Source organism: Quercus robur, chromosome 11, assembly GCF_932294415.1.
Source record: "Quercus robur chromosome 11, dhQueRobu3.1, whole genome shotgun sequence".
NCBI lineage: Eukaryota > Viridiplantae > Streptophyta > Magnoliopsida > Fagales > Fagaceae > Quercus > Quercus robur.
In genome coordinates, this window is record NC_065544.1 from 34,952,123 (window position 1) to 35,024,211 (window position 72,089).

General features: G+C 36.9%; 6 protein-coding genes across 8 annotated transcripts in view; 5 read left to right on the forward strand and 1 right to left on the reverse strand.

The window, feature by feature from the left end:
- Positions 1–643: 643 nt before the first annotated feature.
- LOC126704967 (uncharacterized) lies at positions 644–1,452 on the reverse strand. Its single transcript, XM_050403943.1, has 2 exons — positions 1,123–1,452; positions 644–814 (listed from the first exon to the last, which is right to left on the reverse strand). Exons 1-2 carry the CDS (start codon positions 1,450–1,452, stop codon positions 644–646), a joined length of 501 nt encoding a protein of 166 aa, XP_050259900.1.
- A 5,880-nt stretch (positions 1,453–7,332) lies between these two features.
- On the forward strand, positions 7,333–8,411 carry LOC126705843 (uncharacterized). Of its 2 annotated transcripts, none has more exons than XR_007648440.1 (2): positions 7,333–7,650; positions 7,952–8,411. XR_007648440.1 is itself a non-coding variant. In XM_050405060.1 (2 exons), the coding sequence occupies exons 1-2, from the start codon at positions 7,622–7,624 to the stop codon at positions 8,232–8,234; spliced, it is 321 nt and encodes a 106-aa protein (XP_050261017.1). In that variant the 5' UTR covers positions 7,511–7,621; the 3' UTR covers positions 8,235–8,411. The 2 variants fall into 2 exon arrangements, 1 of the variants encoding a protein (XP_050261017.1); XM_050405060.1 differs by having other exon boundaries at positions 7,511–7,650; positions 7,943–8,411.
- An 11,241-nt stretch (positions 8,412–19,652) lies between these two features.
- LOC126707630 (probable E3 ubiquitin-protein ligase RHY1A) lies at positions 19,653–29,047 on the forward strand. 2 transcript variants are annotated; one of them, XM_050407378.1, is made up of 3 exons: positions 19,653–20,019; positions 26,261–26,451; positions 28,411–29,047. In XM_050407378.1, exons 1-3 carry the CDS (start codon positions 19,843–19,845, stop codon positions 28,850–28,852), a joined length of 810 nt encoding a protein of 269 aa, XP_050263335.1. In that variant the 5' UTR covers positions 19,653–19,842; the 3' UTR covers positions 28,853–29,047. The 2 variants fall into 2 exon arrangements, with proteins under 2 accessions (XP_050263335.1, XP_050263334.1); XM_050407377.1 differs by lacking the exon at positions 19,653–20,019 and adding an exon at positions 23,347–23,747.
- An 18,538-nt stretch (positions 29,048–47,585) lies between these two features.
- Positions 47,586–48,941, forward strand: LOC126704969 (uncharacterized). Its single transcript, XM_050403944.1, has 2 exons — positions 47,586–47,809; positions 47,945–48,941. The coding sequence occupies exons 1-2, from the start codon at positions 47,586–47,588 to the stop codon at positions 48,939–48,941; spliced, it is 1,221 nt and encodes a 406-aa protein (XP_050259901.1).
- Positions 48,942–53,521: 4,580 nt separating this feature from the next.
- On the forward strand, positions 53,522–55,369 carry LOC126704970 (uncharacterized). Its single transcript, XM_050403945.1, has one exon. It carries the CDS (start codon positions 53,522–53,524, stop codon positions 55,367–55,369), a length of 1,848 nt encoding a protein of 615 aa, XP_050259902.1.
- Positions 55,370–71,647: 16,278 nt separating this feature from the next.
- Positions 71,648–72,089, forward strand: part of LOC126705529 (probable protein phosphatase 2C 63) — a 4,315-nt gene continuing 3,873 nt past the window's right edge. Inside the window, exon 1 of the mRNA XM_050404584.1 lies at positions 71,648–72,089. This exon is cut by the window's right edge and continues 88 nt beyond it. Coding sequence (XP_050260541.1) covers positions 71,898–72,089 — 192 coding nt within the window. The 5' untranslated portion in view covers positions 71,648–71,897.

Below are 72,089 nucleotides of genomic sequence, written 5' to 3' on the forward strand. Positions count from 1 at the left end.
AACCTTAGTTATGTGGGGCTCCTCGGACCACATACTTTAGGTAAATTAATACGTCCTATTATTTTCCTAAGTATTAAACAGAACCTTAGTTATGTGGGGCTCCTCGGACCACGTGCTACTTTCTATTATTCGTTTAAGTATCAAATAGAATCAACTGTGCTGAATGGCAGAGACCTTCATGATAGTTACTTGAGTAAATAAACATTCATGGGTATCACTTAAAGTATTTGAAAGTATATCAAGTATATCTATTAACTATTTGAGAATTAATTGTCCCCCTAGTTCCTTAGATCTACTAATAAGTGGGGGATTAAGTGGAGTCAGACATGTATGGATACTCTATAATTGTATATGTTTTTGGAGTAAATGATATATTTTGTATATATTTCAAACACATTATCATTTACACAGATAGCTAAGTGAAATTGTGTCTTATTTTCCATATTGGTTAAGTGCTAAATAAGATAGAAGTCATATCAAGACTTATATGAATATCACAAGAATAAAGGAAATGTTCATAATTTTCATTAATTAAAGCCTTAGAGAAAGGTAGATTAGTTACATAAAGGTAACTTAATTACAAACTTTGAAAATAAAAACAACAGTTAAAAAAGAAAATGGAAAAAAAAAAAGCTACTTTAAACTACTTCTTCTTTATTACAATCTTATCCTTTGGTGGGGTCTTGGTAGATTGGGAGAGTGCTGCCTCCGAGGATCCTTGGTCTTTATTGTTGAGGCCACCTATAGCAGGCACTGGAAGAGTTGCAAGAACAATCTCCATCCTGGGAGGTACCTCGTTCTCTTTAAGGGGATCCTGAGGAACAGTTGGGGGCTTGGTGGTATCAAGGGCCACTCTCTTGGTCCTGTCTGCCTCTTTTTTAGCAACCCCAAGCTACTCGGCCTCTTTTGAAGGGCTACTAGAAGAAAGTGGGACCTTATCCGGGCTGTCCTTCTCAAGCTTTGCCACATCAGAAGGGGTGTCTGCCTTGGAGCTGGTAGAGGCTAGTGCACGGATGGCAGGAGGGTAGTATACACTCTCTGCCCTCCTAAGTGTAGAAGAGGCCTTAACCCTAGCATGGTTAAGGGCCTCATTCCACACCTGGAGGTAGTAGTTTTACATACCTCCGAAACCTCAGCCCTAAGGGTCTCTTTGGTCTCTGCCACCCCTACGTCATAGCCGTCCTGCTTGGCCTGGTCCTTAGCTTTTTCGGCCTCTTCCAATTTCTTTTTTAAGACCGCAATTTGCTCCTTGGCAGTGGCCAGCTGGTCTTCGGTCTGGTGAAGTTGCCTCCGTGGACCCTCAACCTGCCTTTCAGCCCCTTCCAAGGTGGCTTCAACACTCTTCTTTTCCCTTTTTGCCTCTGTCAGTTTGTTTTTCAGCTTGTTTATCCTTTTGTCGGCTACATTAAAGGCCTCCAAGGCCGCAATGCACCTCCCTTCTTCTTCTTTCATTTGTCGGTGGGAGTAGTTTACCATATCCTCGGCTTTGAATGTTGCTTGAATAGCCAGCGGAGGGAAGAAACATAGTAAAAGAAAAAAGAAAAAGAAAAAGAAAAAGAAGAGAAAGTAATAATAATAATAATAAAAAAGAGTTGGTTGAAGGACTTACCATTGCAAGATCCCTTTTTAGACTGAGGAACACTTCATGTTTCCTCATTGACCTGAGGTTGGCCATGTCGCCAGGAAGCAGCAGCGCCTGTTCCACTGCATCGACAACATAGCCAGCCCACCCCTGCTGGAACTCCCTGATAGATGCGTCGGCAGGCAAGAGGGCTCCATCTATTATGAGAGCAGGCTTCCAAGCTAAAGGTCCAACTTGAGAGTCATGTATCTTGTCAGCCGCCGTCTGCCCCACTTTGACTTGTTTGGCCCCTTTTTGGGGCTTATCCTCTTGGGAGGGGTGACCTTTTCCTGTTTCCACCACCTACTTGCCCTTCTACTCCCTCTTTCTCTTGTGGTCGGTGGGCTTAAGTCGGAAGGGTTGGGGGGGGTGGAGGAGTGGGAAGCTTGGTCTGGGCTACCCTCCCCAGCGCGTTTCCTCCAGCTTGGGACTTCATAGTTCTTGGAGACTTAATCTTGATTTACATTGGATCCCCATAGTGTCTGAAATGTCAGTGGCTTCATGGTCGTGGAAAACTTAGGCTGGGAGGAGATGGTCGAGATCACTGGTTTGGATTTTTAGGTACTGAGGCTAATTGAAGACCTCGTAGTTGTCCTCTGAGTCTGAAACGTCTACTATTTCTTCTCCTTCCTCTTCTTTAATTATTGGTTAAGAGGGAGTTGCTTCTGCCTCGGTGGCAAACCGAGAGGGTAACTCTACTTGCAGTACACCATCTGGAATAGGACTGGGGATGAGGAAGCTGGGGACTGCTACGTTGATTTGATGCAGACGTGGGTCCCTCGCCTTGATCACACACTTAGGTGATTGGAAGCTAGAGGAGATTAGGTCGTAGCCGAGGATGAGGTGGGCTACCTTTAACTGGCCGACACTGTGGACAAAGACCTCGGCCTTGAGTACTTTGTCTAAATCTACCTTGTTAACAAGATTTATGTTTGGGATGGTAGTGCATGGATCTGCAAAACCAACAAAGACAAAGAAACGCTATTAAGAAAACAAAGAGAGAAAGGCAACACGAATCAAAGAAAATTAGAGTTGTAAGTACAAATAGGGAAAAACAGCAATGACAAGTGCGAGATATGCCAATTAAAAGGGGGTTGTATTACTAAGAACAGTAAACTTAAACCCATAATACCCCATCTAGTGTCCCTTCTCTGGTTAGATAGTGAAACCCAGTGTGCCACTCTCCCGAAATGGTTAAGAAATCTTTATTCATGCCCTTATTAGACTCGGGTAGACATGATATGAGCCTAACTGCAGGTTCTTTAGTTTTTAGATAATATCCCTGCCCCGTTAGTTTGTGGCGGTTGTAGACCCAATTAACGTCGTGATGGGTGAGGTTCACACCCATCTTTTCGTTAAGGGCGTTAACACTACCTAGGATTCTAAACATATTGGGGGCAAACTATGTGGGGGCTAATCTATGAGTTATCAAATAATCCTAGTGACTCTACCCATGGGAATTCTCATTCTCCCATCTATGAAGGCAATCATTGGGATTACCAGTTCTCCCTCTTGCCTTTTGGCAAACCAGTCCCCTTGTTTACAATATCTAATGTATCTAATGGAAACCCCCTGTGGGATTCCATATCGAGCTTTAAAGCTCTCTATATTCTCTGGGGAGTCTACCAGATGAGCAAATCTACCCATTTTGTCAGAGATAGATGAAGGAGAGAAAGACGTGAAAGGAAATTAAGAGGGCCGAGGAGAAGAGGACTCTTTATAAAGAAAAGTAGAAGAAAAAGTAAACAGAAAAGGTTAAAAAGACTTACGCAAAGAAATAATTTCTCCTCGGACTAGCTCTTGATATTTATGAATGCAAATGTTTAGTGTAAGAATGCAAAGGTTCAGCGAATGAAATGCAAAAGTGAAGTGAAGGAACTGTATAGGCACTATTTATATCAGAAAGGTGGGCAAGCGGGAAAATTCCCGCCCAGGTTCCAATAAAAATCCCAACCGTAGGATCCGCATCTCACTGTAGAACGTGGGGGATATGGAGCCGCAGAAATTTAATGAAGGTGCGTCTCAAATGCCGAAGCGTCAGGAGCACACGTCGGGCAGTTAAAAAAGTACCTGTGCAAAATGAAATGATGTGTAATAAGGTCGGGATAATTGTAGTGACATTAAAATCCTCATTTCTTTCCAAGGAGCCAAATAGGAGAATTTCGAGAGGCTATTGTAGGGTTGATAAGCCCAGTGGTATGTATCTATGTATATATTGGGCCGGGAGCCCAATCCGAGGACATTAAGTAGTCCGAGGATGGGTAAACACTGTCATAAGAATCCTTGTTAGTGAGTTAGGAGGTGAGGTTTGATCATGATTGTCCAAGAGGGCGGTCCGAGGAGGAATGCTTCCTCAGCTGAGCAAAGCTAAGGTCAAAAGGTGCGGTCTGCCATCAAGAGCAACGTTTCGAACAATTCCACTGGTGATGATAAGTATCAGGAGAGAATAGGATAGAGGGAGGCTATGAAATATCTAAGGGAAAGCTGCTACCACCGCATTGAATGCTCTGCAGCTAACTCTCTGGCCGCATTAATGAGGAAGTGATACATGAGCAGTAGTTTTTAGCCTTACAACTACTCCCCAAAGATTTCAGGAAGATGCTGATGTAACAAGGATCAACACCAACAACCTAATCTACACGTGAAGGGCAGAGATGAAAGGAGGAAGAGGGTATAAAATAGGAGGGAGGCCTTGAGAGAAGGGGATCGAAGAATTGAGAAAGAAATATTGTAGCAATAAGAACTGTACTTGTGATCAATTTCAAGAATCATATACAAGAACTGATCTCCTCGGACTGTGTTGAGGACGATTTTCTTTAGATAAGATCAGTTTATTTTTACTTTATTGTCATTTGAATCCACTATAATCATTACCCAACTCATTAAAGCCTAGTTTTTCAACCCACTCTCTATAAATTCATTGTATTGGGCTCTTTGGGCTTATATCCTTTTAACTGTTGGGTTTAGGACTTAAATTGCATCCTTACATTATCTAAAATAAAATCATTTTCAACATAAATTAATAACTTGTATGTTCACATGTAAAAAGCATAAATCTTCAACCTCTAATAAAATTATCAAATAATAATAGATTGAGAGGGGGTAATATAGTAAATTGGAAAAATATAATCTAAATTGTAAATAAATAAAATATTAAAGCCAGGAACGACACAACAAAGGAGCATAGCCTATTGGTTATTGCACCAGTATTTGACCTATTGATTGCTGGTTTTATTAAAAAAGTTAGTCATTTTTTTTTTCTTTTTTTTCATTAAAAGTTTCTGAAAATGGTTTACTAATTAATATAGCCATACATCAGTAAAACCTTTATATTTATTTAAAAACTATTACAAACTCATGGGTAAAACCTATGAGTTACGACACCCAAATGTTAGAAAATTGGCTTATAAACACATGGTTCCATGATGGTTGACTCTAATGATACTAACCCGCATACATACTCATGGGTAGAACCCATGAGTTATCAGTTTTTTATTTTTTATTTTGGTTGTGTGTGTGTTTTACTGTGTTGGATGGAATTATGGAAGATGGGTGGGACCGTGGGAGTTAATGTGAACTTTTGAGTAACAGTAAAAAAAAAACTTAATGAAAAGAGGTAAAAAACTTAAATTTTTTTAGGTCAACTTATCTAATTGCCAAAAAAAAAAAAAAAAAAAGAAGAAGAAGAAGATAATTGTGTAAATTTATCTCTTAAAAAAATTTTAAATTGTTGACAGAATACATCTGAAGTTGAGTTTGAAAACCAACAGAAATTAGTCCTAATTTGTAGGTAATATTGTAGGTGAGAGTTAGAGATGTGTTTTTACTGGATTATCTTTTATTTTTGTTTCTGCTTAAACTTAGGATGTAGGGGCATTTTTGATCCACCAAAATCAGTCCAATCAGGATAAGCTCGTTAAATAATACTATAGATTAGACTGGCTTGGGTATGTTCAATAATTTAAATAAAATACATCATAAATAGTAGGCACCAAAGAATTGGACTTTTATGTGGGTCTTTAGGCATCAACAACTTTTTAATAAGGAAATATGAGATGCCTATGAATTATATTATTGTATATTAACAAAAAGTAAAAATTGAAGAGAAAATTTATCATTTCACATTTTTTTTATTCATTTTTTCTTTTATTTCCCTTCTACAAAATACTTTTTCCTAAATGATCAATCAAACCCATTTCCTAGACCACCAATAATAGTGTAATTATTTTTCATAATTAAAAGAGAGTTTAAATTGGGCTAAACATGGCCCTCAATCATGGTTTTTTTAAAGTTAATGTTATAGGTACTGCACTACACCTATTGCAACAGTTGAGTTGACAAGTTTTTGTTAATTCTTATTTGAATTTATCATTGATATTACTTTTTTATCTATTAATAACAACTTGCCACATTGGTAATTATAGAATTTTTGGTGATTATGGATTTTTTTTATTTGATAAATAATCATCAACTCTTTCTCTCCTTTACAAACTCACTTGGAGAGAAGGTAAAATTTGTCTTAGGTCTCCAATACAGCACTAACAATTGAATATTCGGAAACTGTTTCCATGAACAGATCAAACCCACTTCATCCCATTAAAAAGGAGTGTAATTGGGCCACACATGAGTTTATCCTTTAAAAGCTCATAGGCCTAAGCTGAACTTAACCGTTACTACACACACTTAGACATGGCAAAACGAGTCAGAATTTTATGATCTGACCCGATTGACCCGTAACCCGAGTGACCCACAAAAAATGACCCATTTTGACCCGTGACCAGTTTTGACCTCGACTTGATTGACCCGACCCGTCCTACCCGTTTTGCCACGTCTATCAACGTTGAATAAATTGAGATTGAGGTGTAATTCTCGTAAAATATTTACTTATTCTTCTTCACTTAATATGTTATGTACTCCATTATAGTTTGTCGTTCTTTATTTGTCACCTTCATTTTTTCTTCCTACTTTAAACAGATCGAAGATTATACCAAGAGTTGCACCAAATTTGGGTATCAAGTGTTTAGTGATAATTGGCAAGTGGTAATAGTATCACCAGTGAGAATCTAATCACAGTTAAAGAACTCAGAAACAATTGACAGATTGCATCTATTTAAAAAAAAAAAAAAAAAAACTTGTTTGAAAAATACGGGTCAAATTGACCCGTCCCACGACCCAACTCGACCTGCAACCCAATTAACTCGTTTAAAAATGACCCGTTTTGACTCGTAAACCCGATTGACCCAACTCGACCTACCCGTTTGCCACGTCTACACACACTAACATGTAAAGTACTCCTTTTGAGAATTTGATAGTTACAACAAAGTGGAATTTGAACAAAGAAGAGTTTGAGCTCTAAAAAATATGAATATGCTAAAAAAATGTTAACTAGTTAAATTCCGAAACTCTTAGTAACTCAACCCTCAAAAGTACTCTTTAACCGTGATTATTGATTGATGCTCCAAACCTCTGAAAATATGGCATCTGCCACGTATATATAGTATTAAAAGCTGGAACATGTCCTGTTTATCTCACACTTCAGAGAAAGAACAATACCATTCTGGAAGGTGGAAGCTAGTGCTGAGACGAGAGCGAGAGATAATATAAACAAATGAAAAGCAGGTATCATAACTCTTATCTTTTAAGCAATTATATAATGAGTACTCTCTCATTGATGTTCAAAGCATTGTTTTAAAGCCACAGATTGGGAGAACCTTGTCTTCGAAATGAAAATGGCCTTCTTAACTTCACTTTTTGCCTTTTGAACAAATTTTTTTTTTCACAAAACCTTCACTAGGTGTACAACAGAATTTATTCTGCAATAAACTTTGACACGACATCTCTATAGAATATAGACCATAATAGTGCCTTTAAGGGGCTCTAAGGCTTTCAATCCATGGCATTAAGATCTTGCATCACTATATATACGTACTCTTCTAATCTTCTCTACCAATTAAACATCGGTCTAGCTAGTTGCGACAAAGAGTCATAATTAGAGGTGGGATGTCAAAAGCAAAGATCCTTCTTCTTAGGTAATCTTAATGAAAAAAACTACTAGCTTTTGATTATCTATATATATTTACTTTAACTAATCCATGAATCAAAGTTTAACTAATCTATATACCATAGCTCCTTTCTTTGTCCCCATCTAGTCATGGTTTTATTTTCATTCGCTGATCGAACAGTTCTGTTCTTTTTCTATTTTTAGCTTCATTATTTGCCAATGGGAATTGTTGCATTTGCATTTGTGTATATCATAGTGATTTCTCGCTAACCATCTTTGACATATATGAAAACCCTAATGCTGATTTGAGGCCATGCTAGTTCATTCAGCGAAGCTAAGGGAGTAGAGCGCCATTTCAGCAAGCTTGCAGGAGCACATAGACAAGAAAAATCAAGACAAGCAGTGAGTAGTGGTGGCAAGATTGATGATTCATCATGCTGGATTCCACATCCACGTACAGGGATATACTTCCCACAAGGCCATGATTGGGTTATGGATGATGTTAGGGAAGGTGCGGCTTCTTTCAATCAGAACTACTGGATGAGGGATGTTGATGGTGTTGAAAAGCCAGATGCTAGTATTCCACCTGATCAATATTACACAAATTCTTAATATAAATATTTGTTTCAATTTAATAACAATATATAAGATGAGAACCAAGGAAGGCTTGCTTGGTGAGTAATAGTGAACCTACTCTAAATGTTTGAAATAGTCTACAATTTATAAGATGAGAACCAAGGAAGGCTTGCTTGGTGAATAATACTGAACTTAATCTAAATGTTTGAAATAGTCTATGATCTATCAATAACCTTGTACCCTATCCACAATATTTAAATTTATCGTACTCGCTCGATAATAATTATTTTATGTCTTTAGCAAAGCAAGTAATGAATTTTTTTTCCTCTTTTTTTTATCTAGACAAAATTCAGACTCAAGTACTTTATTTGATGACTGATGAAAGTTCAAAAAACGTGTATAAATCACCTTTGAACGTTTAGACCCCCAAAATACAACTTAACCAATACAAGCAATATGTCAAACAACTAGTGTGCGGAAACTTAACACATGCTATAATATGAAATTGGTTATAAACTATCTAAGCCATAACAAAATAAAATCCACAGCAGATAAATAAAAGGCAAAGATAGAGAGGAAGGAAGATGCAAACACAAAGACAACACGCGATGTGTTATTGAAGAGGAAACCGAAGTCCTCGGCGAAAAACCTCTCCGCCGCCCTCCAAGCGGTAATCAATCCACTAGAAAATATAGTTGGGATACAAGGACAGCAATAGACCCTCCAAGCCTAATCTACCCAGTGCACCTAAGCCCTCCAAGCTTCTTGCTCCAACGAGGTTGCGCCGAACCTTTTTCTTTTCTAGCTTCCCGGATTCCGCTACTAGACCGTAGCATCAACCAATGAAGATTGGCTCCTTCCTAACTGCTTCCCAGAAATCCAAACGACTGTCTCACAGTGATGATGATGATGAGAACCAGGTTTGGTATAATGCCTCTCAAAGATTTGACAATGGAGAGGAAGAGAGTTGAGGAATTTGAAGAGACTCTAAGGTAGAGATTGTGGGTGAAACAATCTGGTTTTTCTTTAGGGTTTCTCTCTCAAAATTCTCTCTGGAAGCTCTCTTTCAATCGTGGGTTAAAGGGGTATTTATACTGGAGTGGAGAGGAATGTGAAACGTCAGGTTTTGGCAAAACAGGGGTGGCTCGCGGCTTGACCTCGCGGCTTGACCAAGTCGCGAGATCCAGTCGCGAGTTAACCGTATGGCCAGTTGTCCTGTTTTGTCCTGTAGTGCTCTAGCTAGCATGACTGTTCACCTTCCAGCATGCTTGGCACGTGTGCAGCTTCTGGCGGCTTGCAGCCGCGAGTCCACCCGCGAGTCCCAGCCGCGACTCTCTGTTTTCTTGCACACTCTTGAGCAATCTTCACTCTATCTCACTCACTACCCTTACAACAAACCCACCTAAATACAGGGTTACTAAATGCTGAATTACAAGCAAATTTGGCACGGAATAAAGCCAATTAGATGGTTGAATAAATTCAACCTTACAACTGATGATGCCGAAAAATCGTCAGTGAGCTACACAGCACTCACGTGCTCGAAACAATGCCTGCACAACACAAAAAGAGAAGACCTCGCAAAGAGCACCGGTGTGGTGCCGGCCAAATACCCTCCGAAGGTCAAGTTAGAACTTCTCACAACTCTAAAGTGTTAGAGAGGGTAAATTATGCGTACCTTGGTTGGTGAGGGTATTGGGGTTTTTATAGTGGTAGAAGGTTGGCCTCTCCTTATTGGATTAGAAGTCTTTTCCTTATAGGAGTCTCTTTAGACGTATTTTTCGAGATCATTTCCTTGTAGGAGTCTTTTTATTTAACACCAAGCGTGGGGCGCAAGATATTTCTTTATATATGCAAACGTGGAGACCAAGCAAGGCCATGTCAGGGTCGTCAGCTTCGCCTACTCCCTCGTCAGGGTAGTCACTTCGCCTACTCCCTCATCGGGGTCGTCAGCCTCGTTAGGGTCGTCAGCTTCGCCTACTCCCTTGTTAGGGTCGTTAGCTTTGCCTACTCCCTTGTTAGGGTCGTCAGCCTCGTCAGGGTCGTCAGCTTCGCCTACCCCCTCGTCGGGGTCGTCAGCTTCGCCTACTCCCTCGTCGAGGTCATCAGCCTCGTTAGAGTCGTCAGTTTCGCCTACTCCCTTGTCAAGGTAGTCAGCCTCGTTAAGGTCGTTAGCTTCGCCTACTCCCTCATCAGGGTCGTCAACCTCGTTAGGGTCGTCAGCTTCGTCTACTCCCTTGTTAGGGTCATCAGCTTCGCCTACTCCCTTGTTAGGGTCGTCAGCTTCGCCTACCCCCTTGTCGGGGTCGTCAGCTTCGCCTACTCCCTCGTCGAGGTCGTCAGCCTCGTCACGGTCGTCAGCTTCGCCTACCCCCTCGTTGGGGTCGTCAGCTTCGCCAACTCCCTCGTCGAGGTCGTCAGCCTCGTTAGGGTCGTCAGCTTCGCCTACTCCCTTCAGCTTAGTAGTGTTAGCTTTCCATTTATGACAAGTTAACCCCGTCTTCCTAACGCTGTAGACGTCCTAAAGCTGTTCGACTGCCATTTATGACAAGTGAGGCCGACGGGTCTATTTTGAACGTCACTTCATGATACTATATTCATGAATATTCACATTCATAATTTTACCCTTATCAGCTGCCCCCCACTCCATGATCTCGTCAGCTTAAACTGACAGGTTCATGGAGTTTAAGTCCTTTTCATTTGGATAATTCCAACTCGTCTCTTTAGTAGACTTGTTCATCTCGTTATCTTTTATGTTAAAACCATCGTCTTGTAATATTAGTCATATCCTTTAGTGGACGAACTCGTCAACTTTATGGGCTCGTCCGCTTTGGGGACTTGGCGCAATCGTCCATTTCGTGGGTATTACTAAGTGACTCGTCCAATCTGTAGGCTTAATGATAAACTCGTCCACTTGTGGACTTAATAATTTTTCATTCTCTTAGGATTGGGTCGTCCACTTTGGACTTAGCAATGTCGTCCGCTTTGTAGATTTAGTAAGGTCGTCCAGCTTGTGGACTTAATAAGACATGGTTGTCAACTTTGTGTCCATTTTATGGACTTCATAATTTTTTCATCCTCCTAGGATGAAATCGTCCATCTTGTGGACTTAATAAGCTTGTCCATTTTATGGACTTGATAATATTTCATCCTCTTGAGATGAGGTTGTCCACTTAATGGACTGCATATTAGGGTCGTCTATTTTGTAGACTTGGATTCCTCCACTTTGTGGACTTGTTGAGGTGACTAAGTGTTGGTACCTCGTCACCTTGTGAGTTGTCCACTTGGGGTTGTGGACTAATTGAGGTGACTAAATTTTGGAGCCTCGTTACCTTTTTGGTCGTCTACTTGTAGGCGACTTAGTATGGTGATCATCCACCCATAGTCAACTTTGGTCTCGCGTCTACCCGTAGGTGACTTAGCGTAGTGACCGTCCACCCGTAAGCGACTTTGGCCATGCGTCTACCCGTAGGTAACTTAGCGTAGTGACCGTCCACCCGTAGGCGTTGGCCATGCGTCTACCCATAGGTAACTTAGCGTAGTGACCGTCCACCCGTAGGCGACTTTGGCCATGCGTGAATAAACTCCTCTTATTAAAATAAACCATGCATTCATAGAAAAAGTTGTTCTTAAAAAGAAAACGAAGACTTGCCCTTTGGGCTTTAAAAGAGTTATTGTAGCAAAAACTAAAGTAAATAGAAAAACTGAGGAGTATAGCTAAAATTCACTAAGGTAAACTAGAGATAAAGGGGTGCTGCTCTTCATGCCATCCTTTTTACTGGTAGTACTTCCGTAGGTGCTTGGTGTTCCACGGGCGGTGTAGCTTCTGTCCGTTCAGCGTCTCTAGTTCTTGCCATCTTCTGCCCTCTGTCCTGTCGCGTATCCTTTTGCCTTTCTCTCTTCTCTCGAGTCAGAAGCGCGTCCTCAGCATTCATGTACTTGGTTGCCCTGTAAAGCACGTCCGACATAGTCTTCGGGTCGTTCTTATATAGTGAAAATGGGAACTTACCCTTCCGCAGCCCATTTGTGAAAGCGGCTACAAGTATCTTGTCGTTAGCTTCATCAATTGAAAGCGCCTCTTTGTTAAAGCGTGCTATGTAAGACCTTAGCGTCTCATCTTCCCGCTTCTTGATGCTTATCAAGCATGCTGTAGACTTCTTATACCTGTGTCCTCCGATGAAGTGCGAAGCAAACTGGGCGCTTAGCTCCTTGAAAGTACTGATGGAGTTAGGCATCAGCCTGCTAAACCATATCCTTGCGGGACCCTTCAGCGTGGTGGGGAAAGCTCTGCATATGATCTCGTCGGGTACCCCCTGAAGGTGCATCAAGGTCTTGAAGGACTCCAAATGATCTAGAGGGTCTTTGTTTCCGTCGTAGTTTTCCACTTGCGGCATACGGAACTTTGGTGGAAAGGGGAAGGAGTTGACAGACACGGTGAACGGCGAGTCGGTTCGGTGGACCAGATCATCAAGGTCGCTAGACACCCGTCCTTTGAGGGCGTTCATCATGACGTCCATCTGTTCCTTCATCGCCTGCATCTCCGCGACAATGTGGGGTTGAGCCATATCAGTGACGGATGGACAGCTCATATCTTGTCGCTTGGGTCTGCTTGGGGCATTACTACCTTCCGGCCCCTCTTGGTCTCTTCGCTCGACACTGGTACCTTCTTGATTTTCCCCTTGGGTACCTATAGCGGCGTTCTTTTGCCGTAGCTGTTCTTCAAGGTCCTGATTCTGTTTGGTGAGATGTTCCACTGTTGTCATGAGGGTTTGGACCTGCCTTTCCAGGGTAGTGGGTCGCAGCTCGTCTCCCTTAACGTTGTTGGTAGTTGCCATCGAGTGAGTAAGTACCATGCAACTCTTTGTTCGGGAAGTGATAGGCTAAAGTATGCTTCCTCCCCACAGATGGCGCCAACTGATGATGCCGAAAAATCGTCAGTGAGCTACATGGCACTCACGTGCTCGAAACAATGCCTGCACAACACAAAAAGAGAAGACCTCGCAGAGAGCACCGGTGTGGTGCCGGCCAAATACCCTCCGAAAGTCAAGTTAGAACTTCTCACAACTCTAAAGTGTTAGAGAGGGTAAATTATGCGTACCTTGGTTAGTGAGGGTATTGGGGTTTTTATAGTGGTAGAGGGTTGACCTCTCCTTATTGGATTAGAAGTCTTTTCCTTATAGGAGTCTCTTTAGACGTATTTTTCGAGATCATTTCCTTGTAGGAGTCTTTTTATTTAACACCAAGCGTGGGGCGCAAGATATTTCTTTATATATGCAAACATGGAGACCAAGCAAGGCCACGTCAGGGTCGTCAACTTCGCCTACTCCCTCGTCAGGGTCGTCACTTCGCCTACTCCCTCATCGGGGTCATCAGCTTCGCCAACTCCTCGTCGAGGTCGTCAGCCTCGTTAGGGTCGTCAGCTTCGCCTACTCCCTTCAGCTTAGTAGTGTCAGCTTTCCACTTATGACAAGTTAACCCCGTCTTCCTAAAGCTGTAGACGTCCTAAAGCTGTTCGACTGCCATTTATGACAAGTGAGGCCGACGGGTCTATTTTGAACGTCGCTTCATGATACTCTATATTCATGAATATTCACATTCACAATTTTACCCTTATCAATGACAAAAAATCTTATTGATTAAATTAATTGGAGGTTTTGGGTATGCATGACTAATTGACCAAGTTACCTTTCTCAAAGAGTTGGGTTTAAGTTACAATTTGTGTAACTTTAAGTAATATTACATCATTCATTATGTTTTAATTGGATGCGAATTTTGACAAATTTACCATCAGATTACATATTCTATATGTTTTTAACATGCATATTAATTTTTATGCCAATCGAATGTTATTTACAATTTGATTCATAAACTTATCTTTTATGCATTATTTTAAATTACAAAAACTTGAATTTAAACAATTAATTGATAGCATGTCTATTGATTTTTATCACCTTGAAATTTTGTATGGATTGAGAATATATTAAGATAATGTAATTTAATGGTGAATTTGTCAAAATTCGAGTATAATTAAAAAATATTAAATGGTATAACATTATTTAGAGTTATACTAAGTGTAACTTGAACTAAACTCATATAAATATATAAACACCACTGTCAATAGCAAAGATGGGTATTTGACAATGAAACCTTTAGATATATAAACACCATTAAGAAATATTAATTGAATCAATAATTAGTAACTTGTTTAGAAAATAACCAATCAATACAACACATAGTGGAATATTTTTCTTTTCCTTCTTTGTGCATATACATTGAGTATTCCAAATAAACTAATTAAACACAATAATTAATATACTAACCTCCATATGCATCATGTGTGTGCTCAATTTTTTTTATTTCTTTTATAACTTTCAAATAACTGGCATTCACCCACACGATTGGTGGCCTGATGGAAAACGACTCGGGCTTCCATGCACATTGCATGGGTTCAAGCACACCCATTAGCACTTTGTGGGTGCCCTGGTGCAAGTTGGATGTTGTTATGGTAATGCCCAGGCAGTGTAGTCACGTGAGTTCCCCCCCCCCCCCCCCAACTCATCTTTTCGTTTACCAAAAAAACACTCAAAATTTATCCATGCATCCAATTACATGGCAGAAATATAACGGATAATTTAAAAATGTAGCAACAACTTTTTACTTTTTAGTCTTTTATCATTTGATAATTAAGCCGGGAGATTTGAACCCTAAAATGTTTCAATTAGAAATATCAAAAAATATAAGTTGAATAACATGGTTGTTGGCAACAACTTTTGACCTATTTAACTTAATCTAAATGTATGTGTGAGAAACTCTCTCCTAAATACTTGAACCTTGACCCTTGCGCCCTTACTCCACTAGAACTTGTATTTGTGTAATGAACATCACACTAAGGGTGCGCGAAAATAAACCAAACTTGAACATATAATCTTATTTGATGTTGAGTTTAAGACTAGTATTCAAAATAAAATAAAATAAACTATCATAAATTTTCAATTCTAGATTTGTTTACATCCTTACTTCTTACTATTTGTTCCCGCACTACCCTACTACAACCAAAAATAGTGTAAGGGTTTGTTTGGTTGGAATGGTGGAAAAGTAGGAGGATAAAAAATGGGGAAGTGATAAAAAAGTGGAAGGATAAAAAAAATTTAGTTTTCTCTCGTATGTATTTGGTTGAATTGATGGAAAAGTAGAAAAATAGAAAAAAGGAAGTTGGTATAAATTTACAATTATGTTCCTCAATAACACATTTAAAAAAAAATTGTATACCACTTAAAAAAAAAGCACAAGCCTTGATCCAACTAAAAAAATATTGAAAGTTGTTGGGAAGAGCCAAGGACAATTTCATCCAACTAAACTCTCATGTTCTCCCTTGTATTTTCTCTCCAATCTGGACTAATCATTTTTTGGTGGGGCCCGGAGAGAAAATAGGTAGGGCCTACCAATTTTTTCCTCCCTTCCCCCTCTCAATCAAACACCCATCTCACTTATTTTCTCTTCTCTTTTTTCCATCTTCTAGAATCACCCCCACTAAACATACCATAAGTTGAATCCCTACTTTGAATGATACCAACGTGTTACTATTGGGAACACCATTACACTCAAGATATACACACTATCATATGGACTAAATTTATTTATTTATTTTTTAAATGGGAGTGTATATGAAACGTTCAATAACAAATGTGTAATAAAAATTTTCCGTTCTAAATATTATTCAAATACCAATTCGATCCGATTCGAATATTATTTTCAAATACTACCTATCTTCTAAAAACAAAAAATAGTACTATCAGGCATTGTTATTAATACTGTTCCGTTCTGGTCGGAAAATTTCATACCAGTCCTTAAACCAAAATGAATCACCCTCTTGTTCCACCTTGGACCATATTCTAGTTCATTCCGGGTTGATCCGGCCATTCCAGCTTGTTTCGGTACATTTTGGCCGATACATAAATTTCGGGCAATATTGATAAATGCATAAAATTTTGAGATTTTCAAGTTTTAATAACTGTTACCTGTAGGAAGCAACCATCTTAGGTCACCCACACCCACTTCAACTATTACCAGTCCTTTTCTTTTCCTTCTTTTCTTTTGAGTTCCGTCTTAGAGCATTAGCATCCGATATCTGCAAAAAATCTCATTTTATCATCTCAAAAGCTACTTTATCTATTATACCATACCATTTTAGAACACACCCAACATTCAAAATTTCTTTTTCTTGTCACTTTATTTAAATATTCTTTTTTATTCCTTTTTTTTTTTTTACTATTTCTCTTTCTCCTTTCTCCTCTCTTTCTCCCTCTTCCTCTTAAGTAACCAACAATCACCACATCATAGTACCACCGCCAGACTAACATCCACTATATCACAATGCCATCGCCAGACCACCAAGCAAACCCACCAAACCCACAGATAAACCCACACACACAACACCCAAACCCATAAACCCACCATTGTCATTCAACCACCACCTCGCTAGACACACCACCCACCCAACCACTACAGCAACAACCCACCCCACCACCACCACCATGAGCCTACAGATGCATAGAAACCCACAAAAAAATCAAAGCAAAATTCACACAACTAAAACCCACAAAATTTGAATCCAAAAGGCAAAACCCATCCCAAAATCCATCAATAAATCAAAACTCATAGCAAATTCCAACCCAAAACCCATTAGAACCCACCCAAAATCAAAACCCATGAACCATAAATCAACCCATCATGACCCACACCGGACTTGAGAGACCCACGACCCACTTGCCATGACCCACGCTGGACTTGATGCACCCATGACTCACGATGAAGCCAAGACCCATGGAAAAGACAAAGAGAATACAGGCCAAATGGCTTGGTCAGGTGGCTTGCGGTGGCGTATGATGGCGATGGCTTCTAGCGGGGCCTGTGACAGTGGGTCTGGCCATGGTGGCTTGATGATGGTATTCATGTCCACCATGAGTTTTGGGTTTGAAGATGAGAGAGAAAAACAAGAGAGAGAGAGAGAGAGAGAGAGGAAGAAAGAGAAAGTGAAATGAAATAATGAGAAAAGAGGAGAGAGAAGAATCATATAATAAAAAATAATTTTATTTTACAATCTTGCTACAGTATCATCTTAGATATAGGATAGTACTATAGCAATATTGTAAAATTTTTTACAATTGACAGTCCAGATAAGAGCATCCATAGCAGTGGAGCTAAAAATTTAGCTTTTTAGCTCCACCAAAAGTTACTTTATCTATTTTACCTACACATGCTGCAGTAGTAGATCTATTTTAGCTTTCAACACAATAAAATAATATAAACATCACAATAAAATAATATCTCCCCTACAATAAAATAATATATCCCACTACCCAAAAAACATCTACAGCACCAACCACAACCACCTCTATCATCAGCCACAGCCACAACCACAACCACCACCACCACCGGCCATAACCACCACTCTACTTTGGCAACCACAACACAGCATAGAAAAAAAAAACAAAAACAAAACCACAACCATAATCACAACCCCATCACTACTAGTCACCACAAACCACCAACCATGACAACCACAACCACAACCCACTGCCACTGCCACTACCACAACCACAACCATAACCACAACCATGAACCACAAAACTTATAGCCAAAATACACAAAACCCACTACCAAAGCCAAAATCATCCACCACCACCACAACCAAAATCCACAAACCCACTGTCAAAATCATCCACCACCACTACCATAGCCAAAATTAACCACCACCACCACAGCCACCAAACCCATAAACAAATAAAAAAAACTCAATCACAACAAAGAGAATAGAGAGATGGGCGGCAACGGTGGCTTGTGGCTTGGGGAGGATAGTGTTGGCGTGGGTCTAATCGGCGAAAGAGAAGTGGGTCTGAGGCAGATGGGTCTGATTAGCGTTGGGTGAGCGTTGGGATGGAGGACAGGGCGGAGGTGTGGATCGGCGGCTTAGGGCTTGGGTCGGCTTGGGCTGGTGACGTTAAGGCCAGCGGAGGCGTGGGTTGGAGATGTTGAGAGAGAGAGGTGAGAGTGACTGAGAGAGAGAGGCACGAACTAAGAGTGAATGAGAGAGAATGAGATAGACCAGTGTGATAAAAGAATGAATAAAAAAAGAAGTCTGGAATAAAAAATTACTTTTTTTTAGCTTTTTATAGATGTGCACTGTAGCAATTTAGCTAAAAAATTTAGCTATTGCTCCACTATTGCATGGGTTTTTTTTTTTTTTTTTTTTTTTTTTTTTTTTTTTTTGTGTTTTGGCACATCTAAAATAGTTATATAGCTATTTAGCTCCACTGCTGCAAGTGCTCTTATGCATTATTTTTGTGATTTAATGCTAAAATATAGCAACATATAGCATTCCCAATACCGGGTACTACCCTTCTTTTGATTGTTCGCCCATTTGCTTTTGCTCTCCATTTTTTAGTTATGATATTTTGACTTTTATTTTATATATATACATTTTTTTTTTTTTTTGTGAGCCTGTCCACATGACTACCAAGGCAATGGTAAATAGTACATTTTTTTGGAAAAAAATTGGTGACTAGCCGCGTTTGAACTTATTGAGTTAGTTGGACTGTTTTTGGAACTCGAGTTCCAACCCAAAATTGAGTTTCAATCCAAAATCGAGTTTCTCAAACTCGATTTACTCTTGGATTCATCTGACGTGGATTTTTTTTTAAAAAAAAACTACGTGGAACTCGAGTGTAGTAAACTCGAGTTCCATTTTTAAAAAAAATTTACTTGCAAGGAACTTGAGTTTTCTAGACTCGAGTTCCAAGAGGGAAAAATAATATATCAGATTAAACTCAAGTTCCACTTTTTTTTTTTTTTTTTTTGTAATCCACGTCAGATGAATCCAAGAGTAAATTGAGTTTGTGAAACTCGATTTTGGGTTGGAACTTGAGTTTTACAAACTTGAATTCCAAAAACAGTCAAACTTACTAAATACTTTCAGTCGCATGCCATTTATCTAATATTTTTCTAAAATAATGCTCTTCAGCCAATTTTGCCGACTACCAATGTGATTTTAAAGGAGAGTTAAAACTTGCAGGCTTTGTGTCTTCTCCCCTGTACATGTTAATTACTTCTTCTTTTTTGTCCAGTAAATATTATTGCTATTATATTCTAAATAATTGTTATGATTATTATAATAATGATAATGATTATTGGATATGAGTTTGATAAATTATGTGAATTATGAACTTCTAATTTTAAGATTCATGATGTTTTCAAAAAAATTTAAGATTCATAATAATTAAAATAAAAATATTGATTTTACCAAGAATATATATTATTAAATATATATATATATATATATATACAGAAATTAAATCATAAATTACTTATCCAACCATGAAAGTGAAACACTCGGTTACTACGTGATATCCAGTATCTACTAGATCCCTAACCCAAAAGGCCTTTAACTTCTTGAATATTCAACGATCTCATATTAAAATTAAAAAACGGTTCTGAATTTTTTTTCTCTCTTTCTGTAAAATGTTCTTTCTCAAAGTTCTTCTTCGAAGCTCTATCTAACTCTCCCATCTTTCTCTCTCTAAAAAATCTCTATTAAAGCGCTTAAAGAGTTAAAAGGTTACTTTTTGTTGAAGCTATTATATAGTAGTGTATGACGAACTCATCGGAGCTCTTCCGCAGCCGGAGGTCTCGCGTGGTCCGCGGCTGCCCCGATCTATGGTTCGATCGGAGCTCTAAGCGGCGCGATCACTGCAATTACCACGTTTATCATCTTCTTCATCATCGCCAAGATTCCCAACCCTCCGATCCTCTCTGCCGATCCATTCACGTAAGACCTCACATAATAACTTTTTTTTTAAGGATATTAATTTGAGATTGTTGCTATCAACAGCTGAAATTGAATATATTTGTGTGTGTATATATATATGAATTTTTTTTTTTTAAATTTTCTTTTTGGAAATTTCTATACGGTAGAAATTGCTTTTGTTTTATTTTTATAAGGTAGTATCTCAGAGTTTGAGGACAAACAAAATTGCTTTTTTTTTTTTAAAGAAAAAAAAATTGTATTTCAGAATTTGAGGTCAAACGCTGAATTTCATATTATTTTATAGTGTTTCTTAACAACCTTCGAAATTAATTGTGAGCAACCAGATGAAGCTTACTTTACTTTACTATTTATGATGATCTGTTGTAGATTATTTATGAGAATTTGCGGTGAATGAGTATTTCTAGATGTATTTTCTTTTCTAACGTATAGTTGCAAATTTATTTTATTTTATAACTTTCAAATAATTGACATTCAAGATTTATCCATTCTTCCAATTACGTAGTAGTAATGTAGCGGATAATTTATAAATGAAGCAACCAACAACTTTTGACTTTTTAGTTTTATATCATTTAACAATTGGGTGGGGATTTTGAATGTCTCAATTGAAAACTTCAGAAGATATTAACTTATCAAAAACTTCAGAAGATATTAGTTGAACAATAATTGAAAACTTCAGAAGATATTAGTTGAACAATAATGTAGTTGAGAACAACTTTTAACTTTTTTATTGTTATTTTTGATATCTGAGATATAAATCTTAATCTAGGCAAATTTAAATGTACATGTATGAAACTCTCCCATGGAGACTAAAACTTTAGCTAGGGTATGTAGCCAACCCCTCAATTCTGCAAAATCGACTCAATCCAACACAACATGCCTGATTGGGTTGGTTTTTAGGGGTTGGTAGGTTGTGTTGGATTATCAAAACTTTTTTCATGGTGGATCAGGTTGGGTATGGGTAAGCAGATTCACAAATTTGCTTAACCTAATCTAACCCACCTATATTTAATATATAAAAAATATATTATGTAATTTTATTATTTACTCTTTTGTTTATCAATTGAGTTGTGATAAAATTATATGACATCCTACTAACCAGAGAATAATAAAAGTAGTTTACATTTATTTTATTTCTTTACTGAGTTGAGATAGAATTCTTGATATCTTATACCTAAAATTCAATGTCATTTGGTTTGATTATTTATGTTGGTTTGATGCACTTCCAACATATTATTTGTGTTGTTTAGAACCTTGAAGCGCTAAATAAAAAAGCCTGTGTTGGTTTGGTGCTATGCTCAGGTTTATTATGTTATAATTTGCTCTAATTTGTGCTAGTGCTGTTTTAATGCTTGTTTAAAAATAACAAATAAAAAATATCCAACCTATGGGCCCAACTTGATCCAAGTGGGTTAGGTTGGATATTTTTTAACCTGACCATGGTGGGTCGGATTGAAAAAAACTCTCAACCCAATCTAGCTCGACCCATGCACGCCCTTAAACTCAGTTCTTGCCCCTCACCCACAAGAATTTGTAATTGTAGAATGATCATACGCCAAAGGTATGTGGTGGTCAACTTTTTCCCTATAAGCTTCCATCTCTCTTTAACTCCGTTATGTTATAAAAGTCAAAAACATATCTTATTTCCATTCCTTTTTCCTTTGCAAACCATACAAAGAAAAGAGAAAAATATTTCCTTTCTTTTCTCCTTCTTTCCCTATTTTCAAAAATATTTTCTTTTCTCTTTCTTTATCATTTTCTTTCCTTAATTTATTATGGGTTCGGTTAATGTATGCCTTTAGGACATATATTAATCATCAATTTTAGGAATTTTTTAATGAGAAATTGAAAAAACTGTAAAAAAGTAAGTCACTTTTTCATTTTCCCATAAAAAAATTTCCTAAAATGATTTACTAATGTATGCCCTAAATGAACTAAGTTATTCATAAACCACTCAAGCTAGGGCATACATTAGTAAAACCTATTTGTTATTAGGGTTGTAAATGAACTAAGTTATTCATAAACCACTCAAGCTAGGGCATACATTAGTAAAACATATTTGTTATTAGGGTTGTAAATGAACTAAGTTATTCATAAACCACTCAAGCTCAGGTTGCTTGACTTGGAAAAAAGACTTATTGATGTTTGTTTGTTTAACAAACAAGCTAAGCTCAAATCCAAGTTTAAACTTACTATTAAATGAGCAAAGCTCAAACATATAATGTGTTTGTGAATAAGTTCTTAAAAACAGGGCTTGATTTAAGTTTATATATATAATTGTCTAAAAATATACACATCCAGACTTGATACTGGATCGTGTAAGAATGTAAATAAGTTCATACAAAATCAAGTTCTTATTTTTAGTTTGTAGATAAATATGAATAGTCCATTCGTATAATGAAATTATATATAATTTTTAACAACACAAAGTTGGTGAATCTTATTTTTATAAATTCATAAAAAAATGCTCTATCTAATAATTTCAAATAATATAATTTCAACTATAATTTAATTTTTAATTATTAATATATATTTTTGAAAGAGTAAAGAGATTTTGTCATGGTTTTACCATATATGAAAAGAAAATATGTTAACCAAGTAGCTCATGATGATAAGCTCAAACTTGTTTCATAAGGAAATAAACCAAATTTGAACATATAATCTTTTTTGATGTTGAATTTAAGCATCATATTCAAGATAAAATTAAATAAACAATCATAAACTTTCAATTCTATACTTGTTTACAGCCCCTACTTCTTACTCTTTACTTTTCTTTTCCCACTCCCCCCGCCCCACCGCCGCCGGGGGGGGGGGGGGGAATACAACCAAAAACAATGTAAGTTGAATCCCTACATCGAACTATACCAATGAGTTACTATTGTGAACTTACTATTGCAAAAACTATTAATCTAAATCCAAATCCAAATAAAGTAACAATAGTCACGCACTTTTAATTATACTCACTGTACACACTATTACATGAACTGAAATCATGTAATTACGCTTATCACACACGCGGTCACATGGATAGAAATTGTGTTTTGAAGAAATCGTGTTAAAGGAAGTGTATATAGAGCATTCAATAGCAATTAGCAAGTCTATAACAAGATAATTCTATCCAAATTCCAATTGGATCCGCAGCAATTGTGCAGTGCAGCATGAGTATGTGGGTATGGTATGACCCACCTAAAACCATTCGTCACGCAAAACGTCTTTCGTTCCCAACTTTAAAAAGATTCAAAAGAAGACAAACTGCAGTAATAAAATAGTACTACGTAACCAACCAAAAAAAAATCAAAAATCAAAATTGGACCTCATGTTATATATTAAAATAAAAAAAAAAGGGATTTTGAATTCTCTGTCTCCGAAGCTCTCACTTCAACTTCGCTCTCTAAAAAAAAGTTCTTTCTCATGTATTTCGTCGATGCTTTCACTGACTTCTTTATCTCTCTCACGTTTTGAAAAAAAAAAAAACTCTATAAAGCTCTTAAAAAAGAGTTGAAGAAGTTAGTTTTAAGCTAAAATAGATTAGATAGTGTATGAGTATACTGATGACGAGCGCATCGGAGCTCTTCCACAGCCGGAGATCGTATCGGGTGGGCCGCGGCAGCCCCGATCTATATTCCGATCGGACCTCTCATCGACGCCACCACTGCAATTATCACGTTTATCATCTTCATCATCATCACCAAGATTCCCAACCCTCCGATCCTCTTCGGCGATCCCTTTACGTACGACCTCACCTGTTATTTTTATTTATTTTTAAATATTTTAATTTCCTTCAACACCTGAAATTGCCTTCCATTTTATTGATTCTGATATTTAATTCTATATACGATACTGCTTATTTTATTTTGAATTTTGTAGAGGTTGTTGCTTTAAACAGCTGAAATTGAGTATATTTGTGTATATATATTTGATAATAAAAATTATTTTTGGAAATTTAAATTTACCAGGTGAAGTAATTGTATCACGATCGGTACTATAGGGTAGAAATTGCTCTTTTTTGTTTTGTTTAAATTATTATTATTATTATAATTATTTTATAAATTGTATTTTAGAATTTCAAAATTATTTTTGAGCAAACAGATGAGGCTTACTTTTCTATTCATGATCTGTTGTAGCTTATTTATGAGAATTTGCTGTGAATGAGTATTTTCTTTTTCTAAATAGTTGCAAATTTCATAACATAGCCTTATGGTTGTGTTTGTTTGTTAGAATTGATCACAATGGTTAAGCATATATAGTTTTGTGCATTCTTTAGTGACGACATGAATTACAACCGTAATCCCCAAATTCTATGTTAACTTACTTTGCAAGAAATTTTGTCTATAGGAGAAATAGTTACAATGAGTCCATACTTGCAAAACCTTTGGTAAGACTAGATTCGACTCGTAATATTAAAGAGCGACCTGTTTGCCTCCCGCCAGAACTCTTAGACTTTTTCAATGAAATCTCCTCCTTGAGCAAGCTCAACTGCATCAACATGGAACTCCGGTACACTAGTGAAGTCACCAGTAAAGGTTAATAAATCTTTGTGGTTTGAATGGATTGAAGAGAATTTAACTGATAGTTTAGGGTCAAGGACTTTTGGCTCGCACCCACATCTTAGCATGATTGGCTCTCCTGAAAAACATGCGAAGTTGGATCTTTTATAGGTAGGTGAAGGTTTGGGCTTGATAAGAAAATAAACGAGTAAAGAAAAAACTGCCGCAAATTCATTCAAGAGAAGTCTTGGAGACATCACTGTTAAGCCAACTTCTATGGCCATGTCTCACATATTTCAAATCAAAGTTGGGTCAAGAGCCTTGTAGTTTAACTGACACTTCCTAGTGTTTCCTACAAAGACGTCTAGGTTGAAATACCTCTTCTCCCAACTATTGAATTATCAAAAAAATCAAAGATGGGTCAAATTTGTCCATTCGAAGCCCAAGATGTTTACTTTCCATTAAAACAAGTTTGATATAAAAATTTGTTGCGGTGTAAAAAATATGGGCAAAAGATCATCAACTCATCAGCTTTGAGCATATCATAACCTCGTCTTCTTTCAACAACTCTTGAGCCAAACTCAACCTGACACAATTCTATGAAACAACCTAAATTTGAATGGTTTCTGCATTAGGATTTGTCAACAGATCAATAAAACCTAGCATAACTGTGCAACCAGAAGGAACTTATATATTTGTCTGAAAGTTTGGATTCTAGCTGATTTATGAGGATTTTTAATTAAATAGCTATCCCTATTGGTTTTTATTTATAATTTTAAATTTGGTTTCAGATTTTATAACTTCATCTAATCATCATCTTATGATTGTGTTGAATTGTTAGCGTTTTTTACAAAAATTAGATAGATGTTGCTAATATAACCTTTTCAGTTCATTAGTATCCATTGTTTTTAAATATGTAAGCATAATCCAAATCATTAAAGGCCAAGCCTTTTGAATTTGTTGTTTATAATTAATTTGAAATGTCTGGTTTTTGTAGAAATATGATTAATTTTTTTTTTTTCACATCATTTATGTTTTCATGAACTTGTTTTGTTAGGTTTATCAACTTATATATAACTAAATATCAAGCTATATATAAAACTTTTGCAAAATAGTTATATTTTGACCCTTTTGGAATCGTCCCACCCCCCCCCAACCACAACTTTAGAATTAACTGAGTTCAATAAATTTTAACTGTTAGACATATAAAAAGTCACAATGCACACATATATGTGCATGTGTGAATAAGTTGATAAATTGTGTATGATGTAAACTGTGAAGCATATTGTATGGGCTTAAGGACTTTTTGAAATTTAGTGGGGGAAGGCATAAAATTAGATAGCTGGCACGAACTGCTTCTCTTTGTAGTTCACCCCCCCCCCCCCCCCCCCCCTCCTCTCTTTGCATAGTACATATTTTGAGTGAAAAGTACCAGGAATAGCAACTGGTTAGGTGAGTTTCATTTGTGACGTGTCATTGTCTCCTCTGTGATCTCCAATAATTAAGGTCATCAATTGAGTGTTTATAATTTATTTATTTACCCAACATTTAATTGGTATCTTTCTTATTGGGAGGAATTTCAGGGGAGAAAATACTTTACTTAAAATGAACCTGGGTTACTTTATCATAATTGTGGTTTTGTTTATGTGTCTGTGCGGTGAAAGCATGAGATTCAAAATCAATATTTGTACAGTAGCTCAGTGCCTAGAGGTTCATACTTTTTTTCCCTCATTTCTATATCGTGTTGGCTTGAGAAGGAGCGTGCGGCAGTTCGACCTGAGCAAAGTACAAGTCAATTTGTTTCAAGCAACAGTGCCAACACAGAAAATTTAAGCAGCACAAGTAGGCCAAGGTTGATTGAAAATGAGGACAGGCTTCCTGGAGATGTGCTGCTTGCAAGGGCTAGGCTTCTGGAGAGGTTGAGAGGGGTGCCAATTTCTGCAAACAGGTCAGTGCTTAATGTGATATGCAATTGGGTATTTTTCAGGGGTGAGTTTGGACATTACATGAAAATTATTATCTATTATATGTCATCGATAATATTTTTATGCCAAAATTGTTATTATACATCTGCAAAATACCAAGATTTACAGCCACCAATGCTGTTGATGGTGAAGTTATGAAACTATTGCATCGTTCAATCTGATACCATATTTTAAGGTCTGATGATGGATCCAATTTTCTTATCTGGCTCCACTTTTAGATGGACCTTTATGTGTTAAAACTGGGTTATAGTGACCCATTTGATTCTTATGGAATGGCCAGAAACATCTTCAACTTTCTTGCAATTGATTATCCTGTACATGATGTCTGTAATTTAAATTTGTCATGACAAAAGTGTTTATGACTGGTCGAATTGCATAATGTGTGTGTGTGTGTGTGTGTTGGATTTTATTAACAGTCATATACTGTTAAGGGATGTTTAGCATATCACAAAACTAGGCCAACCACGAACAACATAGCTGGTTTTAATCGTTTTTAGTTCAAAAAACTGGTTCAAAATGGGATGAAATATGTTCCTTTAAAACCCCAGTTTTAACTTTGGTTCTTTCAAATATACATTATCTCCAAAATCAAGTTCTGTAAATTTTGATGTTTTTCATATTCATATTCTCACCATAATCTAGTTTTAAATTAGAAATTTTTGCATGCATATTAAGGAAAAATGGTTTTGATATGATTCTAGACAAACTTGAAATAAAATAAACCAGTTCAGTTTTCTCTTTGGTTCTGCTCGTAGAACTGAACTAGTTCAGTTGTTTGCCAAATGTCCCTTATTGTCTGAATTGGGTAGTTGGTTTAATGGGATGATCAAAGGGGTAGCTCCTTCTTCTGATCATTCAAGTTGAATTTGTGACAGACAGTTGAGGTTGTGGCACAACATTTGAAACGGTTTATCACTTTTTTCTTTTAATTAGATATGATGCCTTTTTATGTGAGATTGATGTGACATGGTGACAACTGTCCAAATCCATGGAATTCCCTTCAGAATCTCCAGAGGGGCCACATCCCTGATTCAGTTGATGACATTTAAAAAATGATGAGTCTCACTAGAGCTCTTTTGTCATATGGTTACTTGCTTCAACTGTATGAAATTTTAAATTGCAATTAAGGTGCAATTAGAGAGTCATTTGTGATCCTAAGTTTGGGGGCCCACTATAATTTTGCTCTGAATTCCCCTTTTGGAGGAATTGAACTTGGTTTAGTAATTGCAATGGCTAATTCTACTGGCTCTCATCACTGGGTTCAATTATGAAGCTCAGTGAACATCTTGCCCACTTACCAGAGAGAGTAGTGTATTCCTTTAATCTCATTTTATGACTTAATATTAATAGTGCAGCAATTCAGGCAGTTGGGACAAGACACTGTAATTTATTGTGACAAATATCTTCTAATATTTTTTATTTCTTTTAACAAATGCTGAATTCTATGCTTGTATTACTATTCATCAAACATGCAACAATATCCTTTATGGGAATTTTAAATATTCACAAATTATTGGTGAATATCTCTTGTACCACCAAATTGTGTTTGAAACGGTTGGACTGATTTTAATGGATGGCTTCTTCAATCATTGTGTTTCTCATTCAATTTTGATTTTTGTCAAATTTTTCTTGGGCTTCTGTTCTCTTTATGATATTTCCAGTATCTTGCACCTCTAAATTCTTTGTTAAATTATTTTCATATCATTAATTGTCATTTGCTGTGAATTTCTGCTGCTGATACTACTGACATCATCCTCAGTACTGCTGCTGCTGCTTGTGCTACTATAGATATCGTTTGTTGCAGCCAGCACGTGGTATTATGGTCTAGACTAGTTGACAAATATTCTCAAAGTGAAGATCTTTCTTCCCTTGTCCTTGAATCAAAATAATAGTCTCCTGTTTGGTTTTGCTTTTTTATTTAGGGGAAGTGGGAGACCTTTGTCAGACCGCACTGAATTAATGCTTGAAGATGACCCAGGAGAGCTTGTTGATGATCAGGACGTGGGTACTCAAGCATCAGCAGGTCAGTCAGCTGGAAGCTCAACCATTACTAGCCTGACCTCTCGAATCGAGAGGCTACAATTATTCTTAAAACCGAAGAAGAAGCCACCTGGTCTCAGTCAGGAGGCTCTAGATTGTTTGCACCTGGAGGTTTTCAGCAGCAAGGTTGAAGGGGCAGTATCAAGAGCTTCACAGGATTGTAGTATATGTCTGGAGACATTTGTGGAGGGAGACGTGCTTATACGCTTGCCATGTTCCCATAGGTTCCACTCTGCCTGCTTGGATCCCTGGGTTCGAACTTGTGGTGACTGCCCATATTGTCGCAGAAGTATAGTAACAAATCACAAAGCGTCAAAGAGTTAGAAATGTTTTTCTAAACTGGGTTTCCTACACGTTTGAAAGCTTTGGCTTGACACTGACCAAATTATGCCGTTAATTTGTAATTGTGTGCATATATTATTGTATCTCCTGCTCTGTTGTGTACACACGAGAAAATCTGGTCTCATTGTATTTTTTGACTGTTATTTTGAAATTTGAATACGTGTTTTCTGTGTTTTACATTTGTAGATTACCTTTTGATTTATCTCCTCTATTCAGGAAATTTAGAAAATATTGACAGTCAAGCCCACAAAGCCTATGAATGATGTTGGAAAGACCCAACAAGTAGTGTTGCCCAAAGCTTGCACACCTATATGTATCTGAAAATAAAAAATAACATAAATTAAAAATGCTTTTAAACTTTTTCTTTTTTGATAATGTAAAAAAATGCTTTTAACTTGAACATAACAGAATATACTACTCGAATGAAAGGAAAAGAGAACAATTATTAAACTTATGCTTTGGTCCTTGTTTTATTTTTTATCTATATTATATATTTTAGGCTAAAATGCAAAACTTATTTTCGAAGTTTTATTATTTTTCATTACTGTTTTATAAGTTTGAGTTTTGTTATTTCAATCTTCTAAGTTTCATTTCTTTCTACTTAAGTTCTCTGTTAATGTATTGTTAGTTTTTACAGTTAACTTATATTTTTTATATTTAATTTTTATTTATATATTAGTTCGCCCTCTATTTGAAGACCATGTAAATGTTATTGAGGTTGCTTTGATTAAAGATAAGAGAACAGGACAACAGCAAGGTATGCGTGGATGCTAATTTCTATGATATAATCGTGATATATACCTATCCTATTTCAGGTCATCTGAGAGGCTGTGTAAGCTCATCTTTCGTCTTAGTTTGTTTTGCTACAAGTTTGGGGCTTGTTGGTTTTGGTTGCGACCCTTTTTTGTGTCCGTCCTGTCAAACAAGGAGGAGGCAAGATGTGTAAACCTACTAAAAACCAGTTTTTGTATAGCAGTTGGGATCTTGGAAGAGAAATAGATCCTGCTTTTGCAATAGTGGCTGCATCTGGTTTATACACTTCTCAACAAGTGTAAGCTTCTAAGGTTTGTATAACTGATTTGACAAGAAAAATTACATATTAGCATGCTAGCGTGTCACTTAACAGCCACATATGTGAGTCACTAACGAAGGGTTGAGTTTTGCTAATAGAATAAAATTTCAGGGTGTAAAATCCAATTTCTCAAAGTTTAGGATGTAAAATCCAAGCAACCTCAAACTTGAGGGATGTACTTTGCAATTTACCCTTAAATTGACACAATTTTAAAATTATTTAGGAATCTAACCTTTTTATTAAAATTTAGTTAAGCACAATTTCATCCTTTAAAATTGATTTTTCAAATACCATTTGCCAAAAGAAACTAAATTTCGAAATAATTTTGATGCAAAGTCAATTTAAATAATAATTAACTAGTCGTTAACCCGTACTATGCACGGAAACCTACTTATTTGTAGGGTAGACTAAAATAATTTTATAAAATCTTAAATTGATTAAGAAATTACATTATTGCATGATATGCTTTTGTATGACTTCAATTTGTGTTACAATTTGATGAAGAAGCCATTGCTTGAACATGTAATGACTTACAAAAAATTTGTCAAATAGTTTCAGATATAGCAAAAAAATAACTCAAAAATTCAGATATTAAAACTTCTGAAAGACTAAAAAATATTAAAGAATCAGATGATTCACTGATTGGAAATTATTGAAACAAAACAAAATAGACATGACTAAACAATAGAGAAATATAAGAGAAAGTTGAGTTACATTCAAAAGAATAATTTCAATTATTGCAAGTTTTTTTATCTTATAAAAAACATCTAAAGAGAGTTTGGTGGTTTATGTATGAAAAGTACTTTTTAAAAAATTCATGAAAAATCATAAAATATTTTTTTTAAACAAAGTAAAGGAGAAGAAAATAATATAAGAAGAGCTCATACCTCTACTCAGCTTTTAAAAAAAACATATTGGGGTTTGCATTACTTTTATAGTGTTCATAATTAACCTCGCAAATTTGGAGATAAATTATCAACGTTTGAGTTTGAGTTTAAGTTTGACTTGTTAGAGAGATAAAGTTTCACTCATTATTAAGTTTGGATTAAACAAAAATAATTTTTTTTAAATGATAATGATGAGTTTGAGTTTAAGTTGGATTTGTTAGAGTGATATAGTTTCACTTTTTATTAATTTTGGACTAAACAAAAATAATTTTATTTAAATATTGTGATAACGTGGAAAATTGTGAGAGTTTCAAAAGTTTTGGATTAATTAAAAATAATTTTATTTTTAAAAAATGATAATTGTGCAAGCCTAAAACGAGACTGATGGGCTCAACCTCACTTGGGCTCACAATTTATTTGTAAAGTGGGCTTCAAGATTTCCTACTTTGGGTCGTTCTCGGCACAGAGACTCAAAGTAACGTTCCTCCCCTCTCTAAATGACCATTTTCTCTCTTTTTTCTGAACCCCTTCATCTTCCCCAACTTCTGCTATTTATAGCTTAGGTTAGTGGGGAGGTCATGATTACTGCCATTGCTAGTGCAATTGAAGGTCCAATATTATCTGTTTTAAGTGGGTGTTTAGGTGAGAGTGGGATGTAACAATTATGGCCTTGGAACTTGGTTCTAGCTTAGGCGAATTTGCTCGGTAATGATGTTCCCCGAGCATCCCATGACTTGTCCGAACAGGGTTTATATGATTGTTTGGGAAGTTTCATGCCGAGCACAGCTCAGGATCCGAGGCCCAAAACTCATTCTTTATGAAGGCAGTTCCAAGAAGGGCTTAGGGCGATGGGGCCGTTCCATTGGGCCTGAGCCCAGGGCCCATATGGGTCATGGGATCTCGGTGCCGTACAATAATGATGAGTTTGAGTTTAAGTTGAAATTGTTAAAAAAAGATAGAGTTTCACTTATTGTCAAATTTGGACTAAACAAAAATAATTTTATTTAAATATTGTGCTGCCGTGAAAAATTGTGAGAGTTGCAGAAACTTTGGTCATATATATATATATACTAGTATTATGCCCGTGCGATGCACGGCTTAGTAAAAAATATTTTGATAATATAATTAAATTTAATAATAAATAAAATGAAAAAAGAATTAATTCAAAATTTAAGATTAAAAAATAAATTGTATTTGTACACTTAAAAGAAATTTAATTTTTATTTCTTATTTTGATATTTAAATCATTTGTTTTAGTGTTGATTTCATTCAATCAAATGGTTATAATAACAAAATAAGAAATATGTTTGGACTCAATGAAATATAAATCATGGAAAAATAAATATTCAGAGGCCTATTGCAAAAAAAAAAAAAAAAAAAAAAAAAAAAAAAAAAAAAAAAAAAAAAACTATTAGAGAAGATTTTGATCCTTCCAATTGAAAAGCTTGATATTTGGTAATTTAAGATGTATAATATCATAAATAGGTAGGAAGGGTGATAAATATAACATATTATTTGTTCTTATTAACTTTTCATCTATTGTTTTATCACTTCTTAGGATAAATTTGTGTTGTTCTTTGTGGATTTTTTAAATTTATTTTAAACTTTATACGTTTGATAATTAGGTTTTAATTTAAAAAAAAAAATCATATCCTATTTCCTTACAACCATCAATTACCTTTTTTTCCCCTTCATAGACCTTTTTATTTATTTTTTTATTATTAATTCTATTTTGTTTTTAGTATGGTAATATAAAATGTTGATTAATAATTCTATTTTCAATAAGATTTAAATTTTATAACAAATGGGACTCTAAAAATATATATCCTTTAAAACAAAAAAAATCTATCTTATATCCTTATTGCCTCAACCATCAATCACGTTTTTTTTTTTCTTTGATTCTATTCATATGACGTTTCTTTTTTTAATTCTATTTTTTTTAGTATGGCAATATAACACATTTTTTTAACAATTATATTTTTATTAGGATTTAAATTTTATATCAAGTGGTACTCTAACAATAAGTATGCTTTCATCCACCCAAAAAAAAGAAAAAGGAAAAAAGAAAAAACAAAACAAAACAAAACGTAGGAAAAAAAAAATGCAACCCAAATTACTAAACATTAAAAAATAAAAGTAGATACACTTACATAATAATTGAATTTTTGTCTTTGAAAATGAGGTAGGAGGCACTGAATTTCACCCTATCAAAACAAAATGTGTAAATATAAACTTTAAGAAATTTTTTTTGGGAAAATCTCAATACCAAGAGTATTGTTTGATCGAGTGCTTCGAAACCTCAAGGAAACTCCAAAAAAAAAAAAAAAAAAAAAAGAGAAAAGAATAGGAATAATATAAACAAACAAACAAAATTAAACAAATAACAAATAACCCTAAAAAATGATAGATATTTGGACGTTCAAAATATTAATGAAAAAATCATGAATCTAGCCTTATTATTTATAGTGTCCTCGAACTCTAAAGATGAGAGTCATGGTATAATAAAACAATTATCTATAATCATTCCTATATTTATCCAACAAACAAAATTAAACTTCAACCAAAAAACAAAAGTTGATAAGAAGTTGTTTCTAAAACGATAATTTTAAGTTGTGAAGAAGTTGATATAAGCAAAAAAAAAATAAGAAATTAAAATTAAAATCCAATACCATAAAAATCAAGTTGGATAAATATCAAACAACATGATTTTTACGGTATAACATAAATATATATATATATAAAAAAAACCGTAATTCACGTTATCTACTTTTTTTTTTTTCAAATATTTTTTATTTAATTTTTTAGATAAATATCAAATTTTTTGATAACAAAAAAAAAAAGGCTAATAACGTTAATTAACAACATGATTTGTATGAATTTTTTTTTTTTTTTTGGGTATAAAGTAGAAACAGTGAAGCACTACTTTTCTATTAAGCCGTGCGACTTGAGCTAACAAATTTAATTCTATTGTAATATTAATTTTCCGGGAAGGCACATGTTTGCAAGTTAAGGTTGTATATGGAATAGAACTTTAATGTGTTTCTTCCTAATGCTAATTCTTATCATCAACCAATGGATTGTAATCAAATTAAGATAGAAATTGGATTGTAATCAAATTATGATTTTATCGACTTAGAAATTATATGATTTTAAAGAACTAGTGGTACACTACTCCTTCGCTTCAAAGCTTATAAGGTTTCAGTGGGGGGATTTCTCTTCGATGCGGGACGCCTAGGACGTTGCCAAGCATGCCAAGGTTGGCCAAGGACGTTGCCAAGCATGCCGAAGACGTTGCAAAGCATGCCGAGGTCGGCCAAGGACGTTGCAAGCATGCCTAAGCATGCCTTAGGTACCCACAACAATGAATTAGAGATGAGAATGAATTAGAGTCCTGATTAATCTAATATCCATTTAAAAATTATAGGAGAAGTAAAATTATATTTTTTTTCTTCTTAAAATCTAAAAATTTAATAAAATTTCTGCAATTTAGTGAAGCCACGTGGCACAATCATGGTGTTTAAGCCCAATTTTCATTATATATGATATGATATGATACGATATAATATGATATATATATATATATATTTATATATTTATATATTTGAAATCTAAAAATCTAGAATTGTTTTTTTTTTTTTAGAGATACACTTATTTTATGATGACAATGAATTAGAGATAAGAATGAATTAGAGTCTTGATTAATCTAATATCCATTTAAAAATTATAGGAGAAGTAAAATTATATATATTTTTTCTTAAAATCTAAAAATTTAATAAAATTTCTACAATTTCGTGAAGCCATGTGGCTCGTGCGATGCACAGCTTAATAAAAAATATTTTGATAATATAATTAAATTTAATAACAAATAAAATGAATAAAGAATTAATTCAAAATTTAAGATTAAAAAATAAATTGTACTTGTACACTTAAAAGAAATTTAATTTTATTTCTTATTTTGATACTTAAATCATTTATTTTAGTGTTGATTTCATTCAAATGGCTATAAGTTATATAAACTCTAAACCAGCATATGTATACATATGTAACTTTCTAAATTAATAATAAATAAAAATATAATACTCTAACTTAATGTAACATTCTAACTTACAAATAAATAAATATAACTTCCTAATTTAAAGTAATGTTTGTAATTATATTGTATTTTTAGCCTTTAAGAACACATATATTATTTTTTTTATCATAAAAGAAACACAGATATTAATATTATATATGAAAAAAATAATGAATTCAATAATTGGAACGGTTGAAACAAAATTAAACCAAAACCTCAATTCATTAATGAAAAAATATCCAAAATTTTCAACTTAAAAAAAAAAAAATGGAGTTAAGTAAAGATAGACTTACATAGATATTTGGACGAATGGATTCTCTCGTATCCAATTTCATGTTTGACAGCAAATTTTGTTTTTATTAAAGAATATAGATTACATAGAACAAAGCACCAAACAAAAGCCATAATAAAATATTGATATCAACAACAAATAATCATATAATAAGAAATTAAAAAATACAAATATATTGCTTTCTATATTGACTTCTAAAAAAAACACTAAAATGTGTGATCAAACATAGAATTTCAGCCTATTTAGAAAACTTGTTGATAAAAATCATATTATATATAATAAAAAGGCAACAAATGCACAAAATCTATTCAATTTGATGAAAGAAAAAAAAAATTACCTACAAGGTTGTAGGTAGAGCAAAGAGGAGAAATGAAGAATATAGAAAATAATTGTAAAATATGTAGTAGAAATAATGAAACACCAAAAAACTGTGTATATATAGTGGGAATTTTAGGTTGTGAAGAAGATGATATGAACAAAAAGAAGTAGTTTAGGTGAAATTCAAATACTTTTTTTAAAAAAAATTTTATAATATGATATGATATAGACATATAGATTTTTTTTTTTTTTTTAAACCTTTACTAACCAATTTTTTTTTTATATGCATTCCGCCATCAATACCTTCACTCCACATAATAGGTTAATTGATTTTCTTTTATTTTTTGTTTCGTTTTGTTCATTGTTTTGTCTTTTTCTGATTTCAATTTTTAATTACTTAACAGTCCACAACTTTTCTATTTGCTTTTCCTTCTATTCTCAAGTTATTATATTATTTTTAGTTTAACAAATCCCTAGCTATATCCAATTTTTTTCCTTTTACGTTTTTTAAAGAAACGTTTTTTTGCATTTTTTTTATCACTCTTTTTTATTTAAATTTTATCCTTAGGTAATTATATTCTATTAATTTTAGGGTTTATTGATAACATTTTAGATAGACATAACTGTTATTGATTTGTTATATTTATCCAAAAAATATGTATATATCTGTGGGGCCCGGCCCAAAAATGATGGGCCATTCCAAGCTCAGGCCCGTCCGAGGAGCGTCCTGTCCAACGAAAAGCCTCATATGAAGCGCTATTCAACCCCAATAGCGTCAAGGAAACCTGTCCGAGGAGTAACTCCTCCTTGGACATCGCGAAGCCCAGACGAGAAACTTGCCCTAGCCATTTCAGCTCGTCTTCCCAACATATAAAACGAATTAAATTCAAAATATCTCACGGAAGGCTACCACCACATTAATTGCGCCCCAACCATCCTCTTGGCCGCATTAATGAGGAAAAGACCCCTGAACAGTACCGCCTTGGCCTCTGCAACTCACAAAGGGTCTGATGAGGGCGTCTGATGGGACAGGTGCTCGAGTGGATGCTTGGATGATTAACAGGTGTAAGGCTGGGATGAAAAGAAGAAAAATATATAATGTAGTGGAGTCCCTCAAAGAAGGGGACGAGAGAACTGTATCAGAAACAAAAAAGAAATAAAATCAGACTTGAGAAAGATCCATTCTGGTGTTTTTCTATTTTCCTTTTGCAAACCATACTGCCCATGCATAAGACCGAACAAGTTCACTGAGGCCAAGTTCTTTGACCCATCCTCTACAAATAATTATTGTGGGTTGCGCTTTGGGCCAGGGCCTAATCAACACGAGTTGGGCCAGGAAAATCGTGTAACCACAATTGGCGCCGTCTGTGGGAAGAGCTAGGGCATCAGCTAGTGCAACAGTCGAGCATGGAAGAACTAGATCCACACCAGGACGATCCTCACCAAGCTAACTCCCAACGAACACGACCTGCCGAGTCCCAGAGGCAAAATAACCCAACCAACCCAGGCGGGAGGGGGAATCGTGAGGGGAGTGTGCATACCACCCGGACGAGCCAGAGTCACACTCAGATAGGAAGTCACGTGTCTCAGAGGCGAAATAGTCACCAGGCCATGCAGCGAGAGATAGATGACCTAAAAAGGAAGTTACGACGTGCGCAGCGAAGACGATCTCCCTCTGACTCAGGCGAGTCTTCTAATCCGGAAGACGTGAGTTACAGACAAAGGTCAAGGACCCCCCCAAGCGAAACCTTTTCTTACGAAAAGGAACCACGCCTTGTACGGAAGTATGAGCGCCCGTCCAGCAAAGGTTCGGGGAGCGACGCCATGAAGAAGGCGTTGGATCAGGTTTCAAGATCACCCTTCACGAATAGAATCGAAGGGGCTAAGATGCCAAGACGCTTCAACCAACCGGCGTTCGCCATTTATCACGGCAAAGCAGACCCGGTGGAGCACGTGAGTCAGTTTAATCAAAAGATGGCAATTTACTCGCAAAACGAGGCCCTGATGTGCAAAATCTTCCCCTCTAGCTTGGGATCGATGGCAATGAGATGGTTCAACAGCCTGAAGACAAACTCCGTAGGCTCCTACAAGCAGCTCACTCAAGCTTTTTGCTCCCGTTTCATTACAAACACCAGAGTCCCTCGACCTCTCAGTTCGCTGCTGTCCTTATCCATGCACGAAGGAGAAACCCTGAAAGCGTACTCGGATAGGTATTGGGAGGTGTATAACGATTTAGATGACAACCATGATAACGTTGCTATCAGCACGTTCACAAGCGGCCTCCCCACCGGGCATGGCTTAAGGAAATCCCTCACCGGGAAACCAGCTACTGACGTCCAACAGTTGATGGATAGGATCGACAAGTACAAAAGAGTGGAGGAGGATCAGCTGCAAGGGAAGGGAAAGGAGAAGGTCATCCCCTTTAAAGCAAATGATTTCAGAATGGAACGTCACAATCCTGGTCAGCCGAGGAGAGATTTTCTGCGACAGGCTGGGCAGAGCACCCCGCAAACAGTGAATGTCGTATTCAGAGAGCCGGTACAACAAGTACTGGAGAAAGTAAGGGATGAACCCTATTTCAGATGGCCGGGAAAGATGGCTGGAAACCCTGCCAATCGTAATCAGAACTTGTATTGCCAATATCATCAGGACCACGGGCATACTACTGAGGACTGCAGGAATTTGTGGAATCACCTAGATCAATTGGTCCGAAAAGGAAAGCTACGTCACCTGCTGCACTCGTCGAGCGGCCATCCCGGCCAAGCGACACAAGAGCCTCGAAGGGACGTGTCTTTAAGACCCCCCACCGGGACAATACATGTCATCCTCGCTGCACCAGGAAGAACTGGGCCACCCATCCCCAAGGTATTGGCCGTGGACCACCTTCCCTCCGAGGGCAGACAAAGGGAACCCAAAAGGATAAAAAAGGGAAGCTCTTTGATACTGGGATTCTCGGATGAGGATAAGGGAGGAACAATTCAACCTCACGATGACGCCTTGGTGGTCACCTTGCGGATTGGGGGTTTCGATGTGAAAAGGGTATTAGTAGACTCTGGAAGTGCGGTGGAGATAATGTACCCCGACCTATACAAGGGGCTGAATCTGAAGCCAGAAGACTTGACAGCTTATGACTCCCCCCTCCTCAGCTTCGAGGGGAAGCTTGTAACGCCAAAGGGGCAAATCCGACTGCCCATACAGACTGGGGCGGAAGTGGTGGAGGTGAATTTCATCGTGGTCGACGCTTATTCACCCTACACCGCGATAGTCGCAAGGCCATGGATCCACAGCCTAGAGGCCGTGACCTCCACACTTCACCAGAAAGTGAAATACCCATCCAGAGGACGAGTGGAAGAGATCCGAGGAGATCAGGCCGTGGCCAGGAAGTGTGTGGTGGCCGCCATTTTACATCGGCCCTTGGTCGAGACCTCGGCCCCAAAGAGCTTATAGCAACCAACCTCCTCGGCAAAGCAAGACGAGGGGCTGGCCGAGGAGATAAGGTGTGAAGGTTTAGATAAGGTTGCTGTCAGCAATGACCCGGAGAAGTTCTTTCAGGTCGGCTCTGAATTGCCCTTTCAGGAAAAGGAGGAACTGGTCAGATTTCTCAGAGAAAATGTCGACGTATTCGCTTAGGACGCCTACGATGCCCCTGGAGTTGATCCCAGCCTCATCTGCCACCACCTGAACGTCAACCCCTCTTCCACTCCGAGGAAGCAACCACCCCGACGCCCTTCAAAGGAACACACTGGTGCCGTGAGAGACGAAGTGGCCAAGTTGAAAAGAGCAGGAGCTATCAAAGAGGTCTTTTATCCTGAATGGTTGGCGAACACAGTGGTGGTAAGGAAAAAGACGGGGAAGTGGAGGGTCTGCGTGGACTTCACGGACCTGAACAAGGCGTGCCCCAAGGACCCATTCCCCCTACCCAAAATTGATCGATTGGTGGATGCAACCGTGGGACACCCTCGAATGAGCTTCCTGGACGCCTTCCAGGGCTATCATCAGATACCCCTTGCGCTAGAGGACCAAGAGAAAACGGCTTTCATGACGCCCATCGGAAATTATCATTATAAGGTGATGCCATTCGGGCTAAAGAACGCGGGCTCAACCTACCAAAGGATGATGACTCGGATGTTCGAGCCGCAACTGGGCAAGATCATTGAGGTGTATATAGACGATATGGTTGTGAAGAGTAAAAGGGTGTCCGAGCACGTGCAAGACCTTGGAACAGTCTTCGCTATCTTAAGGGAGCACCGGTTGCGGCTGAATGCCTCCAAATGTTCATTCGGGGTCGGGTCTGGGAAATTCCTAGGGTACATGGTCACCCATAGAGGAATAGAAGTAAGTCCTGACCAAATCAAAGCCATTAACAGTCTACAGACTCCTCGGAACCCGAAGGAAGTGCAGAAGCTCACTGGCATGATTGCGGCATTAAGCCGGTTCATATCACGATCGGCGGATCGATGTCGGCCTTTTTACCTCCTGATAAACAAGTGGAAAGAGTTTAAATGGTCGGAGGATTGCGTTCAGGCTTTCCAGCAGCTTAAGGACTACCTGTCCCGACCACCCATCATGTCCAGTCCGGAGGCAGACGAGGTGCTGTTTGCCTACATCGCCGTAGCTCCTCACGCCGTAAGCCTGGTATTAATACGGGATGATAATGGGGTGTAGCGACCGGTGTACTATGTGAGCAAGTCACTACATGAAGCCGAGGTGCGATACCTACCCTTAGAGAAGGCAATTTTGGCGATAGTGCATGCAACCCGGAAGCTTCCTCATTACTTTCAGGCGCACACGGTCATCGTCCTGACTCAGCTTCCACTTCGAGCCGTGCTTCGAAGTGCTGACTACACAGGAAGGATCACCATGTGGAGTGCTCTTCTGGGGGCTTTTGATATTAAATATGTGCCCAGACCCTCCGTCAAAGGACAGGTCCTCGCGGACTTGGTAGCAGAGTTCGCTGAGCCCTCTATAGAAACGATGACCGAGAAGAAAGACCTGGGCGGAAAACTGGTTGGCGCGATTTCGGCCGGGGAAACCATGCATTGGAAGGTCTACGTGGATGGCGCGGCCAACCAGAGAGGATCAGGAGTTGGGATAGTTTTAATATCGCCAGACGGCGCTGTCATTGAAAAGTCATTAAGACTCGGATTCTCGGCTACGAACAATGAAGCCGAATACGAAGCCTTACTTCAAGGAATGGCAATGGTTCAAAGGTTGGGTGGAAGAGTAATAGAAGCCTTCTCGGACTCCAGATTAGTGGTCGGACAAGTGATGGGAGAGCTGGAAGCTCGAGATACTAGGATGCAAGAGTATCTGGGACAAGTCAAACGGCTACAGGAGAGCTTTGAATCCTTTAGTTTAACGCACATCTCCAGGAGCGTAAACACTCATGCAGACTCACTGGCCACTCTTGCCACATCCTCAGCACGTAATTTGCCACGAGTGATCCTAGTCGAAGATCTAGTTAAGGCCAGTCCCATCAGTGGAAACCCGACCCAAGTCCATCAGATAAGACAGAGCCCCAGTTGGATGGACCCCCTAAGGAATTTCCTCCAAGATGAGATCCTACCGGAAGAAAGACTCGAAGCCGAGAAGATACGTAGAAATGCTCCTCGTTTTTGGCTATCAGAGGACCGCAAACTTTATCGGCGCTCCTACTCTGGACCGTACCTGCTCTGCGTACATCCAGAAGAGTCTGAGTCTCTTCTTGAAGAGTTGCATGAGGGAGTATGTGGAAGTCACACCGGAGGAAGATCGCTGGCGCACAGGGCACTCACCCAAGGATACTGGTGGCCGAACATGCAGAGACAAGCCCAGGAATACGCTAAGAAGTGCGATCAGTGCCAAAGATTCGCCCCAAATATCCACCAACCCGGAGGGGTTCTCAACCCACTCTCCAGTCCATGGCCGTTCGCGCAATGGGGTGTTGATATTGTCGGACCTTTCCCCAAGGCTGCGGGGAATAAGCGATACATAATAGTCGGAACCGATTACTTCACTAAATGGGTGGAGGCTGAGCCTTTGGCCAACATCAGGGACGTGGACGCCCAGAAATTCATCTGGAAGAACATTATCACCCGCTTTGGAACTCCGAAAACACTCATTTCCGACAATGGTCTTCAGTTTGACAGCAAGAATTTTAGGGAGTATTGCCGTGAGTTTGGGATCATTAATCGATATTCCACCCCCGCATACCCCCAAGGAAATGGGCAAGTCGAGGCCGTAAACAAAGTCATAGTGAACGGATTGAAGAAAAGATTGGATGAGTCAAAGGGGAGATGGGTAGAAGAACTACCGCACGTCTTATGGACCTATCGGACAACGCCGCGGCGTTCAACCGGTGAGACCCCCTTCTCAATGACTTATGGGGCCGAGGCTGTGCTTCCGATCGAGAACAATTTCCCCACGTTGAGGTCTAGCTCGTTTACCCCAAGTGATAACGATGAGTTGCTAGGAAGAAGTCTGGACCTAGCCGAGGAAAGAAGGGAAAAGGCCACGATTCACATGGCCTATTATCACCAGAAGTTAAGACAAGGGTATGATGCTAACGTCAAATTGCGGCCTCTGGGTCCAGGTGATCTCGTGATGCGGAAGATTCTCGGCAGCGCAAAGAACCCCTCTTGGGGCAAGTTGGGGCCCAATTGGGAGGGACCATACCGTGTCACATCCGTGGCTGGAATAGGTGCCTACTACCTAGAAGATTTGGATGAAAAAGCTGTACCTCGACCATGGAATGTAAATAACCTCAGGAGGTATTATTATTAATAAGAATGGCTTAGCATACGTTTTCTTTTATGACTATTTGCCGCTTGCCAGTCTACGTTACAATTATTTATAAGTTTTAAACAGAACCCAAGTCCTGCATGGCTCCTCGGACCACAGACTTGGGGGAAATTATTATTTAAGCCAACTATTTATAAGTTTTAAACAAAACCAAAGTCCTGCATGGCTCCTCGGACCACAGACTTTTGGGGAAGTTATTACTCATGACAGCTCATAGTTTTAAACAGAACCTAAGTCCTGCATGACTCCTCGGACCACAGACTTTAGGGAAAATTATTACTCATGACAATTCATAGTTTTAAGCAGAACCTAAGTCCTGCCTGGCTCCTCGGACCACAGACTTTTGGGGAGATTATTACTTGTGATAGATTGGGAGATTATTACTTAAAGGAAATCACTTTTAATACATGCGCACAGTCTAGCACCATCGCGACCCTCAAACGCGTAACCTAAAAACCCATTTTCATTTTGACCGTTTGCCTGTATCTACCTCGTTGCAAATGTTTAAAAAAGAGCGCTATTGACATACATTCATAGTAAGCAAGACGAACGTTTTATATTAATACTCCGAGTACATTAAAAAGAGAGGTCCTTACAAAAGAATGAAAAAACAAGACAACTCTCATTTAAAAAAAAAAAAAAAAAAAAAAAAAAAAAAAGGGGGCTAAGCCTTAGCGGGAGAATCTTCTTTCTGCTCGGGCTGAGGAGGAGGAACCTCAATGGTAGAGTCTGTGGCAGGATCCTTAGCCATATCAGACACAAGTACGGCATCAGGCACCGCCAGGTCTTGCTCCAAAGCGACTTGGGCTTCATCAGGGTTAGCTCGGATCTCCGGAGGATAGAAGATGCTCTCAGGCAGTCTTAGGGCCGAATCCGCAGGAACTCCTGCAGCGTCGAGAGCATGAGCCCATGAAATGTCGCAGTACTCTCTGCACACCTCAGGGATCTCCTCAGACAGCCTGGCCTCCATCTCTTCGGCCCCGAGCTGGCGAGCAGCATTCTTCTCAGCCTCTGTGGCCTCTCGGATCAGCTGGGCCTCCTCCTTTACTAGCCTCAGCTCATCCTCTACCTTTTGCAGGGCAGTCCTGAGATCCCGCACTACCTGCCTCTCGGTGGTGAGGTCGAGCTGCGTCGTGTACAGCTCTTTGCGCTGGTCCTCCGCCTGGGTCTCAGCACTCTTTAAGCCAGCCTCTGCACTCTTGCGCTGGTTCTCCGACACCTTAAAGTCGTCCGTGAGTTTAAGGTGCTCGTGCTTGAGAGACCCCAAGGCTTTCTCCATCTCTGCCCGAGCCTGGGTCTCAGCCTCAGCCCTACTTCGGCTATCGCGGCAAAACTCATCAGCCACGAACACCTGTTGGGTAATCTGCGAACGAAACGAGTGTTACAGAAATCTAACAAAATAGGAAAATCAATAGAACAGTAAAAGGATTACTTACCAACGCGAGATCCCTTTTTAGGGATAGGAAGAGCTCGGGCTGAGTGCATCGCCTATAGGCCTCCATGTTCCGAGGAAGGAGTAAGGGTTGCTCTAAGGCATCCGCCACGTACCCTGCCCGTCCTCGGTTGTACTCTCGAACCGAAGCATTGTAGGAGATGGCAACCCCATCCAGCTCCAGCTTGGGGTTCCATACACGGGGGGAGGCGCGAACGTCAGCAAGGTTCTCCTCATCCCGGCTCTCCGAGGAGTTACCCCTTCTGCTCCTCGGCGCCCGCGTAGTCTTTTGCTGTTTGGTCGGCTGGACAGCCATCTCACCCTCCTCAGGGGTGTCAACCGGTCTCTTCTTCTTCAGGTCCGGGATAACCTTAAGGCCAGGGTCCGAGATGCCCTGGGGGACCACAGGGGGAAGGGTTTTGACCTTTGATGGACTTGGTACCTTCGATGGCTGAACCTTTGATGACTGACCTTTCCCCCGAGAGGTCATCAGCTCCTTTAGAGACTTTCCCTTTCCTGTCATGGGCTCTACCTCTTCGTCTGAAGTATCGTCCGAGCAGATAACGATTGAGGGAACACCAACTGCGGAATGTTGGTCCTGCTCTACTTCGGGATTAGAAGACTCCACCAAGGGGTTTTGCTGAATTTCCTCCTCGAAATAAAATTTATCTATCTCCTCTTCAAGGGAAAGACGAGATGATTCAGCCTCTTCTTCAACCAAAACAGCAGCACCAGGCTCGTTTACCGGAGGTAACTGCTCCGCTAAGTAGGGATTTCTGACACCTGGCAACACAACTGGTGGCAAATCGTGGTCAGCTAGGAATCCGTCCCGGGACACGTCAATTATGGCCAGCCTCGGGCTGCCAGCCCTTATAGCGTGACCGATTGCCTGGAAAGCGCTGCTCAGAGGTTGATAGCCCAAAACCAGATGGGCCGCACGCAACTGTCCGTCCCCGGTAACGTAAATCTCCGACCTGAGAAGATAGTTCAGCGCTGGCACGTTCACAAGTCTTATCCGAGGAGCAACGTGACTTTTGTCTGCAAACAAACCAAGAAAAAGTGAGGTCAGATCATGAAATTTTCCAATTACAAAGAAAGCCAGAAAAAATAACCCCTCAACACTAAATCCTTTCCCCAAAAAGGATCAATCCTAAAAGCGCCGCACTTGGGTTTCCTGCCCGAGTTGGACAGTGAATACCGTCGAACCACTCCCCAGAAGCAATGAGGAAGTCATTCTTCACGGTCTTATTGGAAACTGGAAGACAAGAGATCAACCTAACGTCCTCGTTCCGGGATTTAAGATAATACCCATCATCCCCGAGGCGGTGACATTCGTACAAATAAGCCACATCGTGCCAAGTGAGGCCTAGATTCATCCGCTCGTTTAAGACATCTACACAGCCTAGTATCTTGAACATATTTGGGGCACACTGATACGGCGTCAACCTATGGTTGAACAGGTATTCCCTTGTGATCCTGCGCATGGGAAGTGTCATCCCTCCCTCTATGAAAGCAATCATGGGGATAACGACTTCTCCTTCAACTCTATCGGTCAATATTCCTTCAAGAGGACAGTGCCGCAGCCCAACCCTCGGGGGAATGTGGTATTTAGCCCTAAAGGCTTCCATAGCAGCAGGGGTTTTTACTAATTTTTCGAATCTACCCATCTGAACTGAACTGAGGAAATGAAAGTAAAGACTGAAAAGAAAAGTAGAGTCCGAGGAGGGAATTGAAACGGAGAGAAAGGCGAAATGTACTGGTACCTTCACAAAACGCTCAAGGGGACGCCTGGGAATCTCTCTTGGACGAAGCGCTTCACAAGAACGGCTACGGCGGCGTAACGGACGCAAGTGTTCGTATATCTCTGGGATTCGATGGAGTTCTCTGGAGTCTTTTGAGGTTTGCGAAATGCAGATGAAAGAAGGAACTGAACCCCTCTGGCGTCTTATATAGCCGGGAGGAGAGAGAAAAGATCATCCCCGCCTAGAAATACGGGAAGAAACGATGGCCGTTCGATCCACGCCAAGCCGTTGGATGAAGGGAACATAACGCCTCCAGAAGTTAATGGCCACGTCTCGTAAATTGTAGCGCGTCAAAAGTAACGGTCCGCACGCGCGCCCCACGATCTCCTTATTTCCCTCCACTCACAAACATCAAAACCCCACCTTTCCCCTCGGAGGGAGGTAAAAACCGGAGTTTTGAGGGGCTATTGTGGGGCCCGGCCCAAAAATGATGGGCCATTCCAAGCTCAGGCCCGTCCGAGGAGCGTCCTGTCCAACGAAAAGCCTCATATGAAGCGCTATTCAACCCCAATAGCGTCAAGGAAACCTGTCCGAGGAGTAACTCCTCCTCGGACATCGCGAAGCCCAGACGAGAAACTTGCCCCAGCCATTTCAGCTCGTCTTCCCAACATATAAAACGAATTAAATTCAAAATATCTCACGGAAGGCTACCACCACATTAATTGCGCCCCAACCATCCTCTTGGCCGCATTAATGAGGAAAAGACCCCTGAACAGTACCGCCTTGGCCTCTGCAACTCACAAAGGGTCTGATGAGGGCGTCTGATGGGACAGGTGCTCGAGTGGATGCTTGGATGATTAACAGGTGTAAGGCTGGGATGAAAAGAAGAAAAATATATAATGTAGTGGAGTCCCTCAAAGAAGGGGACGAGAGAACTGTATCAGAAACAAAAAAGAAATAAAATCAGACTTGAGAAAGATCCATTCTGGTGTTTTTCTATTTTCCTTTTGCAAACCATACTGCCCATGCATAAGATCGAACAAGTTCACTGAGGCCAAGTTCTTTGACCCATCCTCTACAAATAATTATTGTGGGTTGCGCTTTGGGCCATGGCCTAATCAACACGAGTTGGGCCAGGAAAATCGTGTAACCACAATATCTATTCTTAAAATCTAAAAATTTATTAAAATTTCCGCAATTTGGTGAAGCCATGTGAAAAATTTCTACAATTTAATGAAGTCACGTGGTGTAACAACGGCCTCTAAGCCCAACTTTTATTATATATGATATGATATGATATGATATGATATATAGATCTTTATCATATTTGTATAGTTTATCTTCAATTCAACAAGACAATTGACTAAAACTAAAAACACATAAAGATGGTGATTGGTGACTTGCTCAAAGGCTCCAAGGAAACTTCACGTAAAAAGGCTCCTGGAAAACTTCAAGCTAAAGTGTGTTAGAGATAAATCCTAACGTGACTCTGTTTATGAGTCCTCACGTTTTTTATTTTTTTAATAACAGAGTCCTACTTTAGTTTGGATTAAATAAAAATAATTTTGTTAAAAAAAAAAAAAAAAAAAAGTCCAAACCGTGGTACCCAAGCAATCCTACTATACTATACCATAAAATCCAGAAATCAATCACTAACAAACCCTAGAAACCCCGCAAATACAAATAAAATTAATGGCTCCTCCTCCTCCGGCTCCCTCCCTTCTTGGACCACCGGCTCTCCGCCACAGCAACCCTAAAACCCCACAAAATCTAACCTTTCCCACTTTAACCCCCACCCTTGACCTTTTCTTTAAACCCACAGCCAATTTGGATCAAAATATAGTGACCCATTACGTACAACAAGCTTGGCAACATGAACCCTTAACTGCTCTAACTCATATTTAACCTTAGTCTGGTCAACAGAGATGTGTTCTTCTCTGCTGTCGAATGGTTGAAGGAAAACCACCTTAACAGTTAACACACTGTCATTGAATCTCCTAAACTTTGTACGCTTTGGTTGCTTGAATGTTCTTCCTCAACTTCTCAACAACTGGGTTCTCAAGAAAAAGGTACGGATGTCACGGTATCATCAGCCTCGGCATTGGCCTTGGCCTTATAGTATGAAGAAGAAGACTGTGGAGAAGAACAACATGGAAGGGGATTTAAGAAAAGATAAGCATATTATTACTATTAGGGGTAAAAGGGCTGTGAAGATTTACAATTCTAACTCTGATTATAGGTACTTATTCGTATGCATTGCAGATTTGTTTGCAAAGCTTCTTAAGTCTGATATTGAATATTTGAAGTTGGGTGAGATTGACAAGATCGGCATGGCTTCAAAATGGTGTCCTTCACTCTATAGCTTGGAAGATCAAAGGACCCTGCTATGTGAAGGCATTGCGAGGCGGGTTTTCCCATGAGATTCTGATCCTGAGTACAAAGATATTGAGGCTCATTATGCTTATAGGGCTTAAGACAGGCTTCAGAATGAAATTCTTGTTCCACTCCGGAAGGCTCTGGTGAGTGCCAAAAGGTGCGAGTCTGTGCCACCTAAACCTGCTCTATCCGACGATATGAAGAAGCTGTATGCGGAAATCTTTGATGAAACAGTTGGTTTTTACTGTCCCGGTAGAAATTGCGATCTGCCCTTTTCGAAAATTCGTGAGAACAAGTATAAGGCTTATCTTGAGATTGCAACTCTGTGTGTAAAGGCAAGCGGACCCTTGCTTCCAAACGAAATTGTGGTTGACTTAAATAATGGGGTTGACAGCGAAGTTGTGGAGTGTGAATGGCAGAGACTTGTTAGGCACATGAAAAGCAAAGGGAGACTGAAAAACTGTTTGGCAATTTGTGACCTATCAAAAAATATTGGAGCAATTCAAATGGATTTATGTGCCTCAATGGGAGTATTGGTTTCAGAACTCAGTGATGAGCCTTGGAAGGGAATGGCTATCACTTGCAGCCACAATCCTATGCTTTGCAAGATTGAAGGTGACAATCTTCAATCCAAGATCAAGTTTATGAAGGGTCAAGAATGTGATGATAACATCGATTTTAAGATGGTGTGTGATCTACTCTTGGAATTTTCTATGGCTGAAAAGTTAGGCCCAGATAGGATGGTGAAGACAGTTTTTGTGTTTAGCTATGACTTTGGGGGTAAGGAGTTTAGTGATAAGGTGTTGAGCCATAAGGAGTTTACTGATAAGTTGTTTAGCGATAAGGGGTTCCAGCAGGAAGGGTATATGGTATTACCAGAGATTATTTTTTGCGATCTTGGAGATGCTTCAATTTCTATGGCAAGGAAGTGTGAAAGGTTGGCCATGATTGGAGTCTCAGTGGAATCACTGACTGCACTGTTGGAGGGAAATGCGCATCCATCTATAGAGGATTTAGTGAAGTTAGTACCAACTCCAGAAGATTTAATGGAGTCAGCAATTTCTGGAGAAGGTTACAATGATCTAATTGTATTTGATTGATGTATCTAGAATCTCAAATGAAATTATGCTTTTAGCAGAATAGAATTTGTTCTGTTTGTTTATTATTTATTTATTGGAAAAAGAAAAAGAAGAAGAAGAATTTGATTTTTTTGCACAGTATAGTCTTTATTATTAGAAGACATCAAGGATTCATTGTTGTCTACCGCATTTTCCTTTTTTCCTTTTCTGTGTTTTATTCCAATGGTATTGATTTTTTTTAATTCATTGCATTTAATACCCCCACCTCCATTCAAGATAAATATCCACAGATTCTTTGAGATCCCACTTGGGAGTGCGCCGTTTAGTGGATTCATACCAAAAACAGGTTGTTTCCTGGCATTATTCAAAAAGCTTTATGCTTTTGGCTTGCGTCAAAAGAAATTCTTGAACCTGATTGTGGATGTTTTTGATAATTTGTGTATGAGTTAATTGGTTACCTTCAACAACATAAATGAGTAAGAAGTTTGTTTATTTTCTTCTATCTTCGGGGGCTGAAGACCCAACTACAAGAGGAAGCAGCCCAGGTCAAGTGCCATTAAGATCCATAGAGAAGAGTATGTGCCACAATGCACTGAACATCGAGTTTGCCAACTAAAATAGGTACCTTCAAGTTTTGTTTTCATAATGCAGTTCTGTGGCTTGACGAAAGTACATTTTTAATCTATACAAGTTATTGGAACCTTTTTTATTTATTGAAAGTTGAGGAGCAACTATCTATTTCTTCTATAAATAATACTATAAATACTGAGGTTTTGCTACTCTCTTTGTAAGCTAATTTATATTTTATATATGACCTTATAATATCATGTTGAGTTCAATAATATATATGACCTTATAATCAACCTTACATATGTAGCCTTCAAGGCAGGGGGAAGATTACCGTTATTGAAAAAACAAGACAAATTAGAACCTCAGGCAAATTTTGCAGCCGCATGAGCTACAGAATTGCAAATCCTCTTAACCCAAATAGAAGAGCAATCTACAAAACATTCAGCTAAAGAAAGAATATTAGATAGGGTGGCATGGATAGACAAATCCACAGTGAGCTCGGTAGATGAAAGAGAGTCAAAGCAAGCTTTAGCATCGTCTTTGAAAATCACATGGCTCCAATGTTCTCTATTTGAAAGCTGAAATGCCCACAGAAAGGCATCTGCTTCGTCTTGGAGAAGGCCAGAAGGGAATGTATCCTAACCAACCTTGCCCAAACATTGATCACAAAACTATTATGATCTCTAGCAACCACAGCCAAAGATGCTTTGGAATTGGACAGAGCCGCATCAACATTGAGTTTGATCCAGTTTTGCGGAGGGGGGAGCCAGGAGTGGTGGACAGGGAGGGATGGGGGTAGCTCAGGATCAGCAACTACCAAGGAGAACTCATGGAGCCTGTTGCAAATGAGTTGGATGGAGGAGTGCAAGTTGAAAGATCCTTTTGAGGTGCAGAACATGATTTCTTAGGCTCCAAATTTCTTCTAAAGTGAGGGCCATTTTAAGGGTGACAAGCATACCCTCCTGTGCAACGTGTTCTCATTGCTGCAGTTGCTCATTGGGTAGAACCTGAAACCATGACAGCATGTGTTGTTAATGGTAATATCATTACTCAATCTACCTATGAAGGGCGTAGGTTGCAGCTTTCTTGATAAATTAAAAAAAAAAAAAAAAAATGGGGGGTTTGGGGGTGGGGCAGTGGTAATTTGGATTTGTTCAACTTAGAAAGAGCAGAACTTTGTAGTTTTTACCAATTGACTATAGTAAAAAATTGCAGAGGTAGAAGATATGTTAAACAAGCAAGAAAATGAGCAAAATTTCTTAACTGTGCACTAGAAGCCTTGATTGTGAGTATACAGTACTTTCATATGCAATGTGTATGAAGATCAATATGTATTCTCCACTAGTATTTAGGAAGTCAAAGGAATGATGAAGACCAAACACTTGATGTGTGGTTTGGCAGAGAAGGAAAAAGGGTTAGAGAGTTTAGACAATGATTTAGTAAGTTGTACATTCTTTATTGTTGCAACCTGCAATTGGTGTCTTCAGGGAGGTTAATGATTCACCAAAGAGTTCAGTCCTTTAAGAAGTCAGAACTTTACGTACATATACATGTATTTGTGTCACATTCTTCAAATACGTGTCTTTGTGATGAATCCTGATTTTTAAATGAAACACCAACTTCCTTGTCTATAATGACAAGTGAAGCTGTTTTCATTTCTATGGAGTCTAGAAGAGGCATATCTCACTGGTTTAGTAATAGCTAACTGAGGTAGACATGCCGGACCAGTAGTTATGGATGCTTGTAATTAAAAAATTAAGATGTGCTTCCTCAAAAGAAATGTACCATATTTTTTCTTGGATCAATCACAAAAGTAATTTATAATTTTTTCATTAATCTCTGCAGCATGTTAACCTTTGCAATTCCAGTAAGAGGAAAATTATAATTATACTTTTTGGCCATTGACCACATGACAGGATGGAATTCCCTTGTCTGCATATTGGCTTGAAAATATGTTGATTCATGTCTGTATTGATTCCACTCCTTTTTTTTAGCTTAAGTGCTCTTAGTGATCCATTATGGAAAGCAGGAATGGTAGACTGAATGTTAATTTGAATAGGTTCATTTTGAAGTTAAATTGAGGGGAACATGTTTGAATGTTTATGTGGAAACAAATGGATAATATATATATATATATATTGAATTAGTTGAGTTTAGATAAAGTTTTTGATCAGAGCTTAGACGAAAATGCCTCTGTTGAATTTATGATGTCAGAGTATTAGATGCTTCATTTTATTCTTAGATGTTCTATTTATGAAAATTTAAAACCTCAAAAAATTAAATTGAAGGTTTTTTTTATTTTTTATTTTTTATTATTTTAAATTACTCTTTTATTATTTTGAATGTACTACACATTAGAGTTACTAATTCTGGTTTAATACAAATATAGATTACATGGTTTATTGCCAACTTATGTGTTTTGTATGTTTCTGATAATCACCTACAACATGGATGCTCAAATATGTATACAGGGCAACAAGAAGTCTCCAGCCAAGAGGATAACCGACTTTCAGGTTGTTAATCATATGCACTATTCTGTTCTATAATTTCTGCCACCTATACTTCTTTAATTTAGTCCATAGACTAACTTAATATGGCTTGACTCTTTAGTTTTCCCAAAGTGACCCAAGAAAAGCAATGCTCACTTCAGCTGATTCAATAGTCTGTATTCTTGTGGGTTGATGTTATCTGCAAATTCAAGGGTTGGTTTTTGTGTATCATAATTCTCATTTCTCCTTTGTTTTCCAATCTAAAAAGGTTCTATCAGTTGCTTGGTGAACTATTACTTTTAATAATTTTGCATATGTGGTCTGCATTTGTTGAATCCTATGTGACCAGGAAATAAATTTCAGGGAAAATTACTTTTGGAATGATGTATTATTTTTTAATTATCAACAACATACATACATACATATATACATATATATTAATATAAAAAAAAAAAGCTTTAGTCCCAAAATTTTAGGATTTGCCACTTGTATTTTTTTTCTCCAATTTATTTTATTTGACGTCATAATCTTTGTTACTTTCTTAATTGAAATTTCCATTTTTTATTACTTTTACTAAGGTGATTTTTGATATTCCTTTACCTTTTTTTCTTTTCTCAACTTGAATAAACTCTTCTATATTGGATGTCAAAAACAAACTTGAATCAACTCACTCTTTTTTATATGTGCGTTAGTTGCTCTCCTTTGAACATGACCTATCACAAGCGACTAATTACTTATAATTATTGCTTTGTTGAATTATTTTCAATTCTTCTTCATTCCCACCCCCCTCAATATTATTATTTAATTTGATGATTGATTTCAAATGCATTTATGTCCTAACTTGTCTCCTTCGGTAAATTCCATGTTCTCCATTGGATTAAGTTGTAGTTAACTTCTTCCCTCTAAAAAAAATTGTAGTAACTTTTAGTCACAGACCTATTGATGCTTATTTAGAATTGGTTGTAAGGGAACATGGATACTTAAATCGCGATACCCATATTGTGTAATTGGGTGTGCAAAAGACTAAAAGGGTTATTGGGTGGTCAATTAGTAAAGAATGATGATGAAGAATTTGAGTAAGAATCATGCCTACACCCAAAAAAGGAAAAAAAAAAAAAAAAAAAAACAATTTCTCTAAAACAAGCAACCTTACTGTATTTACTAGGATAGTTTACCAATGTTGTTAGTGAAAATTGGATTTACAAATGCTTTACTATTTAGGCTGAGCAAATTACCATGTTTCCTAACCTAATGCTTTGCTAGTTGTAGTTTAACCGGATTTACATCTAACCATTAATTCCTAAATATATGGGGTGTATCTTTTTATTCTTTTCTTGCTCAACACTCCCCAAACAAAAATTTGCAAAGAAGAGTGAACTTATCACTCCCATAACCTTGACGCCCAAGGAATCCCATCTATATAATATGAACTCTATCACCAAACCAAAAGCCTCACAGAAAGAAAAAGCCTCAAACTCAAAAATTCTTACTCACCCGCCAGACTCACTCAAGCCCAATCTGATCTGAGCAACCAAAATCAATATGCCTCCTCTACTAGGCCCTCCGGAGCTTCATCTTCCGGCTAAGCCTAAACCCATCACAAAACTAGAAACACACTCAACCATACTCCTATCCAACAACTTCAACCCTTGCCTAGAGTTTTTCCTCAGAACCTGTTCCAATGACCCACGACAAAGTTATTATCAAGACGACTGGATTGATAAAGTTTGGGGACACGAATGGCTTGACGACTGCCTTGAAAAAGCTTGGAAACAGAATCCTCTCACCACTCTAAAGCTCATATATTACCAGAGAATCTTTGGAGGGAGTGACAAAACAGCGTTTTACGCCGCGGCTAAATGGTTGCACAAGTATCACCCGCTAACTCTAGCTTGCAATGCCATGGTTTTTGGAGCTATGGGCTGGTTCCATGAGTTGTTGGAGATTCTTCATAGTCTTGAGTGGTACATTAGTCAGCAGGATATGAAAAGAGTCGAAAAAAACTTTATCAAGAAAACCAAGAAAGAGGGTAGAAAATATAGTACAGAGAAAGAGGGTAGAAAAGATGATGGCAAAAGAGATGAGCCTGCTTTACTGAAAAAAGAAAGAGATATGCTTGGATTTGAATTAGCAGTAGAGAGTTACCAGAAAGATGGAAGCTACCGATACTTACATAATCGGATATCAGATTTATTTGCTGAGTTTCTAAGATCAGATATGCAGTTTTTGTGCTCTGGTGAGATTAAAAAAATCAGCCTTGCTTCCAAATGGTGTCCTTCAATTGATTCAGCTTATGACACACGTACCATTATGTGTGAAGGTATAGCAAGGAAGGTTTTTCCCCGTGATGCCTATGCAGAATACAGAGATATTGAAGAGGCTCATTATGCTTACAGGGTTCGTAATCGTCTGCAGACACAAGTTCTTGCCCCACTACGCAAAGCACTCGAGTCAAGAGAGAGTAATCTGGGTGAAAAAAAGCGGGAGTCATTCACAAATCGAGCTGTTAAGGCGTCGATAAAGAGTTACAAGAAGATCTACGAGGAAAAAGATGAGTGTCTTAGATTTAGGCATTATTTGATGTTGTGTAATGTGTGGGGAAGGCCAACAATTGGTGTTGGACTAAAATTTCCTCACCAAATTATAGCCTCGTTGAAGAACAATCATGATGATAGCGAAGAGGAACTTCAATGGGGAAAGCTAATTGGAGAATGTAGGAGACAAGGGAAATTTAGGAATTGTTTAGCCATCTGTGGCCTATCTGAAAGCACGAGAGGTACATTTATGGAGGAAATTGCTGTGGCAATGGGGCTATTTATCTCGGAACTCAGTGACTATCCATGGAAAGGGAAGGTATTTACATTCAGTGAATATCCTAAATTTCGCAGAATTGAAGGGGATAGTCTTCGATCAAAGGCGGAGTTTATAAGGCAAATGGATTGCAAGGAGAGCTTGAATTTTATCAAAGTTTATGATCGGATTCGGCAAATTGGAATCGAGGAAAAAGTTAATAATGAGAACATGGTGAAGAAGATTTTTGTTTTTACAGATAGAGATTTTGAAACTGTAGACATAAATCAATGGGCTTCAGACTATAAGGAAGCATGGAAGAGCTATAGACCTAGAGGGTATAAGACAGTGCCAGAAATTATTTTTTGGAATCTCAAGGATTCCATTGGTTGTCCAAGGGAGATCAGAACAGAGAAACACCATCGAGGGTGGTTGATGCTTCACGGGTATTCAAAAATTTTGATGAGTTTGTTCCTGAAGGAAGACGGGGTTGTAAATTTGGGGAGTGTAAATATGTTGAATTCTGTTCCAACACCAGAAGATGTGATGAAATCTGCCATTTCTAGAGAAAAATTCAATGATGTACTTGTGCTTGATTGATGTAGGCACAAATTATGTAATGAAAATTTTGCTTTGTAATACTACCTGGAGTAATAAAAGTTTAAAACTTCTAGATTATTTTCTGATGATAGCTAAAGAATTTCGTAATAAAAGAAAGAGATTTGATAATTACACAGATGAGGGATATAATTTCAGTTAATGCAGGGTCTGATAACATTATATAGAACAAAGAGTACGTTCTTCCATCAATAAATATGTCATATATAACCTTTGATCTCAATCAGATAATAGAATAAGGTTCTTCGCAGCATCCCTTGAAGCTTCCTAGATTTTGATGTCATTCAATAAGGGAGCTAACTCTCTGAGTCTCACATGTGCACCTGTAAACAAGTATCAATTGTCCATAGGATTCTATAGAAATTTCGTAATTGCTTTCAGAGGTATACATGAAACTTGCCATAGCACTAATTAATGTTGAGCTGAATTCCAAAACCAAAAGCCTAGTTTGAGTTGCTCATTTTAGGCATTTGCTCACTCATATGATAATCTTCAGGCATTACTCGCCACAAAATAAACTCCTGATTCAATGCCCCCACAAAATCAGCTCAATTTTATTCCATTTCTATCTTAAAGATGGAAAGATGACAGTTTTAATGAATTCAAAAGCTCCCAAAATTCTCCATTCTTGTACAATGAAGCTCTCATTTTTTAATAAATAGAAAGTATTATTGGGGATGACTAATTTGTGGAAAGCTTTGGGTGTCCTATAAGAACTAACTTTATTCATGTACTTAACTAAAAAATACATTTCTATCTCATGAGAAAAAATCTACATAGTAGAATCTTAAAAGGGGAACCTAAGGAACAGCATCTAAGTACTATACCTAAGTCTTGCTCTTAGTAATGAACAAAACTTAGGTACAATATCTTAAGTGTTGTTCCTTAAATTTCTCTTTTAAAATTTAGCCATGTGGCTATTTAACTAAAAATACACTATTATTTCATGAGAAAAAATTCACATGACAGAATCTTAAAAGAGGAACTTAAGGAACAACACCTAAGTACTGTACCTAAGTCTTGCTCTTAGTAGTGGACAAAACTTAGATACAGTACCTTAAGTGTTGTTCCTTAGGTTCCTCTTTTAAGATTTAGACATGTGGCTACTTAATTAAAAAATACATTTCCATCTCATGAGAAAAAATTCACATGGCAAAATCTTAAAAAAGGAACTTAAGGAACAACACCTAAGTACTGTACCTAAGTCTTGCTCTTAGTAATTGACAAAACTTAGGTACAGTACCTTAAGTGCTGTTTCTTAGATTCCTCTTTTAAGATTTAGTCATGTGTCTACTTAACTAAAAAATATACTTCCATCTCATGAGAAAAAATTCAGATGACAAAATCTTAAAAGAGGAACTTAAGAAACAGTACCTATATATTGTATCTAAGTCTTGTTCATTAGTAATTACAATGAGGAGAGAGAGTATAACTTACAAGACTTGGAAAATAACTATTTTTGTTTCTCTTAGGAAAACTCCTTAAACTAATAGATGATTGGAGTACTCCAATAGGCTAAGCTAAGTCGGCTAGGAGTCCCAACTCATGGGAAATTATAGCACAATTTGACTTTGGTAAGCGCCAATTAAGCAAGTTTTAAGATTGATCTAAGTTAGATTTGACTAGAAATGGAGGCATAACTTGTTGCAATATCACTGTTGGTGTGGAGCCACCTTCTAGCGATAACTCTTATGAGTCTGTCAGTATCACAATGAAAACAGAGAAAACTATTAATCAAAGATGCGACTCTAGACGGAAGTGAGAGAAATTCATGTGTGTTAAGGAGTTATTTATGACAAATACTTATGTAAATACCCTTAACACAAATGGTGAAAACTATTAGTGGTGCAATCTTTTTTTATTTTTATTTTTTTTATAATTTTTTTTTTAAACTTGAAATAGAATTTTATTCTAGCTTAATCTAAGTGTATATGTGTGTGAAACTCCATCCTAGAGACATGAACCTCGATCTTTGCTCTCGCACTTCGCAAGCACTTATTGCGCAGTGGTGTAATGCTATAAATATATATATATATATATATATATATATTATATAAAAGCTGAGACGTAACATTTAATGTTGATATGCTCCTATTGAGTCACCTCATCAGTCACATCATACACTTTTTGTTTTTCTTTTTAAATCGTTTTTCTCTTTATGATTTTAAAATTTTTTTATATAAAATAATTAAATGCAGATCATAGACAAACGTTAATATTCATTAGATACAAATATTTGACTATTCAGCTACCCAAATTGATTTCAACTTTTTGTTTTCTTCTTTCTAATTTCAAGTAATTGTTAAAATTGAATAATTATTATATTTTTAGTGGATAAAATTAACATTTCAAGTATCCAAACCAAACTTTAACACCCAAATCTCTAGCCCAGAGATGTCTTAAGTGTCTCTTCGTTTATTTACAGTTATAGTGTTTTTTCTGCCAAAATTTCAATTTTTCACAACCTTACCTCTCTCTCACTCATACACTAATTATTTACTTGAGTTTTACAATATTATATATACCAATGCACATTCTAGATACAATCACCAGTCATCTAAAACAAAAAAATTAGCACAATACTAATTGTTCTCCATATTTTTAAATCAAGCTTTAGTTTTCACCATTTTGAGAAGACATCAATTATTTTTCTCAAAAACTTTCAAAGATAAGGCAACAATAGGAAGACCATTGAGGTAAAAAAAACACACAATAAAAAATGATCTCTCTTTTTTTTTTTTAATAGTATTTTTGTATTTTTTTGAAGTGATTTTGTTGTTTTCCTTTTCAAAATTTTCAATGATATTGACTTTTGTTATTTTTAATTGACTTAGAATTGTTAATGTAGTTTTATTTGGCCTATCATTGTTGTGGAAATTTCTAATGTTGATATGAAACATATTGATAATGAGCATTTTTTTGTGTGCTTATTTGTAGAGTGTCAAAAAGTATTCAGTGTAGTAATTTTGTTATTGTTGCATCCCATGTGTTTGGTAATTTTTTTTTTAGAAATCTTATGCGTCCTTCTCAAATTTGTTTGTGATTTTTATTTTGTTCATTCCATTACAAATAATAGGCATCTCCACCTTTAAATTTTTAGCTAATTTAAGCTTTCTTTGTAAGCTTTTATTTTGTTTAGTTGATCATTTTTAAGGAAAAAGACAAAAAGAGAATAAGACAAAATATAACTTACTCTAGAGCATCATTATGTTATTAATGTTTTAATGTATAGATACTTAAGGAGCTTGGTTAATTCTTTATTGGAATTCCTATTATCCTTACATCTAACCTCTTAGATAAATTTTTGGGGATTCAAGTGATAGCCTACCAACATTCTTTATAGTGTCCCCAATTTGTGGTTCAAACCCCACCATCCCCCCTCCACCACTATCTACATCTCTCTCTCTCTCTTTAATAGTCTGTGTTACTCTTTAAAGATTTTATTAGATGTATAGATGGTATTTTTGGTTTATGAAACATAATCAACAAAACGTGATTTTTATATGATTATATCTAGACTATACTACAATGTCATGATGGATGGATTGGGCTTATTTTACTATAAAATCTAAGCAATCATGTGGTTTATGAATTTGAAGAGTTATATATTGCAGGATTTGTTCATATGATGAAATAAAGTTTGCTCTTTTCATTTTATTTTATTTTATATTTCCACTTTATGATATATGATTTATTGATTATGATCTATTGCATAGTTATCTTTATGTACTTTTTCACTTAGTTTCAGTTGTGTGGAAGAAAGAGATGTGAGTCTATGTTTTGGGGAAAAATATACCTATAAGTGTTGAATCTCATATATTTGTATAGTAATAAGCAAAGTTTACATGGTTAGAATTTGGTCTAATAGTTCTCACACTGTAATTTTTTTTTTAATAAAAAATTATTGTACTGTGTTTTCATACATATCTCACTATATATAATACCCAACTACAAAATATATTTAATTTGTTAGTTGTTACACCACAAAAAAACTTCGAATATAAAACATAATTTCAAATAACAGGCGAAAATGGCCAAATGGCCATAAAATTCTAACTATTTAGTTAATAGACCCATTTTGAAACTATATATTTTATTAGCAATTCGAGTCTAAGAGACTCGATTTTCTTGGTCTAATCACATCTTATGTGGCATCTTTTTCCAGGTGGCAACCAGTTCAAAATTGAGTCTCTAAGACTCGATTTATAAACAAATTTTTTTTAAAACTTTGAGTCTCAAGCGCAGCCTCACCTCATCGGATCAGATCAGATCACAGAGGGAGAAAGAGTCAGATCAGATCAGAGAGAGGGAGACCAGATTAGAGGCCGCACGACCTGGGTCGCGCGACCTGGGCAGCGTGTCGCAGGCCCGCGGCCTGGATCGCGCGGCCCAGGTTGTGCGGCCTGGGTCACGCGGCCAAGCTCGCGCAAGCCCCAGGTCTCGCGCGGGCGGCCTGGGTGGATCTGATTTTTTCTGGGTTTTTTCTTCGTCGTCTTTTTTTTTTTTTTTTTTTTTTTTTTTTTTTTTTTTTTTTTTTTTTTTTCCTTCTTCTTCTTCTGGCTCTGATTTCATTTTAGTTATATATAGGCTTATAAATCGAGTCTTTAATACTCGATTTTTAAGCAGTCGCCACCTGAAATATGATGCCATATCAGATGTGAGTAGACCATGAAAATCGAGCCTTAAAGAGTCGATTTTCAGGTCAAAATCGAGTCTCTTATACTTGAATTGTTAATAAACTATATAGTTTCAAAACCAGTCTACTAACTAAATAGTTTAGATTTTATGGCTATTTGGCCATTTTCGCCCAAATAACACATATTGACTTTTAAAAATATACAATCTGATATATTAATTCAATAATTATTTGATAAAACAAATTCATAACAAATTTTCCGCACATCGCACGAGTTTATGACTAGTTACTCTTTTAAAAATGAAGAAGTTGCTAATAGAAACCATTTAATGCTCCTCAACATATGTCTTTACTTACATTAACCAAAAAAAATATAAATAAATAAATATTGTACCTTGTTTCCTAACTTAAATGGTAATAAAATGACGCATTTGGAAAGTTAGAAGGCAAAAATTCCATTTAGTCCCTATAGATTGAGGTTACTGTCAATTTGGTTCTTACATTTTGGTAGTAGTCAATTTGGTTCTTATTATTTTCAATTTACAATTAGTTTGGTCCCTACTATCAACTCACTAACGAAAAATATCTATGTGGCAAATGGCGTACACAACTGACACATTTGAAGCTTACTTGGCTAATATATTAATAATAAATTTTTTTAATAGATATTAAAAATGACACATTAGCATTTAAATTGAATTTTTTAAATCAATTTTAAAGATAGAAAATAGGAAAGAGAAATTATAGGAAAGGGAATTTCTCATTTCTCATATCTTCCTCTCTACAACATTTTGCATAGAAAATTGTGTTGGAAGATTGGTTGCAACACAAGAACTAGAAGGTCAACAATGAAGCAAACATCAACTTAGCATCCCTTTGTGATTCCATCATAGATCCCAAGGATTCTCACTTTCATGATTTCGATATCTTTCCTTTCACTATCTTATTTGATTTTTAGGGATTTGGTCTTTGATTTGTGTTTCTTCATTTCTAATGTTCGATTTATGATCTTGAATTTGAAATATAAATTAGATTGATCTCCTCCAACCAATCTTCTGCAACGCCATAACCACTCATTTGACTCAATCTCTCTTGCTCCAAAGTCCAACCAACCATGTGTAGTAGGGGCTATGCTGCAAGTGAAGGAAGCTACCAAAATGGAAGGACCAAATTAATAGTGACTTCAAAATGTAGAAATAAAAATGGAATTTTTGCAGAACTATAATTACAGAAGTACCCTTTATGAGGTTTTTTTTTTTTTTTTTGAAAATCATCTATGAGGGAATTAGGATTTGTCGTTTTAGCCATATCTATAAATGATTTTGTAGGAATACAAATCCTTTATTTCACTTTTTATATTTCATTTTATGCTCCACCAATCATAACTATCAAAGTTTAAAAATGGAAGGAAAAAAAATTCAAACATATGACATACCATAATTGGTGGAGTATAAAGTGGAATACAAAATATGAGATAAATGATTTGTATTTTTTTGTACTTGAATTTATTCCTAATTCCTAAATATATGGAGTGTAAAGTGTATCCATTTATACTTTTCTTGCACAACACTCCCAATCAAAAATTGCAGTAAGTTAAGCATGACCAAGGTGAACTGATCACTCCCATAACCCTAAGGGATCCCATCTCTATATATGTGAATCCTATCACCAAACCTAAAGACTCAAACCCAAAACTCTCACCAACAACACTCACTCATACCCATCTGATCTAAGTAACCAATATGCCTCCGGAACTTCATCTACTAGGCCTTTCGGAACTTCACTTTCCGGCTTAGCCTAAACCTACCAGAGAAACCCCACTTGTATCTCCAAAAACTCACTCATCCATACTCCTATCCAACAACTCTAACCCTTCCCAAGAGTTTTTCTTCGGATCCTACTCCAATGACAGCTTTTTTGAAAAAGTTTGGAAACACAATCCTCTCACCACTCTAAAGCTCATATATTACCAGAGAATCCTTAGTGAGAGTGACAAAGAAATGTTTTACTACGGTGCTCATTGGTTGCACCGGAATCACCCATTAACCCTAGCTTGCAATGACATGGTTTTTGGAGCTATGGGTTGGTTCCAAGATTTGTTGGAGATTCTTCATAGGATTGTGTGGTGCACTCCAAGCATGATGTGGGATGGGGGAATATTTACTGGCAAATATTCAGTAGCAAGAAAAAGGGTAGAGAAGATTATGGCAAGAAAAAGAGTAGACAAGATAATGGCGAAAGAGAAATGTGTAGGGCTGAAAAAGTAGTAAAGAGTTTCCAGGAAGATGGAAGCTACTGATACCTGCATAATCAGATATCAGATTTATTTGCTAGGTTTCTAAGATCAGATTTGCAGTTTTTGTGTTCTGGTGAGATTGAAAAAAATCAACTTTGCTTCCAAATGGTTTCCTTCAGTTGATTCATTTTATGACAAAACAACCCTAATGTGTGTGAAAGCTCAATTAGAGTGAAAACACTAATGCTTGTTTAGACCCCCAATTTTAAATTACGGCTTAATTACTTTTACTCTAACTTATTTAAGTGCAGAACAAGAGTAAATGAAACGCAATAAACTAGAACACTACTCTAAGCAATAAGCAAGTACAATAAGCGATAAATGTAAAGCTTAAAGAGTAGGGAAGAGAAATGCAAACACAAGATAACACTGAGATGTATTATTGAAGAGGAAACTGAAATACTCGGCGAAAAACCTCTCTGCGGCCCTCCAAGCTGAAATTGATCCACTAGTGAACAAGTTGGAGTATACGAATATCAAAAAGACCTTCCAAGCCTAATCTACCTAATGTACTTGAGCCCTCCAAACTCCAGCTACCAATGAATTTCTCGGAGTCTTGTCTTCACTAGTTATCTGAATCTCACAATATTGCCCAATTTCATCTGCCAAGCCTCACCGGCTTCTTTTGGCAAATCCTAAATGATTCTTAAGCTCCAAAATACTCTCTACACTCTAAATAAGTGTGAGTTGTGTTTGGGTACAAATCTCCTCTCAAGGTATAACAATAGGAGAGGCAAGGAGAAAAAACTACAAAGATTTTCTTACTTAAGGATGAGTAGCTCTCTCTAACAAAGGTGGGTGTGTTGTAGAAACCTCTTTAGGGTTTTCTTCTAAATAGTCTCCTTATAATTTTGTGGGTAATGACGGTATATATAGAAGGGTAAAGAAGAGGAAAGGTCACACTTAAAATCGTCCAGGCAGAGAGTTTTGCGATTTAGTCGCTACTTGGCCTAAGTTGCGAGGTGACTCGCGAAATACAGCCTTGCGAGACAAGTCGCGAGATCAACTTCTTGAGTAATCTTCACTAACTTAATACTGGCTGCCTTCTGATGGTGGGGGTAGGATTTTATCTTTACAGATGGACCTTTCTTTGAACGTGGTCCGTGATTTGTATCTGCCTGGTACTAATCTTTGGAATGAGGAGCTCCTTGATTTGAAATTCTATCCGTGGGAACCTGAGGCCATCAAAAATATCCATGTCAGCCAAATTGAAGTAGCTGATGCTTTGATATGGCCTCACACGTCTGATGGTGTGTATTCAGTCTGGAGTGCGTATCACTTATTGGCAACAACACAAAATCAAGATCAGCCTAGCTCGTCGGATGTGGAGGCTGGAAAGGGTTTATGGAATGGCATTTGGAAGTTGAAGGTCCCTAACAAAGTGAGACATTTCCTTTGGCGTGCTGTCCGTGAGTCTCTGCCCACTAAATTTAATTAGCACAGGCATCAGGTGCTGAGTTCTGGGATTTATGATGCTTGTGGTGATTGTGCCAAGGATGGAATTCACGCTTTGTGGTTCTGTGATGCTGTGAAGCCTATTTGGATGTCAGATGCTCGGTTTTCCTTTCTTCTTGCTCATCAATTCTCAAATTTTGGTGACCTGTTTCAGTTTTTATGCTTGCATGAATCATCTAATCTGATTTCTTTGTTCGCTATAGCTGCATGGGGTATTTGGGAGAGGCGAAACAGGGTGAGGGAGGGGCAGAAAACTTGGAGTTTTGAGATGGTGTTGCATCGAGCTTCAGAGTTTTTGCAAGAGGATCAGGATGTGCAGATGCTGACTCCTCGGATGGCTGTTCAGAGTGTGGATATGCTTTGGAAGCCACCTGATTCGGGTGTTTATAAAGTAAACTTTGATGGTGCCTTATTTTTGGATTAGAGGTGCGTCGGCTTAGGGGTGGTTGTTAGGGACTTGGCTGGGCTTGTTATGGCTGCTTTAAGTTAGAGAGTGAGGCTCCCAGGATCGGCTGATGTGGTGGAGGCTTTGGCAGCTCGTAGGGCCATTTGTTTTGCTCTGGAACTTAGCCTTCATTAGGTGGTGATTGAAGGGGACTCTTTGCGAGTTATTCAAGCCATTATGGACACTAGGCCAATGCAGACTTTGTATGGACATATTATTGACAAGATTAGACTTTTATCTTCTTCATTTAATTGTAGTTTTTTGCATGTTAATCGGAAGGGCAATAAGTTAGCTCATGCCCTTGCTAGACAAGCAGTTTTATCTGCTGATATCGATGTGTGGATAGAAGAACTTCCACAAGATTTGGATGATGTAGTTTAGTTTGGTTTTTCCAGTAATAAAGTTTCATTTACCTTTTCCTTTAAAAAAAAAAAAAGAAAATTCCTACAAAATACAAGGAAATAAATTAATGCAATTACATCATTAAAGCCAACATAAATGTTATGTGAATAACCATAACTTAACAGTGTGAAGACATAGTAAGGAAGGTTTTTCCAAGAGATGCCTACGCAGAATACAGAGATATTGAAGAGGCTCATTATGCTTATAGGGTTCGTAATCGTCTCCAGAGACAAGTTCTCACCCCACTACGCAAAGCCCTCGAATCAAGAGAGAGTAATCCTAGTGCAAAGAAGCGGGAGTCATTCATGAATCATGCTGTTAAGGCCTCGCTGAAGAGGTACAGGAAGATCTATGAGAACAAAAATAAGGAGGCTCTTATATTTAACCATAATTATTTGACGTTGCCTAAAGAGAAGGAAAAAAAAAATGAGGATATTAGATTTAGGCATTATTTGATGTTGTCTAGCGTGTGGGGAAGGCCAAAAATTGGTGCTGGACTACAACTTACTGACCAAATCATAGCCTCGTTGAAGAACAATCATGATGATAACAAAGAGGAACTTCAATGGGGGAAGCTGATTAGAGAATGTAGGAGACAAGGGAAATTTAAGAATTCTTTAGCCATTTGTGGCGTGTCCAAAAGCATGAGAGATACATTTATTGAGGAAATTGCTGTCACAATGGGGCTGTTTATCTCGGAACTGAGTGACTATCCATGGAAAGGGAAGGTCTTCACATTCGGTGAATATCCTAAGTTTTGCAGAATTGAAGGGGATAGTCTTCAATCGAAGGCCAAGTTTATAAGGCAAATGGATTGCGAAAAAAGGTTGAATTTTATCAAAATTTATGATCAGATTCGGCATATTGGAATCGCAGAAAAAGTTAAAAAGGAGAACATGGTGAAGAATATTTTTGTTTTCACGGATAGTGATTTTGAAGGGGCATTCATGGATCAATGGGTATTGGATTATAAGGAAGCATGGAAGAGCTATAGACCTGAATGGTATAATTCAGTGCCACAAATTGTTTTCTGAAATCTCAAGGGTCCCATTGGTTGTCCAATGGAGATCGGAACAGAGAAAGACCATAGAGGTTTATTGATGTTACACGGGCATTCAAAAAATTTGATGAGTTTGTTCTTGAAGGGAGATGGGGTTGTAACATTGGAGAGTGTGAATATGATGAATTCTGTTATGATGTGATGAAATCTGCCATTTGTAGAGAATAATTCAAGAATTTAGTTATATTTGATTGATGTAATTACAAATTAAATAATGAAAATTTTGCTTTGTAATATTTCCTTCGAGTAATAAAAAGTTTGGAACTTCTAGGCTTTTCATGATTTTCTGATGATAGCTAGAGAATTTCGTAATAAAAGAAAGAGATGTGATATTTACACAGAGATAAGGGATATAATTTTAGTTAATGCAAGGTCTGATAATATTAGATAGAACAAAGAGTATCCAGAGTAGGTTCTTCATAAACATATTATATAAACTTTGATCTCAGATTCTCAATAATGTTGAGCTGAATTCCAAAGCCGAAAGGCCAGTTTGAGTCGCTTTAGCCATATGCTCACTCATATGATATTACCCACAATCTTCAGGCCCACAAAATAACCTCCTGATTAAATGCCCACAATCAGCATATTCTTATTCCATTTCAATCTAAAAGATGATTTTTTTTTTTTTTTTTTAAATAATGAATTTGAAACTCCCACCATTCTTCATTCTTGTATAATGAAAGCTTTTTTTGACCAATCAGACCAATCCGTGGAAAACCCCTGCGTGTCCTAAGAATCAACTTCGTTGAAGGAAAAAACCTGTTGCATACAATGATAGTGTGCCACGTAGGAGTCCTAGAATTCCTAAGCCCAATTCTAAATACTTGGCTAGCTTGGAATTTGGAAGATAAGTGTGAAAATAACTTTACTGCGACACATGAGAAGCTGCCGCCAAAACCTTGGGAGTTTGACGATCCTTATCATCATCTGTAATTATCTTATAATCTTAATTATCATTATTTTGATATTTGTTAGTTCTTGTCATTGTTATCACATTATCTTACGAACTGTTCCTTAGCTACCGAATAAGTCTCCAATTGAGATATATTGTTTTTTTTTTTTTTTCCTTAACCTAGCTTTAAATTATTAGGCTGTAAGCCATTAGGAGGTTGTTGATGAATTACCACATCGAGTAATTGGACATTGCTCATTGAGTATATGATCAAATAAGTAGTAGATTTGTGGTTAGATCTCGAAGGGGGCGATCTAGAAACTAGATTAAAATAATTTGTAGGTGAGTGTAGCTGCAAAACCCAAAAAAAGAAAAAAAGAAAAAAAAGAAAAAAAGAAGCTACCATTGAGTTAGTGTCGATAAAATAAGCTGTTATGGACGTCTGTTGCAGAGCTAATGGTATGTTATAATTCCAGACTCCCACATAGATTAAGTGTAAGGTTGTGTATATAAACTCTTGTTGCAAGCTAAATTTCAAGGGTGAGTTTTATTTATGAATTTGTATAATTTTATGTGTGGAAATACTAAGGTTATATTTGGTAACAGTTTTTGTTTTTTATTTTCAAAAACTTGTTTTTGGGAATATAAAGAAAAAAAAAATTTCTTGTATTTTTGAAATAAAAAACATGTTTGGTTAGTTGAAATAAAAAAAAAAAGATAGGTTTTTGAAAAAAAAAAAAATACTAAAATATATTGTTCCTAGGTTTTGAACTCTAATTGCTAACTCATTAAATGAGACAAATTCATTAAATTAAATGAGTGTTTTCATTAACTTTTGAAAATTAAAAATTAAAAACAGTATTTTACATGTTTTTAGTTTCCTTCACAAATTAAGTTTTGAGAACAATTTTTGTTTTCTGTCTATTTTGGACTGCCAAACAAGTTTTTTTGTTTCAAAAATAGAAAATTGTTTTTAAAAACAAAAAATAAAGGGAAAAAATAGTTACTAAACATACCCTAATGTTTTTAGTAGTTTTAGGTAGTGTGTGTTTGCATACAATGTGTGCAATAAACACCATTCTCTTAGGAACTCCGATAAGCTAAGCTATGTCGGCTGGGAGGAGTCCCAACCGTCGGAGAATCATAAGTCATAACACAATTTGACTTTGGTAATCGCCAATCAAGCCTGATTTTAGATGAAACTAAGCTAGATTCTGACTGGAAAAGTGAGGATGCCTTGCTTGCTAGTTGCAATATCACTGTTGGTGTGGAGCCACCTCCTAGCAATACCTCCTATGAGCCTGTCATTTTCACAATATAAACAGTAAAAACCACTAATTCTTCAACGTTTTTGTTCCGCACCCAGATTTCTGCTCAATAACCCCTTCCATAATTATTCAGCAAAAAAAAAAAAAAAAAAAAAACCCCTTCCATAATTACCTCAAATTGAAAATGACATTAGTCCAATAACTTTGTCAGAAAATTCTAACTACAATTTCACATTTTACACGAATACGAAGGACATATTTTAATTTGTACCAAACTTTATTATTATTACTAGTTTTATGCCTGTGAGATACACGGCTTAGTAAAAGAATTATATATAAATTTTTTTAAAAATATTTTTTGATAATATAATTAAATTTAATAACAAATAAAATAGTAAAAATATTTTATAGATAATGGCAAGTTTTAAATCTCTAAAAGCTCTTAGTAGTAATTTTATTTGAGGAACACTAATTAATGATTGGAGATAAATGATATATCTGGTCGGACTAAGATATAACTTTTACTTGTTCAAATAACAATTAAGGCGAAGTAAGGTGAGAAACAATAAATAATAATTATAACATACCGACATAATAACATTTATATTTAATTATAATGACTCGCTTGTATATCAAAGTGTCAAATTAATATCAACACTAAACATGCTAGTATGTTTATGTTAATTAATGTAAATAAGTAAAAAATTAATATCAACAATTAACACCCTATATTTCATGAATTATGATTAAAATTGACCTAATATTTTTACTTAAACCCCAAGAAATCATCCCAAATTTACAAATTAAAAACTACCCAAATTTATAAATAAATAAAAATTAAAAGCAAAATTCACTACAACACACACATAAATATATACACACAAAGAAACTTTGAATTCATTAATTACAAACAATATAAATTTCTGAACATTAAAAAAAATATGGAATTAGAGTTAAAGTAAAGACACTTACATAAAAAATTTGGAATTAAAGTTAAAGTAAAGACACTCACATGAAAGTTGAATTAACTTTGACGGAAGGGGGAGGCAGGCGAAGTCATGTAGATTTTTACATCACCTTAAATATCCATTGTTTTTATATCACCCTTTTTATATTTAATCAATTTTCTATCTCCATTATTCGTGGAGTGATGTTCATTATCCTGGTTTTCAATACTCAAATCTTGGTCTCATGGCTACCTGTGGATGTACATATTGGAAAAATCAGTAATAGTACCTTACTTTGTCAGTATTTCATATATATATACACACATACACACACATATATTACAAATTAAAAGCTACCCAAATTTATTTAAAAAAAAAATTGAAAGAAAAATTTACTACAACACACACATAAAAATATACACACAAAGAAACTCTGAATTCAATAATTACAAACAATATAAATTTATAAACATTACAAAAAAAATCTAGAATTATAGTTAAAGTAAAGACACTCACATAAACACAGATTTTTCAAAAAGCGAATAAGATTTTTGTTAAAATTAATCCGTTAGTTCTCACGGGAGATATACCATTGAATGGAAGACATACCATTGATTCTGAAGACCATATATAATAAGCATATAAATTAGATGAAATTTAATAAAAATAACTTAAAAAAAAGGCAACCCACACACAAAACATATTCAATTTGATGAAAAAAAAAAAATTAAGAACAGAATTTTATGAAAAAACAAAAAGAAGAAGGCAAAATACATACACGCAAGTTTCATAGGTAAGGTATGAGAAGGAAATAATATCAACAAACCGTATAGTAGGAAAATGGAAAAATACACCAAAACCGTATTTATACCTCCACTTTTATATTAGATAATTTTAAGTTGTGAAGAAGTTGATAACTTGATATGAACAAAAAGAAAAAGGAAAAAAAATCTACAATTTGGTGAAGCCATTCGGCGTAATCACGGTTTCTAAACCCAGCTTTTATTATATAGTATATAATTATTTTAAATAAACGGAAAATTTTATTAAGGACTCCTATAGGAGGCTGAACTCGTTGTTGCAACTTAAGCTAGGAGCCTAGTAGTTTTGCATTAGAGGTGGGTTTACGAGATATAATTCTAGTCTAGATTGGGAACACTTATGAAAGAGGTGAGGCTGTTGAGCATTAGCACTTGGGGATGCAAAAAAAAAAAACTATTTTACATTTTCAAATACTACTTTATCTATTTTACCAACTCATTTTATAACTCACCTTACATCTCAGTTTTTATTTTTACAAACAATTCAATAAAATAATATAAACTACCTAATAAAATAATATAATATATTATTCTCTCTCTTTTTCCCCTACTCACTTTTTCTCTTCACAATCAACCACATATTAAAATAATAATTTTTTTACAACCTAAATAATATATATATATTTTTTACAACATTAATATTCATAGGTTGCAATTTTTATTTATTTATTTATTTATTTATTTTAAGTTTATAAACCTAGATGGGGTGGGTTTTAGGTGACTTAAGTTGTAAAATAGCAATTAGGGGGTGTTTATACCCCCAATGCTAGTGCTCTTAGGTGTGGGAACCATGATTCAAAGCAAATTTGAATTTGTTGAGGACAAATCCCCATCACCATAACAGTTGTGAAGCTCAAGGTGGAGGTTCTACTATTGATGAGTGATTTCCCATAAGTTAAGGGGCTTACGAGGGAATTATCACTGAATTTAATTTACGAAAGAAAAATTATGAAAACCTTATTGAAAAAAAAAAAAAAAATTTATTAATACATAAAATTATACCAATTGCTTAAACTACAAAGTTTTGGTCCTATAAACAATATAAGGAAAGAAAGAGTCTAGGACTTAAATTCCTAGTTAGGGAGTACAATCTAAGAAAAAAAAGTAAAAAGAAATAACGTGGAAAGAACTAATCAAAGTTTGGTGATTATGCAAAGCTCGAATTCATGTGACAGAAGGAACAAATTAGTATTTAATTACCCCGAAAGAGAAATAGTTAGCAACTTTCTAGAATTTTGTATATTAACTTTCTACATTAATAATAATAAAAAACTGTTTCTTTATTTATTTTTTATTTTTTAAAAGCTGACAAAAATAATACCTTACAAAATAAGGTTTTATAAAACTGTACAAAAATAAAGACTATAAAACATACTAAAGTTATGGTTTTTTTTTTCCACTCTCCTTGTATATGGTTCATCTTGACCCACTACAAAACAAAATTTTATATACATATTTAAGGAGTAGGTGAAAAATTGGGTGAATTAAGGTTTAGACCCAATCTTATTGTGTATTAGACACAATATAAAACCGATAAGTAACATATTTTGAACATTTGTTCATATGATATAAAGTCTAGTGCACTAGATTGACTATAGACTTTTTTTTTTTTTTTGATAGTAGATTGACTATAGACTTAAGTCTTAAGCAAACTGACTTAAGGAAGATACTGTCCTAAATCACAATATGAGGCGGGACACTCTCTTTACCAAAATTTTACCAATTAAACTAACTCACTCCCTACTAATAAGCCTTTCCAACAAAACCCCATACAAAGCAAGTGCCACAACCCCATGAAAAATAAAAAGGGCTATTTGGTATGGTATTTTAAGTAATAATTTTCAATTTTTAAACAACATTACACATATTTTCATACAATTTTTCATCTATATAAGTATTTTAAAAAATAACGATCCCAAAGTCATACTTTTCAAAAAAAACAAAAACAAAAAGGAAAAGTGAAAATACATTGTTTTCTCTCTTTTTGAAAACGCGTAGAGTGAACTATAAACTATAAAAGCGTCATTGATGAGTCTACTCCTCCTCCCTCTTGACGCGGTATCTCCTCAAGACTTTCCTTTCTCTTTAACCCCACACACTCTCTCTCTCTCTCTCTCTAGAATTCCATTTTCCAAACCTACCTAAAAAAAAAACCATATTCAACAAACCAAACCCAACACAAACTCCATAGACTTACTTCTGTTGTTGTTTTCCTATCTGGGACTGACACAGATTACACAAAACACATAGCAACAATCTGAGAAACACAAGACCAACAACGATCGATGATGTTGCGTTCATGTTACAGGCCACTTGAGCGGTGCTTTGGGAGAATAGGTTGTGGGTGTGGTGGTGGTGGCAGCGATGGTCTTCTATGGCACACAGACCTTAAGCCACACGCATCTGGGGACTATTCCATCGCTGTGGTTCAAGCCAATTCTAGCCTTGAAGATCAAAGCCAGGTCTTTACTTCACCG

What these genes read in the sequence shown, in the direction of transcription:
- LOC126704969 (XM_050403944.1), top strand. Translation starts at nt 47,586, where the DNA reads ATGAAGAAGAAGACTGTGGAGAAGAACAACATGGAAGGGGATTTAAGA. An exon ending in ATCGGCATGGCTTCAAAATG is followed by an intron (nt 47,810 to 47,944) that starts GTGTCCTTCACT and finishes GGCTTAAGACAG; the next exon opens with GCTTCAGAATGAAATTCTTG.
- LOC126704970 (XM_050403945.1), top strand. Translation starts at nt 53,522, where the DNA reads ATGCCTCCTCTACTAGGCCCTCCGGAGCTTCATCTTCCGGCTAAGCCT.
- LOC126707630 (XM_050407377.1), top strand. Translation starts at nt 23,556, where the DNA reads ATGAGTATACTGATGACGAGCGCATCGGAGCTCTTCCACAGCCGGAGA. An exon ending in CTCTTCGGCGATCCCTTTAC is followed by an intron (nt 23,748 to 26,260) that starts GTACGACCTCAC and finishes TGGCTTGAGAAG; the next exon opens with GAGCGTGCGGCAGTTCGACC. An exon ending in GTGCCAATTTCTGCAAACAG is followed by an intron (nt 26,452 to 28,410) that starts GTCAGTGCTTAA and finishes TTTTTTATTTAG; the next exon opens with GGGAAGTGGGAGACCTTTGT.
- LOC126705843 (XM_050405060.1), top strand. Translation starts at nt 7,622, where the DNA reads ATGTCAAAAGCAAAGATCCTTCTTCTTAG. An exon ending in GCAAAGATCCTTCTTCTTAG is followed by an intron (nt 7,651 to 7,942) that starts GTAATCTTAATG and finishes AGGCCATGCTAG; the next exon opens with TTCATTCAGCGAAGCTAAGG.
- LOC126704967 (XM_050403943.1), bottom strand. Translation starts at nt 1,452, where the DNA reads ATGAAAGAAGAAGAAGGGAGGTGCATTGCGGCCTTGGAGGCCTTTAAT. An exon ending in TTAGGGCTGAGGTTTCGGAG is followed by an intron (nt 815 to 1,122) that starts GTATGTAAAACT and finishes ACTGTTCCTCAG; the next exon opens with GATCCCCTTAAAGAGAACGA.